Consider the following 72,089-nt stretch of genomic DNA (forward strand, 5'->3'; position numbering starts at 1 on the left):
TGTTTACGGCACTCTTATTGTCCACAAGCATCCAATGGACTTTGTGATTCCCCATGCAAGCTGTTATGACCAGGGCATCGTCATGAGGGTGGTGGACCCACCTCACATCTTCTTCCGTGAAGATAATGGGTTTAGCATCAGCTCACTAACATTTGGCAGGTTGCAGCTTAAGGCTATTCACATTTATGTAAGGATCCGATCTTGCTTCCTGCGCATAGAGGTTTAAGGAGCGATGTGAGTTACCTTTTATATGGGGTTCATCGAAGATGACATGTATGACACTATCTTCTTCTGGAGCCTCTGGTCGTGACACGTTGGTTTGTTGTTTATTTTTATGATTTGCCTTTGACTAGCTCGGTTTTTCACGTACTCTTTCAAATGGCCGTTACGGAAAAGGTCTTTAATCGCGTTCTTCAATGCAAAGCATTCTTCAGTGGTATGTTTGATATCTTGATGATACCGATAGTACTTCTTAGGATTACGCCTCTCTTAAGGCGTCTTTATCTCTACAGGCTTTGGTAGCAGCCCTGCTTTATTTGTGACCGCAAATATTTCTTCTACTGGAGCGGCTAAGGGTATATAACATGGCTGAGGGAGTAGAGGAAAATCTACCCGAGGCTTTTTGTGTACTTCTCTCTGATTGTCCTCACGTTTTTTGAGACAACATCCTCTTTCTTTCCTCACAATGGTTGCTAATTCGAACGCAAATCTTGGTTGTAATGTTGGGAACGCAACCTTGTAATGCAGCGATGGAGTTCTCAATCTTGAGGTATTTTTTCGCCATTTGGTAGAATTGAGCTAAAGATACATGGTCTTCAGCTTGTAAATCTTTCCACAATTCTGTTTGGGGATGAACTCCTGCAATGATCAGAGTTCGTATTGACTCTTCACATGCATTTGCCACCCGACTCAACTCGCGATTAAACTACTCTAGATAGGATTTCAAAGTTTGTTCTTTGTCTTGATGAATGTTGCTAAGCTAACTTAGAGGCATGGAAAACTTTCGGTTCACCTAGAAGTGCTTAAGAAATTGTGCACTTAGTTGTTGCCACGACATGATCGACCTTATGGGTAGCAATCTAATCCATCTTTTTGCTCCCACACCGATAGATAGCGACATTTGTCCAAATCGAAGACTTAATGCAATTCCGTAATCCATCGAGGTGGTTTTGGGGTCGCCATGACCATTGAAGATCTTGACATCATACATCTTGAATCTGGGGGGCAATGGCTCATAAAAGATCTCGGGGGAAAACGAGTACCTCTCATGCCCAACAGTCCTTTCTTCCTGCCTTGCATGGAGCTCATCTAGAGTTCGCTACAAATCTTCTAGTTATTGCCCAACTGGGAAACTACTTTTTACGACCTCTGTCTATTGTCTGCGATTTTTGGAGGTCGCTTCTTGGTGACGGGGGTAATTACCTAGTAGGCTTTGACGACGTCTTCCCCTCTCCCAACAATCTATCAAACATGGATAATCACTCTAGGGAGTCTCCTGCTAGGTGTCATTGCTGATATGTTGGTCATGGGGAATCTTTGGCAGTGGGTTACTACCTGCACCTCGTTGTCACCTGTCACAAGGTTAAATCAACCCCCAAGGTGGAATGGTGTGATCGGGGATTGGTTCTTAATGTATCACACGGTTGTTTGCTTGTCGCCGGTGATTTTTGACGATTCTTTGGGACATGTCGGGACATCATGGATGTTGTATGAAACGACCATGGCAACTGACCCCATAAGATACATCTCTATGGGGCACCACATTGGTTGTGCTCCCCTTCTGCCTCCGGGACATTTGTTGTGGCATCTAGGGTTTGGAGCGCTATGGCCAACGTCCCCAACACGTCCATCATTTGGGGATTCCCAGCCCTATTCTCAAGCTTGGGAGGCTGGTTCTCTTCGGGTATAGGATGTAGATGGTTTTCTATTCTTTCTCCTTCCTGATTCAAAGGGGCTTTGGAGCTAGCTCTGGTATAACGCATGTCGGTGGATAGGTTACAGGTGTACGATGTTGTTCCTAGTGAACAGAGACAACTTTTGTGGAGGCCCTCATTCTAGCGCCAAAATCTTGGTGCGGTTTTTCGCACCAACTAGATGTACGCAAGCCTTTAGAAAGTTTGTGCACAAGGTCTATGAAAGACAGTGAAATAGCAAGTACGATGTTGAACCATTGTGTTCAGTGAGCTTTATGTGTGGAGCAAATGAAATATAAAGCGGTAAATGCGTATAAGTAAATAAATAGACCAAAACAATTTTTAAAGTGGTTTGAAAGCAATAAGCAATTCCTACGTCCACTGTTATTTTATTAATGTGATTACAAGGAGAACTTTTGCTATTAGAGACTAGCACTATAGTACTTTTTGTAGTAAAAAGATGTTGATATCTCCTTTGTGTAGGACGAGAATCCCCTATTTATAGTGTTCTGGAGGTAATATTGGGTGTGAAGTAATTCACACGCAATGGGGCATGTGGCGCCACACTGTTAACCTGGTGGATGAAGTAATCCTCATGCAAGCGGGACACGTAGAAAGGGAATCAACTTGCATTCTTATTGGTGAAGTTTTCTTCATGCAAGTGGGCACCTATCTCTGGGAGAGTGGCTTGTTTCCATCCCTTAGAAGTTTTTCTTCTAGATGATGACCCACTTTGAAGGACACGTGTCAGGTTCTCATTCTACATGTTTTTACCCTCCAACAATTACTAATTTACTATAGATATGCTTAGAACTTGATAATTGAAATATTATTTAATCAAATATACTATTTTATTTAAAAATAATTCTTTTAATAACATTAAAACAATCTTACTTTGATCCTAACTCTAATTATACACTTAGTTAATCAAATATTTAATGAATTTAATCTATTTTGATTCTCTTAAATCTTAATCATGTGCCCTCAAAACTTTAACATTATAATATCTTATATATATAGTCTACTGACCAAGTGGGGGCTTCCACCCACTTCGTCATGTCACCTAAGTGTATCTTCTTTCTTTTTTGGATTTTTGTTTTTTGATATGCAAAATTATATAGAGCCAACATTCTTTACTAATATTCTGTTCCAGTCTCGGTTCCATAACAGGTTCCATCCCAAGTACCCGACCTAAGTTCTCATTCCAAGTTTTGGGTCCGGTTCCAGTTCTTGCACATGCAGGAATTGAAACCAGACCTGTACAGTGTCAATTCCAAAAAATTGGAACTGGAACCGACCCTATGAAGGTCAGTTTTGGGTAGGTTCTACTTCCAGTTCTACCAATCGGTTTCAGTTCTATTCGCTACTCATGCTCACCCCTAGCATTGATGCCTCTTGGGATAACTTCAGATCGGAGATCGCAAAGCTAATTTGAAATTAATACCATACTATTCAATTTGTATCCAGAAAATTATCATCTTATGTAGTATTGCATGTCATTTACATGATGCATTACTTTAAAATTAGAATCTTGAGATTCTTCTCCAAGAATTTAATGCTTTCTTTTACAATAGGAATCATTTTGATTAATAGTATACTTGTGCATGAACAAGAACGATTGGAGAATAGTCATGTTAACTGTACTTGTAACTTTTTTTTTTTTTTTAAATTTCGATGATGCTTTTTTTGGGTAATCCCTTGAAGAATAGTCCCATTTATAGCTTGAGTTGAAATAACATTGCCCTTCACCATGGAAGCAATGTTACAGGAAGAGTGAGTTCCTCTAGGTTTTTTTCATTCATTAAGTCAAAGGTACAAAACATCAGAAAGTCTTGTATCTGTTTGCTTTGCTTAGTGTTTCTAAACCGGAGCATAATTAGACATGGCTTTGAAGTCTCCAACTCTACCAGGCACAATGAAATATTGAACCAAATTACAAAAGCATAGAAATCATTATTGCTCTTATTTATTGTTCCCAAGAAAAGCTAATTAATAAGAGATGAGAAATTGAAGTTTAGGGTTAGTTTAGCTTAACTTGTTGATGGGTGATATGTTATTTTCTTTTCCTTTTTCTGTGTCACAAGTACTCAATCTTTGAGTTTGAGAGGAAGTGTAATAGGCTAGAGAGATTGAGATGCCATAGAAATATTACAAAAAGCACTCCGAAGACCATAAAAAATAGTGATAAAATCAAAGAGACACCATAAACAGAGGTTTGTTATTTTCTTTCCAAAACATTTTCGGAAGCATGCTCGAGTTTTTGCTTACTCTTCCAAAGACCAGTCTTTCACTCTTCCAAATATCAAAGTCAAGGAGTCCAAATCATTGACAGGAAAATCATGCCATGGAAGATGGAATTTTAGTTTTGAGCGTCTTCTCACTCTACTATCTATTATACATAACCAAAAAAAGCATCTATGATATTACATGATTACCACGTCATTCGTAAGATGCCAATATTAAAAAAGGCATCGTCGATATCAAATGCTTTGGTGGATTTTAATGTATCTACCTATGGGAATGTGTTGACACATGAGTCTTAGGGCATCAAGTTTGAGTTGTTTCATACCTAAGCTAGAATGAAAGAAGTTCTAGTTAACCAAAATGTAATACAAGCCAACCCATTTATAGATGAAAAATGCTATGGACATCGACACTTTGCATCGAATTTTTACACCGAACGACGTATCAAATGAATCAGACGAGCCACATATCACATTAGCAAATATTTCACAAATGAACGTTCATACTTTAAACTAAAAAAAAATGGCCTAAATTGTTTATGGACGCCCGTCCTCTTAAGAGGACAGGCATCCATCTTTTGCTTAATAAAAAATCTTCTATAAAATTTTCAATTAGAATGTTTAAAAATTTAGGCCTCCTAAAACAGGTTTCATTTCTCTCTTGCTTTGCATTTTGTTTATAAATTAAAAAAAATTGAAATTAAAAAAAAAAAATTATTTGAGAGTGGACGCTAGTCCACTCATTTGGATGGCCATCCATTGTATATGGACGACCATCCTTATTTGATGGACTGGCGTCCATACTTAAAATCAAAGTTTTTTTTTTTTCTTTTATTTCATATACAAATTTTATGCTTTAGGAATGAATATTTCATCTAAAATTATATGGACAACCGTCCATAGTAAGACGTCCATCTAAAAGGGACACTAGTCCATTGAATGTAAAATTTTTTAAAATTGTTTGGATGGGTGTCCTTCTTATATGGACGCCCGTCCATAGTAAATAGACACCTGTCCATATAAGATGGACGAGCGTCCATTATTTGTCTTTTAAACGCCCGTCCATATAAGATGGACGGGTGTCCATTATTTGTCTTTTAAATGCCCATCAGTAAATGAACACCCGTCCATATAATATGAACGGTAGTCCATTAAATATAGGCGGGCGTCCATAAATGTTGGACGAGCATTCATTCACGAAAGATTTCAGCGTGGTCGCGTCTGACTGGTTGCTTGTCCTTCGGTACAAAAATTCGGTGTAAAATTTCGGTGTCCGTAGCATTACTCTTTATAGATTGATCAAATCATAATCTTTTTTGATAAATTTTATAGATTTAAAGAAATGAATTTTGGAATCAATTTATAAAGATTTTAAAAAGATTTTATCTATCTGTTTTCCAAAATTTTATAATACAGTCATATTCAATATCTCAAAAGAATTGGAAAACTAAGTTTCACCAGTAGAATAATATAATTTACATAGCATTTCAAAATAGTTTTCTTACACCCACTACAGTATGCACCAATATTTATGTTTTCTCTCTAATGAATCTCTTACTTTACACAAAATTTGATGGCAGTAATAAGTTAAATCAATTATAGAAACTTTTTTTAGCAAGTGTAATCAAACAATGACGGTAAAAGACCCTTACACACTTTATCATCCAGGGGTGGATCTAGAGTGTATTGAGGGTGGGCCCTCAATTTTTTTTTTAAAATATTTATATGTAATTTTTTTTTTATTTTTATGTCAATTTCAACTAAAAATATAAAATATAAATATTATATACTATTATATTTTATTTTAGCTCATCATAATAAGAATTTTTAGATCTATTACTATCTAATTACTTTAGAAGGCAAGCAACTTCACAGAACCCGACATGATATCTATATAGAGATTCTTCATTCACTTTTTGTTTCATGTCATTATTTTTAGAAGGTTTCGATCTTCTTAGAGCCCATTGCATTGCCCATATGGCCATCAGACGCATGTGACATAGTACTCTTAAACCACCATTAGTAGTCCAAGCTTCTCGAGTTTGGTGAGAGTAACTACGGAGAAAGGAGGGAGAATTTAATAAGATAAAATATATTATAACGTTTTTTTTTTTTTTAAATAAATGGTTAGATTGAGGTAACCTCCATCAATAATTGGATGTATTTAGTACTTTTCAAAAAAATTTTGGATGAATTTGTTCTCGGTATACTTTGAGGAGACAATTGTTTTTGGGCCAAACCATTTACGCATACCTAAGATTTGCCGTAACGACAAGTTAGTACCCAAAAAGTTTTGAAATAACAAACATGTACCTTCCGTCATGTGCTGTTAGTGATTTCTGTTTGTTAACAGTGAAAAGACTAAAATGCCCTTGAAAGTTTGATATTTTAGTTTTTTATAAATTTTTAAAAAACCCCATAGGTTTGTCAATTTAACTAAATACCATCATATATAAAAAGTCTGTTAAATGACAAAAACACCCCACGACCTGCATGCCAGATTTCGGCCACCACCGTCGAAATTTGGCCAGAAATTATGTTACGACACAGACCCCATCGGATCTGTATCGTAACGCGTCGATCTGGCATTTTCCGGCCTTTCCGACCAGATTAGCCACGGATCTGGCCTGAAAAGGCCAGATCGACACGTTACGACACATATCCGGCGGGTCTGTGTCATAACGCAATTTTCCGGCCAGTTTCCGGTGGTGGTGGCTGGAATCTGGCACTGCGGGTGGTGGGGATGTTTTTGTCATTTAACAAACTTTTTATATATGGGGTATTTAGTTAAATTAGCAAACCTAGGGGGTTTTTTAAAAATTTTTAAATTTATAAAAAACTAAAATATGAAACTTTTAAGGGCATTTTAGTCTTTTCACTATAAACAAACAAAAATCACTAACAACACGTGACGGAAGGTTCCTATTTGTCGTTTCAAAACCTTTTGGATACCAACTTATCGTTTCGATAAATCTTGGGTATGCGTAAATCGTTCGACCTTATTTTTGACTATTTTTAACAGTAGAAATGAACTCCGCAACTGGTGATAGGTAAACTTCCCAATACTCTTCTTGCAAGCTAAACAATTACTTAGCAAAACAAAAAAAATATTTAAACAGTTCTGAACTAATTTTTTTAATTTTCAAAATCATTCACCGTACCCTTCTCTTCTCTTCACAAGATCAACGGTGCGCAGGTTGACACCCTCAGCACCCACCGTTCATCCTATTCTCCTTCCCTTCCCCACTCTTCGAAAAAATTCACACCAACACCACACCACACCACACCACACCACACCACGTCACCAACTTAATCACACATTCAAGATCTCTTATTTTCTCTCTCTCTAACACTTTCTCTATCTAAATTTCGAATTTCCAAAACCCTAGCTTCCTGATCCATCAACTCATGGCCGAAGAACCTGCGGCGACGCCGTTTCCACAGCAATCAACGCCGGCGGCTGTGCCGTTAGGAGGCTCCGTCATACCTATAGTGAATAAGCTACAGGATATCTTTGCTCAGCTTGGGAGTCAGTCCACGATTGAGCTTCCGCAAGTGGCGGTGGTCGGCAGTCAAAGCAGCGGCAAGTCCAGTGTTCTAGAAGCTCTCGTCGGTCGCGATTTTCTACCGCGTGGGAATGATATTTGTACTCGTCGTCCGCTCGTGCTTCAACTCCTGCAGATTAAGACTGACGAGGAGTACGGCGAGTTTTTGCACTTGCCTGGGAAGAGGTTTTATGATTTTTCAGAGATCAGGAGAGAGATTCAGGTAACTTGAATTACTTCATTATGTTTAAGTGAAGGAGTTAAAGTGTGCAGAGAGTTGGACTATTATTAATTGTTAACTGCCGTGTTGTATGTGAGACCTTATTGGATCCAAGCATGGTTTTTGCATTTTAAGAAGCTAATATTTGGGGGGCATGAAGTGACAAATGGTAGGCTAAACAACAATCTGAGTTTTGCGCCTGCTGATCTCAAATCTATGGGAAATTTGGCTTTGGTAGAGCAACCAAAGAGTCTCTATCCCGTAGTGGCAACTTCTCTTCGAGGCCCTTCTCCTGTTAAGGGAGTACTTTCAATAGTTGGAACCAATAATGTAGTTTACTTGGGGTTTGCTTCTGTTTCTTGGAAGTCTATTGGCTTTGTGATTTGACGGAAGTTTATGGTTTCCTGTTTTTAGTGCCTTTATTATGCAGATTTGGATGTTTATGTTAATGATTTTAGTATTTTGAAGGAGAAATAATATTTATGTTTTTAGTGAACCTGTATTTGGATTATTTCTTCATAAACATTAAGCCACATGCAAGACAGAACTACCGGTATATTATTTTTATTACTTCTATCGGTAATGTTAATAATGTAAATACCCTATGGTTGTTAAGCTTTTAAGCAAGATAGGTGGAACAAAGAAACTAAATTTAACCCTATGATGGTTAAGCTTATCTTTACTCAGTAGTGAGGGTTTGCGATGGTATTGCTACCGTTGCTTCTATGTTGTTTGCTTACATGCTCCACATTATTGATGCTTGGGCTGACTTACTTTTGGAGCTTGACTTGCTTATGGCAATCACTTGGTTGGAGGAGATGGGGTGAGTTGAGATATTGATGTTTTTGGGGAGATTTACAACATAGCAGTTTTTGGCAGGACTTTCATTGTTTCACAGGGGTTAATCTGGTGATTGTCAGTAGAAGACTGAAGTAGGAATAAAGTTTGCAGCTTAGTCTCACCCTTAACCTGTACAACAATAAAATTGCTAAAGCTTTCCTTCATGATTTTTAGAATATAAAGTGGTTCTAATACCCATATCCAGGAACATTTAGTGGCTCTAACATAGTGATGGCATTGATATACAATTCACAAGTATATAGCTAAGATGGTGAGTGAAAGTTCAGATGGTAAAAGTCAAATGAGTTAAAAGAGTGTATAAAAGAGGGTATATTCTTATTAATTATATTTTCATAACTAAAGCTTGCATCAATCCTTTGTTAATTTATGTTGATTTTTATTTTTTTAGAATTATTAATGCTTTTCCATTCTTTTAATCATCTTCTTCTTCTCTTTTTAATAATTTGTATCGGCTATAGGCTCAAACAGACAAGGAAGCAGGAGGAAACAAAGGTGTATCAGACAAGCAAATTCGGTTGAAGATTTTTTCTCCTCATGTTCTTGATATCACACTTGTTGATCTGCCTGGTATAACAAAGGTTCCCGTGGGTGAGCAGCCCGCTGATATTGAAGCACGAATCAGAACAATGATTATGTCTTACATCAAACAACCAAGCTGTCTTATTCTAGCTGTTACACCAGCAAATTCTGATTTAGCAAACTCAGATGCTCTTCAAATTGCTGGAATTGCTGATCCAGATGGTAACTCTGCTTTCAATAGCCATTGCGGGTTGGCATTCCGTATTTGTTCATTTTGCACTTACAAGTTATATTTCTGTTTCCAGGTTACAGAACCATAGGAGTAATCACGAAGGTGAATATTTTGGCATGAATTTCTTTCTTTATTTGCTATGTGACTGACATCTGCTGGATTTTTTATTTTCTAATGATGTTTTGCATATTTTCCCCGTGGCTTCAGTTGGATATTATGGACAGAGGTACTGATGCTCGTAATTTTTTGCTTGGTAAAGTAATTCCCCTCCGACTTGGTTATGTAGGCGTCGTGAATCGTAGTCAGGAGGTAACTTTATAATCTTATAGGAATCATTGTGCTAGCTAATTTTGTTTTATCTATTAATTTATTTATCTTTTACAAAGTTCAGGCTGACTTGTTTTGGCCAATTATAGATTAAATGTAAATTCATTAATTTACCTATTATCCATCTATTTTCTGATTGTTTAGGGTGTGTTTGTTTTATTATTTTGAGTAGTATTTTTGAAAAAGTTGAGTTGGGTTATTATTACGAGGATAGGATTTGAATTTGAAAATGTGTTTGGTAAGATTATTTTTTAATCTCCTATATTTGTTAATTTAGTTAAACACCTCCGACAATAAAAGTTTTAAAATTAACAAAAACACCCCCACCCACCTATTAAATGCTGATAGCCGGCCACCGGCTTCTGGGAATATGTGGGTGAGTGGGGGTGTTTTGTAATTTATAAACTTTTTTTTTTGTTGTTGTGGGTGTTTAGTTAAATTAACAAACCTAGGGGGTTTTAAATAGTTGAATAGAGTAAAATTGGATTTTCAGAATAGGGAAACAAATATGTATTTTGGGTAGAATAGGAATAGGATAAGGTAGAAATATTAAAACAAACACAGCCTTAAACAATTCCATTCAAAATGATGATTTAGGCAATGGCATTATCTTATGTGCTATTATTTTTTTTTACTGGTACTGCCACTACTAATATTGTAATAATTTTTATTCTTTTATTTTGCTGTTGTTTTTATTATTATGCTGTTGATTTACAATAGTTTTCAATAATTGCCCTTAAATTGTGTCTTCTATCTGTTTTATTAGTAAACTATGATTTTAATGGACTGTAAATTGATATTCTCAACACAGGATATTATTCACAACCGAAGTATTAAGGATGCACTAGTGGCTGAGGAAAAGTTCTTCCGCAGTCGACCGGTATGACTTTACTAGCTTTTAATTGTTATTCATGACTTTGGTGTTGGATGCCATGATCTAGTTGTTCATTCATTTTAATGTTATTGCTCAGGTATATAATGGTCTAGCAGATCGTTGTGGTGTTCCTCAGTTGGCAAAGAAATTGAACCAGGTATAACATTTGATTTTCTCTTTTTTAAAATCCCAAAATTGTTAATGAAAATAGTTGGTTATTTTTGCTTATATGTTATATTAACGCATTTCCCTCACCATCTTTTGTATCTGGAAAATTCTTAGAATTCTTGCAGATCATAATTTTGAAATCTGTCCTTTATAGAGGCGATTCTTAGCTCTAAATCTAAGTTTTAACTCACTTAAGCTTACTTTCTGGCTAGATGGAGTTGGTTGTGTATTGGAATGATACATATATAGCCCCTGCACAGGCAGTGTTGATATTCTCCAAATCCCTTACTTAGTTGAACCTTTTTGTTCTATTCTCTTTGCAGATTCTAGTACAACATATCAAGGCTATACTTCCAGGGCTAAAGTCACGCATAAGCTCTGCCCTGGTTTCTGTTGCAAAGGAGCATGCAAGCTATGGAGAAATCACAGAATCAAAGGTACTTATGATTTTTCTGCAAGAGTTTTTTCACAAGAGTCTATTGGTTCACTATTTTCAGTTAATAATTCATTAGTTCGCCCTAGAAGGAAAAGTGAACTCTTACATCTGGACTTCTGTAAAAACTTCAATTTTATTGTTGTATGGTGCTGAGTGGTCATTGCTTGAGGTTCATTATTTGTTCTTTAATGTCTAGATGTTGCAGCTCGTGTCTGATTATTCATAAATTTTCTGTTACAGTTTCTGCACAGTGTAGACCTTCCTTTCTAATGGCTGATGTTTACTATGTGTATACTAATTAGTGCTTGTCAACTTTTGTATGTGATAGGCTGGTCAGGGAGCTCTTCTCCTAAATATTCTTTCTAAATACTCCGAAGGTACAGTATGTTTATGCCTACTTCTTGATTTGATTTTCTCACTAGGATTCTTTTCTTTCTTTAATAAATGTTTGAACTGTGCTTCTGTCTTGTATATTTTACCATATTTGTGTTGTGCTTAACCTCACTATTTTTTTGGTAACAGCATTTTCTTCAATGGTAGAGGGAAAAAATGAGGAAATGTCAACATCTGAGCTTTCTGGGGGAGCAAGAATTCATTATATATTTCAATCAATCTTTGTGAAGAGTTTAGAGGTGTGTATATGGTCATACATGCAGGAACAGTTTTTGTTTTATCGGATTTTGAGTTTGGCACTCCATGTTGGAGGTTCATTAATTTGGTTCTCAACTTCATGTATTCTTTTGCAAAATTAGTTCATAACTTGGAAATTTTTGTTTCAGTGTTGTTTTGTGTCACTATTTCTCCACCGATTTAATGGCTTGTTTGGTTGCTGGTAGGATAGGAAAAGGGAACAAGCATGACATCCATTTTTACTCTAAATGGTTTTAGAGTTAATGTTAATTTCTCTTCTTCATTCCCCCTTAAGCATTTACTGTACTCGCATTATTCATGACATAATTTCATCTAATTTCAATATTTTTGTGAATAGGGCTGAATTAGTATTCAAAATACTTAAACCAAGCACCTGAATTATGTTACATGCTGACGGTACCTAGAGGAAAATTCTTTGCAGGTGTTGAGGATAGAAACATTGTTGTAGAAGATTTTTGATTCATTGTAGGTGAGATAGGAAGAAACGGGAAATAGGAGGAGAGAAGCAGAAGGGAATGTTTCACTTGGAAGCTAGTCTCTGGTGGGGTTGTAAATTGTGAATATTTTTCTTGTGCACTAATCTTGCAGAACCTTTCTTGTTGTGTCTCAAAAGAACCAATGCTAGATTGATCCCTTACTATTGGCCAGCAGACATCAAATTATTCAAAAAAATTGTGATCACTGTTTATTTACCAATTAATGATACACAACAATTTTCTCTTGCTTATTGCCAAGGGTTTAATGCTGTACTTGGACCTTTGGATGGCAATTTACAAGATCCTTAACAGAAAGATATGGTCCAAGTTAAAAGAGCACTGAGAGGGGGTGGAGTATGGGTATGTTTGTAGTCTAATATGTTGAACATATTTGTTTGTTGATTTTAGGGTTGTGAAGGCAGTTAGTGTCTAGGAGTAAACTGATGATGGTAAAAATTACTGGGAATAGGTTTTTTTTTTTGTAATTAGTAGCACAGCTTTTGTACTTCTGCCTTTTTCAAAATTAAATATCAATACTTCTGTAGAACTTTAGAACTGTTGAAATATGGATGTCATAAAGGAAGCATGACATGCTAGAGAAGCATTCTACATACCTGGTTGCTTTGTGGACTTCGGTTTTGGGAGGTACTCATGAACCGTTCTGTGTACCAAGGTTTCAGTAGAGAAAGAGAGAAACAGATCTGGAGGGAATCTTTTTATTTTCCTCTGTTTTAGTGTGATAATTGCTCTGCCTTATTTGCAAAATTAAAGTTGAAGAATATGTTTGGTTGTCTGTTGCCTTTTGTATACAGAATATATCATCAGTTTTTAATTCCCCCCCGCCAAAAAGAAAAAAAATGCTGTGTAGGATTGTTGCCTCCTTTGTCTAGTGAGATTTGGTTGGGTTTATCTTGTCTGCGCTAAAAAAATTGTGGGTACAGAGTCTGTTTTGCCAGTTTTCCAACTTCTACTAGCTGTGGAACTGATGTGGTTTAATTACTAATGCAGGAAGTTGATCCATGTGAGGACTTGACTGATGACGACATTCGAACTGCCATTCAGAATGCAACTGGTCCTAAGTCTGCACTATTTGTACCGGAAGTAGGTTTTATTGGTTCATTTTCTAAAAGTTTAATTAGTTCCTTCCTGTTCTATTTTTGGCTTCCTGAAGAAAAGAATACAATTATTACTTTTAGATTGGACGGTGAATATTCTTTCCTGTAATTGAATTGTTTTGTTCTGATGTATATATAGGTACCATTTGAAGTTCTTGTTCGAAGGCAAATTGCTCGTTTGTTAGATCCAAGCCTTCAGTGTGCCAGGTTCATATATGATGAGTTGATAAAGGTAGAGCATTGCTTACATGCTATATTTGTGTTCTTGCTGAACTGCTGTTTGCAGTTGCAAATATCCTAATAAGACTAATTCTCCTTTCAGATTAGCCATCACTGTCTTGTGAATGAACTGCAACGCTTTCCTGTTCTCAGAAAGCGTATGGATGAAGTTATAGGGAACTTTCTGCGTGAAGGCCTTGAACCCTCTGAGACAATGATTGGACACATTATTGAAATGGAGGTATTCTAAAGCCAGGATTTCTTGAAGTCTCATTGCTTTTTATATCCGAAATTTATATATTGATGGTTAATGATTTATTCCATTTTGAGTAAGGACATTGTGATTCTCACTTCCAATAAAAAACCAAGGAAATACTGAACTTAATTTATGTCATTGCTATTGTATGTCACTAGAGTAAGTCGACTGTAGACCATCCTGTCTGTGTCTTGAAACGTATTTTATTTTGGTTACGCATGTGTGATTGTTCTTCACTGTTGGCTCGTCCTTGATTTTTTTACTTGAGTCACAATCACCATGGAAGTTGAATTCTTAATTTAACTTCCTCTAATGTGCTTATGGGCTCCGTCTTCCTTATGTACGTTCTTGATTTCATCATTTCTGTGACAATGTTCATCATATCTGTAACTGAAATGGGGTTTCCATTTTTCAAACATTGTTGTCTTTATGATCATCAGTCCCCTGTAAATTTTTTTTTGGACATAATTGTTGTGTTGCAAGATCAAACATTTTAGTAATGCTGTCTGTTTACATGTTCTTTTCCCTGCTTTCCTTGGTTATTTATATTCATTTTTTATTTCAACTATATCGGCAACTTTTCACTTGTCTGGTCTGATATACTTGTTCATGAAACTTATCTATCTTTGCTTTTCAAAGACTTATAGAGATTTACAATATAAGCGACTCAAATTTGCAGATGGACTATATAAACACTTCCCATCCAAATTTTATTGGTGGAAGTAAGGCTGTTGAGGTTGCTCTGCAACAGATTAAGTCTACTAAGATTCCTCTACCAATAGGGAGGCCAAAGGTAATTCTGTTTATGCGGAGTGGTTATTTGTTATTTTCATTGTATATTCTACTAAGTTCTTGCTCAGTCAGATCATTCATTTATAATTTTTCTCTTTTTGCCCCTTTTGTCTTTTGGTTAATTAGGATGGTGTGGAGTCTGATAAGGTGCCAACATCTGAAAGAAGCTTAAAGTCTCGAGCTATTCTTGCAAGACAAGTTAATGGAATTGTGGCTGATCAGGTCAGGAAATTTGGTTTTGCTCTGTGATCAAGCATCCTTCTTCCCTCTACCTTCTCCTCTAAATATTTGTTTATTTCTGTTTGCTCTTACTGGTTTAGATCTGGAGAAGCAGATTTGAAATGTCAATGGTCAATCACTCTATATTTGTCTAATTAATTGTTGGATTGCTTACAGGTAGTCCGGCCTATGGCAGAAGTTGAAAAAGTTGCATCCTCTGGTAATAATGTTGCTTGAAATAGTTCACTTTAAACATGTTCCGACTCATTTTTATGCACTATCAAAGAACATTAGATTTTAAGCTCTAAGCAATATACTAATTTATCAGGAAACACAAGTGGTTCAAGTTGGGGAATTTCATCTATTTTTGGTGGAAGTGATAGTCGCATGTCTGCTGCTAAAGAGAGCTCAACAACCAAGCAATATAGTGAACCCGTTCAGAGCATGGAGGAAGCTTTCTCTATGATCCATTTGAGAGAGGTAATTTGAGGTTATCTGTCCAGGAGCAACTGGACTTAGTGAATGTGTTTATGGTTAATACATTCATATATACATTTTTGGAATTCATACTAACAAGCCTGTGTTTGATATATTTTTAAGCCCCCAACTGTGTTGAGGCCCTCAGAAAGCCATTCAGAGCAGGAGTCTATTGAAATTTCTGTGACAAAATTGTTATTGCGATCATACTATGACATTGTTAGGAAGAATATTGAGGACTCTGTACCTAAAGCAATTATGCATTTCCTGGTAATTCAACTCTCATTCACCAGTTTTGTTTTTCATTTCCTTTGTCAAATGCCAGAGACAAACTATTGAAGTATTATGGAATTTTAATGAGGATCTTCCAAATTCTAGTGGCCGAAATAAACTTCTTTTCTCAAGATAAAGTAGTTGTGCATTTATATAGTTTGGGTGGATATGAGAAGCAACATGTGCCAATGAAAACATTATAATTTTAGGCGTTTATGGCCCAATGGCTAGGATACATATAGTTTGGTACTTTCCCCATTGGTAAAGTGAAGATTGAATCTCAGGTCTCTAAGACAATGAATAGATTTTAGCTTCAAAGCCTGCTGTTACCTGCTTTTATGCTCTTTAATTGTTCATTTATTATGAATCTATGTGGTGGTTATGTCTTGTGAATAATGATTATTATGATCTTGTTCTCTTTTTGCGTTTTTGGCTGTGATATTCTGTTTTGGAACTTCCTTGAGTCCTAGCTTATTACATGGATATTGACATCTCTTTTCCCATCATTGATTTATGTCTCCAGGTGAACCATACAAAACGCGAGTTGCATAATGTCTTCATTAAAAAGCTTTACAGGTGACTTTGATCAAAATCATTTCATTTTTTTGTCTCTTCGTGTCCCTGCTCTCTTTATCTTCTTTCAACTTATTGAGTTGTCTGATATTTGCCTCCTTGTTAGTTATTGATTGCATTGCATCTGATGATCCAATGCAGAGAGAACCTGTTTGAAGAGATGTTGCAGGAGCCTGATGAGGTAGCAACGAAGAGAAAGCGCACTCGAGAAACACTCCGGGTTCTTCAACAGGCTTTCCGGGTATGTTTTTCCTGATTACTTTTTCTGTGTAGTACAAGAAAACAGAACAGATTCTTGTCAATATTCAGCAGCTATAACTGGCTTTCCTTTTCAAGTTCTGGTTCTTAGGGGCTTTTCTTTGGCTAGTTAGAATTAAGATTGTGTTTTGATTTTTCTGGAGGACATTGAACAAATTAGGATAAATTTAAGATTGAATTTCCTTTTGCTTCTTGCAATTTTTTTTTTTTCATGACCAAATGAACCTGGCTTTTGATTAGCTATGTGGAACTATTTTTTCCTAAATTACGATGGAAAATGTTTTGGCACTTCCCAACTTGTTTATTGATTTTTCTTCTCTCCAATAGACACTGGATGAATTGCCATTGGAGGCTGAATCAGTTGAGAGGGGATACAATATGGGTGCCGATCCAACAGGGTTGCCAAAGAGTGACTTCCCAAGGTGGCGGTGTCGGCAGTCAAGCACGGCAGTCCAGTGTTCTAGAAGCTCTCGTCGGTCGCGATTTTCTACCGCGTGGGAATGATATTTGTACTCGTCGTCCGCTCTGCTTCAACTCCTGCAGATTAAGACTGACGAGGAGTACGGCGAGTTTTTGCACTTGCCTGGGAAGAGGTTTTATGATTTTCAGAGATCAGGAGAGAGATCGAACTTGAATTACTTCATTATGTTTAGTGAAGGAGTTAATTTGCAGAGAGTTGGACTATTATTAATTGTTAACTGCCGTGTTGTATGTGAGACCTTATTGGATCCAAGCATGGTTTTTGCATTTTAAGAAGTATATTGGGGGGCATGAAGTGACAATGGTAGGCTAACAACATCTGGTTTTGCGCCTGCTGATCTCAAATCTATGGGAATTTTGGCTTTGGTAGAGCAACCAAAAGTCTCTATCCCGTAGTGCAACTTCTCTTCGAGGCCCTCTCCTGTTAGGGGTACTTTCAATAGTTGGAACCATAATGTAGTTACTTGGGTTTGCTTCTGTTTCTTGGAAGTCTATTGGCTTTGTGATTTGACGGAAGTTTATGGTTTCCTGTTTTTAGTGCCTTTATTATCCGATTTGGATGTTTATGTTAATGATTTTAGTATTTTGAAGGAGAAATAATATTTATGTTTTTAGGAAACCTGTATTTGGATTATTTCTCATAAGCATTAAGCCACATGCAAGACAGAACTACCGGTATATTATTTTTATTACTTCTACGGTAATGTTAATAATGTAAATACCCTATGGTTGTTAAGCTTTTAAGCAAGATAGGTGGAACAAAGAAACTAAATTTAACCCTATGATGGTTAAGCTTATCTTTACTCAGTAGTGAGGGTTTGCGATGGTATTGCTACCGTTGCTTCTATTTGTTTGCTTACATGCTCCACATTATTGATGCTTGGCTGACTTACTTTTGGAGCTTGACTTGCTTGGGCAATCACTTGGTTGGAGGAGATGGGTGGAGTTGAGATATTGATGTTTTTGGGGAGATTTACAACATAGCAGTTTTTGGCAGGACCTTCATTGTTTCACAGGGGTTAATCTGTGATTGTCATTAAAGACTGAAGTAGGAATAAAGTTTGCAGCTTAGTCTCACCCTTAACCTGTACAACATAAAATTGCTAAAGCTTTCCTTCATGATTTTTAGAATATAAAGTGGTTCTAATACCCATATCCAGGAACATTTAGTGGCTCTAACATAGTGATGGCATTGAATACAATTCACAAGTATATAGCTAAGATGGTGAGTGAAAGTTCAGATGGTAAAGTCAAATGAGTTAAAAGATGTTAAAAGAGGGTATATTCTTATTAATTATATTTTCATACTAACTAAAGCTTGCATCATCCTTTTTTAATTTATGTTGATTTTTATTTTTTTAGAATTATTAATGCTTTTCCATTCTTTTAATCATCTTCTTCTTCTCTTTTTAATAATTTGATCGGCTATAGGCAAACAGACAAGGAAGCAGGAGAAACAAAGGTGTATCAGACAACAAATTCGTTTGAAGTTTTTTCTCCTCATGTTCTTGATATCACACTTGTTGATCTGCCTGGTATACAAAGGTTCCCGTGGGTGAGCAGCCCCTGATATTGAAGCACGAATCAGAACAATGATTATGTCTTACATCAAACAACCAAGCTGTCTTATTCTAGCTGTTACACCGCAAATTCTGATTTAGCAAACTCAGATGCTCTTCAAATTGCTGGAATTGCTGATCCAGATGGTAACTCTGCTTTCAATAGCCATTGCGGTTGGCATTCCGTATTTCATTTTGCACTTACAAGTTATATTTCTGTTTCCAGGTTACAGAACCATAGGAGTAATCACGAAGGTGAATATTTTGGCATGATTTCTTTCTTTATTTGCTATGTGACTGACTCTGCTGGATTTTTTATTTTCTAATGATGTTTTGCATATTTTCCCCGTGGCTTCAGTTGGATATTATGGACAGAGGTACTGATGCTCGTAATTGTTGCTTGGTAAAGTATTCCCCTCCGACTTGGTTATGTAGGCGTCGTGAATCGTAGTCAGGAGGTAACTTTATAATCTTATAGGAATCATTGTGCTAGCTAATTTTGTTTTATCTATTAATTTATTTATCTTTTACAAAGTTCAGGCTGACTTTTTTTGGCCAATTATAGATTAAATGTAAATTCATTAATTTACCTATTATCCATCTATTTTCTGATGTTTAGGGTGTGTTTGTTTTATTATTTTGAGTAGTATTTTTGAAAAGTTAGTTGGGTTATTATTACGAGGATAGGATTTGAATTTGAAAATTGTTTGGTAAGATTTTTTTAATCTCCTATATTTGTTAATTTAGTTAAACACCTCCGCAATAAAGTTTTAAAATTAACAAAACACCCCCACCCCTATTAATGCTGATAGCCGCCCACCGGCTTCTGGAATAGTGGGGTGTGGGGGTGTTTTTGTAATTTATAAACTTTTTTTTTTTTGTTGTGGGTGTTTTAGTTAATTAACAAACTAGGGGTTTTTAAATGTTGAATAGATAAAATTGGATTTTCAGAATAGGGAAACAATATGTATTTTGGGTAGAATAGGAATAGGATAAGGTACAAATATTAAAACAAACCAGCCTTAAACAATTCCATCAAAATGATGATTTAGGCAATGGCATTATCTTATGTGCTATTATTTTTTTTTACTGGTACTGCCACTACTAATATTGTAATAATTTTTATTCTTTTATTTTGCTGTTGTTTTTATTATTATGCTGTTGATTTACAATAGTTTTCAATAATTGCCCTTAAATTGTGTCTCTATCTGTTTTATTAGTAAACTATGATTTTAATGCCTGTAAATTGATATTCTCAACACAGGATATTATTCACAACCGAAGTATTAAGGATGCACTAGTGGCTGAGGAAAGTTCTTCCGCAGTCGACCGGTATGACTTTACTAGCTTTTAATTGTTATTCATGACTTTGGTGTTGGATGCCATGATCTAGTTGTTCATTCATTTTATGTTATTGCTCAGGTATTATGGTCTAGCAGATCGTTGTGGTGTTCCTCAGTTGCAAAGAAATTGAACCAGGTATAACATTTGATTTTCTCTTTTTTAAAATCCCAAAATTGTTAATGAAATATTTGGTTATTTTTGCTTATATGTTATATTAACCATTTCCCTCACCATCTTTTGTATCTGGAAAATTCTTAGAATTCTTGCAGATCATAATTTTGAAATCTGTCCTTTATAGAGGCGATTCTTACTCTAAATCTAAGTTTTAACTCACTTAAGCTTACTTTCTGCTAGATGGAGTTGGTTGTGTATTGGAATGATACATATATAGCCCCGCACAGCCATGTTTTGATATTCTCCAAATCCCTTACTTAGTTGAACCTTTTTGTTCTATTCTCTTTGCAGATTCTAGTACAACATATCAAGGCTATACTTCCAGGGCTAAAGTCACCAATGCTCTGCCCTGTTTCTGTTGCAAAGGAGCATGCAAGCATGGAGAAATCACAGAATCAAAGGTACTTATGATTTTTCTGCAAGAGTTTTTTCACAAGAGTCTATTGGTTCACTATTTTCAGTTATAATTCATTAGTTCGCCCTAGAAGGAAAGTGAACTCTTCACCGGACTTCTGAAAAACTTCAATTTTATTGTTGTATGGTGCTGAGTGGTCATTGCTTGAGGTTCTTATTTGTTCTTTAATGTCTAGATTGTTGACAGCTCGTGTCTGATTATTCATAAATTTTTCTGTTACAGTTTCTGCACAGTGTAGACCTTCCTTTCTAATGGCTGATGTTTACTATTGTGTAACTATTAGTGCTTGTCAACTTTTGTATGTGATAGGCTGTCAGGGAGCTCTCTCTATATTCTTTCTAAATACTCCGAAGTACAGTATGTTTATGCCTACTTCTTGATTTGATTTTCTCACTAGGATTCTTTTCTTTCTTAATAAATGTTTGAACTGTGCTTCTGTCTTGTATATTTTACCATATTTGTGTTGTGCTTAACCTCACTATTTTGTTGGTAACAGCATTTTCTTCAATGGTAGAGGGAAAAATGAGGAAATGTCAACATCTGAGCTTTCTGGGAGCAAGAATTCATTATATATTTCAATCAATCTTTGTGAAGAGTTAGAGGTGTGTATATGTCATACATGCAGGAACAGTTTTGTTTTATATCGGATTTTGAGTTTGGCACTCCATGTTGGAGGTTCATTAATTTGGTTCTCAACTTCATGTATTCTTTTGCAAAATTATTTCATAACTTGGAAATTTTTGTTTCAGTGTTGTTTTGTGTCCTATTTCTCCACCGTTTTAGGCTTGTTTGGTTGCTGGTAGGATAGGAAAAGGGAACAAGCATGACATCCATTTTTACTCTAAATGGTTTTAGAGTTAATGTTAATTTCTCTTCTTCATTCCCCTTCAGCATTTACTGTACTCGCATTATTCATGACATAATTTCATCTAATTTCAATATTTTTGTGATAGGGCTGAATAGTATTCAAAATACTTAAACCAAGCACCTGAATATGTTACATGCTGACGTACCTAGAGGAAAATTCTTTGCAGGTGTTGAGGATAGAAACATTGTTGTAGAAGATTTTTGATTCATTGTAGGTGAGATAGGAAGAAAGGGAAATAGGAGGAGAGAACAGAAGGAATGTTTCACTTGGAAGCTAGTCTCTGGTGGGGTTGTAAATTGTGAATATTTTTCTTGTGCACTAATCTTGCAGAACCTTCTTGTTGTGTCTCAAAAGAACCAATGCTAGATTGATCCCTTACTATTGGCCAGCAGACATCAAATTATTCAAAAAAATTGTGATCACTGTTTATTTACCAATTAATGATACAAACAATTTTCTCTCTGCTTATTGCCAAGGGTTTAATGCTGTACTTGGACTTTGGATGGCATTTACAAGATCCTTAACAGAAAGATATGGTCCAAGTTAAAAGAGCACTGAGAGGGGTGGAGTATGGTTATTTTGTTGCTAATATGTTGAACATATTTGTTTGTTGATTTTAGGGTTGTGAGGCAGTTAGTGTCTAGGAGTAAACTGATATGGTAAAATTACTGGGAATAGGTTTTTTTTTTTTTGTAATTAGTAGCACAGCTTTTGTACTTCTGCCTTTTTCAAAATTAAATATCAATACTTCTGTAGAACTTTAGAACTGTTGAAATATGGATGTCATAAAGGAAGCATGACATGCTAGAGAAGCATTCTACATACCTGGTTGCTTTGTGGACTTCGGTTTTGGGAGGTACTCATGAACCGTTTTTGTACCAAGGTTTCAGTAGAGAAGAGGAAACAGATCTGGAGGGAATCTTTTTATTTTCCTCTGTTTAGTGTGATATTTGCTCTGCCTTATTTGCAAAATTAAAGTTGAAGAATATGTTTGGTTGTCTTTTGCCTTTGTATACAATATATCATCAGTTTTTAATTCCCCCCCGCCAAAAAGAAAAAAAATGCTGTGTAGGATTGTTGCCTCCTTTGTCTATGAGATTTGGTTGGGTTTATCTTGTCTGCGCTAAAAAAATTGTGGGTACAGAGTCTGTTTTGCCAGTTTTCCAACTGCTACTAGCTGTGGAACTGATGTGGTTTAATTACTAATGCAGGAAGTTGATCCATGTGAGGACTTGACTGATGACGCATTCGAACTGCCATTCAGAATGCAACTGGTCCTAAGTCTGCACTATTTGTACCGAAGTAGGTTTTATTGGTTCTTTTTCTAAAAGTTTAATTAGTTCCTTCCTGTTCTATTTTGGCTTCCTGAAAAAAGAATACAATATTACTTTTAGATTGGACGGTGAATATTCTTCCTATAATTGAATTTTTTGTTCTGATGTATATATAGGTACCATTTGAAGTTCTTGTTCGAAGGCAAATTGCTCGTTTGTTAGATCCAAGCCTCAGTGTGCCAGGTTCATATATGATGAGTTGATAAGGTAGAGCATTGCTTACATGCTATATTTGTGTTTTGCTGAACTGCTGTTTGCAGTTGCAAATATCCTAATAGAACTAATTCTCCTTTCAGATTAGCCATCACTGTCTTGTGAATGAACTGCAACGCTTTCCTGTTCTCAGAAAGCGTATGGATGAAGTTATAGGGAACTTTCTGCGTGAAGGCCTTGAACCCTCTGAGACAATGATTGGACACATTATTGAAATGGAGGTATTCTAAGCCAGGATTTCTTGAAGTCTCATTGCTTTTTATATCCGAAATTATATATTGATGGTTAATGATTTATTCCATTTGAGTAAGGACATTGTGATTCCCACTTCCAATAAAAACCAAGGAAATACTGAACTTAATTTAGTCATTGCTATTGTATGTCACTAGAGTAAGTCGACTGTAGCCCATCCTGTCTGTGTCTTGAAACGTTTTATTTTGTTACGCATGTGTGATTGTTCTTCACTGTTGGCTCGTCCTTGATTTTTTTACTTGAGTCACACACCATGGAAGTTGAATTCTTAATTTAACTTCCTCTAATGTGCTTATGGGCTCCGTCTTCCTTATGTACGTTCTTGATTTCATCATTTCTGTGACAATGTTCATCATATCTGTAACTGAAATGGGGTTTCCATTTTTCAAACATTGTTGTCTTATGATCATCAGTCCCCTGTAATTTTTTTTGGACATAATTGTTGTGTTGCAAGATCAAACTTTTTAGTAATGCTGTGGCCATCAAGTTTGAGTTGTTTCATACCTAAGCTAGAATGAAAGAAGTTCTAGTTAACCAAAATGTAATACAAGCCAACCCATTTATAGATGAAAAATGCTACGGACACCGACACTTTGCATCGAATTTTTACACCGAACGACGTGTCAAATGAATCAAACGAGCCATGTATCACGTTAACAAATATTCCACAAATGAACGGTCGTCCATCAAATATGGACGACCGTTCATTTGAAATGGACTCTTGTCCATATTATATCGCCCGTTCATAGTTTAAACTAAAAAAATTTGGCCTAAATTGTTTATGGACGCCCGTCCTCTTATAAGGACAGGCGTCCATCTTTTGCTTAATAAAAAATCTTCTGTAAAATTTTCAATTAGAATGTTTAAAAATTTAGGCCTCCTAAAACAGGTTTCATTTCTCTCTTGCTTTGCATTTTGTTTATAAATGAAAAAAAAAAAATTTATTTGAGAGTGGACGCCAGTCCACTCATTTGGATGGTTGTCCATTGTATATGGACGACCATCCTCATTTGATGGACTGGCGTCCATACTTAAAATCAAAGTTTTTTTTTTTTTTTTCCTTTTATTTCATCTACAAATTTTATGCTTTAGGAATGAATATTTCATCTAAAATTATATGGACGACCGTCCATATAATATGGACGATCGTCCATAGTAAGGCGTCCATCTAAAAGGGACACTTGTCCATTGAATGTAAAATTTTTTAAAATTGTTTGGACGGGCGTCCTTCTTATATGGACGCCCGTCCATAGTAAATAGACACCGGTCCATATAAGATAGACGGGCGTCCATTATTTTTCTTTTAAAATTTTTTGGATGGGATGGATAGTAAACGGACACCCGTCCATATAATATGAACGGGAGTCTATTAAATATGGGTGGTCGTCCATAAATGTTGGACGACCGTTCATTCATGAAAGACTTCAGCGTGGTCGCGTCTGACTGGTTGCCATGTCCTTTGATACAAAAATTCGGTGTAAAATTTCTGTGTCTGTAGCATTACTCTTTAAAGATTGATCAAATGATAATCTTTTTTGATAAATTTTATAGATTTAAAGAAGTGAATTTTGGAGTCAATTTATAAAGATTTTAAAAAGATTTTATCTATCTGTTTTCCAAAATTTTATAGTACTGTCATATTCAATATCTCACAAGAATTGGAAAACTAAGTTTCACCAGTAGAATAATATAATTTACATAGCATTTCAAAATAGTTTTCTTACACCCACTACAGTATGCACCAATATTTATGTTTTCTCTCTAATGAATCTCTTACTTTACACAAAATTTGATGGCAGTAATAAATTAAATCAATTATAGAAACTTTTTCTAGCAAGTGTAATCAAACAATGACCGTAAAAGACCCTTATGCACTTTATCATCTAGGGGCGGATCTAGAGTATATTGAGGGTGGGCCTCAATTTTTTTAAAAAAATATTTATATGTAATTTTTTTTTCTTTTTATCTCAATTTCAACTAAAAACATAGAATATGAATATTATATGCTATTACATTTTATTTTGGTTCACCCTAACAAGAATTTTTGGATCCACTACTGTCTAGTACCTTTAAAAGGCAAACAACTTCACAGAACCGGACATGATATGTATATAGAGATTCTTCATTCACTTTTGGTTTCATGTCATTATTTTTAGAAGGTTTCGACCTTCTTAGAGCCCATTGCATTGCCCATATGACCATCAGACGCACGTGACATAGCACTCTTAAACCATCATTAGTAGTCCAAGCTTCTCGAGTTTGGTAAGAGTAACTAACTACGAAGAAAGGAGGGAGAATTTAACAAGATAAAATATATTATAATTTTTTTTTTTTATAATAAATGGTTAGATTGAGGTAACCTCCATCAATAATTGGATGTATTTATTACTTTTCAAAAAAATTTTGGATGAATTTGTTCTCAGTATACTTTAAGGAGACAATTGTTTTTGACTATTTTTAACACTAGAAATGAACTCCGCAACTGGTGATGGGTCAACTTCCCAATACTCTTCTTGCAAGCTAAACAATTACTTAACAAAACCAAAAAAATATTTAAACAGTTTTTTAATTTTCAAAATCATTCACCGTACCCTTCTCTTCTCTTCACAGGATCAACGGTGCGCAGGTTAACACCCTCAGCACCCACCGTTCATCCTATCCTCCTTCCCTTCCCCACTCTTCGAAAAAATTCACACTCACACCACACCACACCACACCACACCACACCACGTCACCAACTTAATCACACATTCAAGATCTCTTATTTTCTCTCTCTCTAACACTTTCTCTATCTAAATTTCGAATTTCCAAAACCCTAGCTTCCTGATCCATCAACTCATGGCCGAAGAACCTGCGGCGACGCCGTTTCCACAGCAATCAACGCCGGCGGCTGTGCCGTTAGGAGGCTCCGTCATACCTATAGTGAATAAGCTACAGGATATCTTTGCTCAGCTTGGGAGTCAGTCCACGATTGAGCTTCCGCAAGTGGCGGTGGTCGGCAGTCAAAGCAGCGGCAAGTCCAGTGTTCTAGAAGCTCTCGTCGGTCGCGATTTTCTACCGCGTGGGAATGATATTTGTACTCGTCGTCCGCTCGTGCTTCAACTCCTGCAGATTAAGACTGACGAGGAGTACGGCGAGTTTTTGCACTTGCCTGGGAAGAGGTTTTATGATTTTTCAGAGATCAGGAGAGAGATTCAGGTAACTTGAATTACTTCATTATGTTTAAGTGAAGGAGTTAAAGTGTGCAGAGAGTTGGACTATTATTAATTGTTAACTGCCGTGTTGTATGTGAGACCTTATTGGATCCAAGCATGGTTTTTGCATTTTAAGAAGCTAATATTTGGGGGGCATGAAGTGACAAATGGTAGGCTAAACAACAATCTGAGTTTTGCGCCTGCTGATCTCAAATCTATGGGAAATTTGGCTTTGGTAGAGCAACCAAAGAGTCTCTATCCCGTAGTGGCAACTTCTCTTCGAGGCCCTTCTCCTGTTAAGGGAGTACTTTCAATAGTTGGAACCAATAATGTAGTTTACTTGGGGTTTGCTTCTGTTTCTTGGAAGTCTATTGGCTTTGTGATTTGACGGAAGTTTATGGTTTCCTGTTTTTAGTGCCTTTATTATGCAGATTTGGATGTTTATGTTAATGATTTTAGTATTTTGAAGGAGAAATAATATTTATGTTTTTAGTGAACCTGTATTTGGATTATTTCTTCATAAACATTAAGCCACATGCAAGACAGAACTACCGGTATATTATTTTTATTACTTCTATCGGTAATGTTAATAATGTAAATACCCTATGGTTGTTAAGCTTTTAAGCAAGATAGGTGGAACAAAGAAACTAAATTTAACCCTATGATGGTTAAGCTTATCTTTACTCAGTAGTGAGGGTTTGCGATGGTATTGCTACCGTTGCTTCTATGTTGTTTGCTTACATGCTCCACATTATTGATGCTTGGGCTGACTTACTTTTGGAGCTTGACTTGCTTATGGCAATCACTTGGTTGGAGGAGATGGGGTGAGTTGAGATATTGATGTTTTTGGGGAGATTTACAACATAGCAGTTTTTGGCAGGACTTTCATTGTTTCACAGGGGTTAATCTGGTGATTGTCAGTAGAAGACTGAAGTAGGAATAAAGTTTGCAGCTTAGTCTCACCCTTAACCTGTACAACAATAAAATTGCTAAAGCTTTCCTTCATGATTTTTAGAATATAAAGTGGTTCTAATACCCATATCCAGGAACATTTAGTGGCTCTAACATAGTGATGGCATTGATATACAATTCACAAGTATATAGCTAAGATGGTGAGTGAAAGTTCAGATGGTAAAAGTCAAATGAGTTAAAAGAGTGTATAAAAGAGGGTATATTCTTATTAATTATATTTTCATAACTAAAGCTTGCATCAATCCTTTGTTAATTTATGTTGATTTTTATTTTTTTAGAATTATTAATGCTTTTCCATTCTTTTAATCATCTTCTTCTTCTCTTTTTAATAATTTGTATCGGCTATAGGCTCAAACAGACAAGGAAGCAGGAGGAAACAAAGGTGTATCAGACAAGCAAATTCGGTTGAAGATTTTTTCTCCTCATGTTCTTGATATCACACTTGTTGATCTGCCTGGTATAACAAAGGTTCCCGTGGGTGAGCAGCCCGCTGATATTGAAGCACGAATCAGAACAATGATTATGTCTTACATCAAACAACCAAGCTGTCTTATTCTAGCTGTTACACCAGCAAATTCTGATTTAGCAAACTCAGATGCTCTTCAAATTGCTGGAATTGCTGATCCAGATGGTAACTCTGCTTTCAATAGCCATTGCGGGTTGGCATTCCGTATTTGTTCATTTTGCACTTACAAGTTATATTTCTGTTTCCAGGTTACAGAACCATAGGAGTAATCACGAAGGTGAATATTTTGGCATGAATTTCTTTCTTTATTTGCTATGTGACTGACATCTGCTGGATTTTTTATTTTCTAATGATGTTTTGCATATTTTCCCCGTGGCTTCAGTTGGATATTATGGACAGAGGTACTGATGCTCGTAATTTGTTGCTTGGTAAAGTAATTCCCCTCCGACTTGGTTATGTAGGCGTCGTGAATCGTAGTCAGGAGGTAACTTTATAATCTTATAGGAATCATTGTGCTAGCTAATTTTGTTTTATCTATTAATTTATTTATCTTTTACAAAGTTCAGGCTGACTTGTTTTGGCCAATTATAGATTAAATGTAAATTCATTAATTTACCTATTATCCATCTATTTTCTGATAGTTTAGGGTGTGTTTGTTTTATTATTTTGAGTAGTATTTTTGAAAAAGTTGAGTTGGGTTATTATTACGAGGATAGGATTTGAATTTGAAAATGTGTTTGGTAAGATTATTTTTTAATCTCCTATATTTGTTAATTTAGTTAAACACCTCCGACAATAAAAGTTTTAAAATTAACAAAAACACCCCACCTACCTATTAAATGCTGACAGTCGGCCACCGGCTTCTGGGAATATGTGGGTGGGTGTGGGAGTTTTGTCAATTTATAAACTTTTTTTTTTTTTTTTTTTTTTGGTGAGGTGTTAGTTAAATTAACAAATCTAGGGGGTTTAAAATAGTTGAATAGAGTAAAATTGGATTTTCAGAATAGGGAAACAAATATGTATTTTGGGTTAGAATAGGAATAGGATAGGGTCAAAATATTAAAACAACACAGCCTTAAACAATCCATCAAAATGATGATTTAGGCAATGGATTATCTTATGTGCTATTATTTTTTTTATGGTACTGCCACTACTAATATTGTAATAATTTTTATCTTTTATTTTGCTGTTGTTTTTATTATTATGCTGTTGATTTCAATAGTTTTCAATAATTGCCCTTAAATTGTGTCTTCTATCTGTTTTATAGTAAACTATGATTTTAATGGACTGTAAATTGATATTCTCAACACAGGATATTATTCACAAAACGAAGTATTAAGGATGCACTAGTGGTGAGGAAAAGTTCTTCCGCAGGTCGACCGGTATGACTTTACTAGCTTTTAATTGTTATTCATGACTTTGGTGTTGGATGCCATGATCTAGTTGTTCATTCATTTAATGTTATGCTCAGGTATATAATGGTCTAGCAGATCGTTGTGGTGTTCCTCAGTTGGCAAAGAAATTGAAACCAGGTATAACATTTGATTTTCTCTTTTTAAAATCCCAAAATTGTTAATGAAAATAGTTGGTTATTTTTGCTTATATGTTATATTAACGCATTTCCCTCACCATCTTTTGTATCTGGAAAATTCTTAGAATTCTTGCAGATCATAATTTGAAATCTGTCTTTTATGAGGCGATTCTTAACTCTAAATCTAAGTTTTAACTCACTTAAGCTTACTTCTGCTAGATGGAGTTGGTGTGTATTGGAATGATACATATAAGCCCCCGCACAGGCAGTGTGATATTCTCCAAATCCTTACTTAGTTGAACCGTTTGTTCTATTCTCTTTGCAGATTCTAGTACAACATATTCAAGGCTTATACTTCCAGGGCTAAAGTCACGCATAAGCTCTGCCCTGGTTTCTGTTGCAAAGGAGCATGCAAGCTATGGAGAAATCACAGAATCAAAGGTACTTATGATTTTTCTGCAAGAGTTTTTCACAAGAGTCTATTGGTTCATATTTTCAGTTAATAATTCATTAGTTCGCCCTAGAAGGAAAAGTGAACTCTTACACTGGACTTCGTAAAAAACTTCAATTTTATTGTTGTATGGTGCTGAGTGGTCATTGCTTGAGGTTCATTATTTGTTCTTTATGTCTAGATGTTGCAGCTCGTGTCTGATTATTCATAAATTTTCTGTTACAGTTCTGCACAGTGTAGACTTCCTTTCTAATGGCTGATGTTTATATGTGTATACTAATTAGTGCTTGTCAACTTTTGTATGTGATAGGCTGGTCAGGGAGCTCTTCTCCTAAATATTCTTTCTAAATACTCCGAAGGTACAGTATGTTTATGCCTAATTCTGATTGATTTTCTCACTAGGATTCTTTTCTTTTTTAATAAAATGTTTGAACCGTGCTCTGTCTGTATATTTTACACATATTTGTGTTGTGCTTAACACTCACTATTTTTGGGTAACAGCATTTTCTTCAATGGTAGAGGGAAAAAAATGAGGAAATGTCAACATCTGGCTTCTGGGGGAGCAAGAATTCATATATATTTCAAATCAATCTTTGTGAAGAGTTTAGAGGTGGTATGGTCATACATGCAGGAACAGTTTTTGTTTTATCGGATTTGAGTTTGGCACTCCATGTTGGAGGTTCATTAATTTGGTTCTCAACTTATGTATTTTTTGCAAAATTAGTTCTAACTTGGAAATTTTTGTTTCAGTGTTGTTTTGTGTCCCTATTTCTCCACGATTTAATGCTTGTTTGGTTGCTGGTAGGATAGGAAAGGGAACAAGCATGACATCCTTTTACTCTAAATGGTTTTAGAGTGTAATGTTAATTTCTCTTCTTCATTCCCCCTTAAGCATTTACTGTACTCGCATGATTCATGACAATAATTTCATCTAATTTCAATATTTTTGTGAATAGGGTGAATTAGTATTCAAAATACTTAAACCAAGCACCTGAATTATGTACATGCTGACGTACCTAGAGGAAAATTCTTTGCAGGTGTTGAGGATAGAAACATGTTGTAGAAGATTTTTGATTCATTGTAGGTGAGATAGAAGAAACGGGAAATAGGAGGAGAGAAGCAGAAGGAATGTTTCACTTGGAAGTTCGTCTCTGGGGGGTTGTAATTGTGAATATTTTTCTTGTGCACTAATCTTGCAGAACCTTTTTGTTGTGTCTCAAAAGAACCAATGCTAGATTGATCCCTTACTATTGGCCAGCAGACATCAAATTATTCAAAAAATTGTGATCACTGGTTATTACCAATTAATGATACAAACAATTTTCTCTTGCTTATGCCAAGGGTTTAATGCTGTACTTGGACCTTGGATGGCAATTACAAGATCCTATACAGAAAGATATGGTCAAGTTAAAAGAGCACTGAGAGGGGGTGGGAGTATGGGTATGTTGTAGTCTAATATGTGAACATATTGTTTGTTGATTTAGGGTTGTGAAGGCAGTTAGTGTCTAGGAGTAAACTGATGATGGTAAAAATTACTGGGAATAGGTTTTTTTTTTTTTTTTTTTTGTAATAGTAGCACAGCTTTTTGTACTTCTGCCTTTTTCAAAATTAAATATCAATACTTCTGTAGAACTTTAGAACTGTTGAAATATGGATGTCATAAAGGAAGCATGACATGCTAGAGAAGCATTCTACATACCTGGTTGCTTTGTGGACTTCGGTTTTGGGAGGTACTATGAACCGTGTGTGTACCAAGGTTTCAGTAGAGAAAGAGAGACAGATCTGGAGGGAATCTTTTATTTTCCTCTGTTTTAGTGATAATTGCTCTGCCTTATTTGCCAAATTAAAGTTGAAGAAATGTTGGTTGTCTGTTGCCTTTGTATACAGAATATATCATCAGTTTTTAATTCCACCACCCCCCCCGCCAAAAAGAAAAAAAATGCTGTGTAGGATTGTTGCCTCCTTTGTTAATGAGATTTGGTGGGTTTATCTTGTCTGCGCTAAAAAAATTGTGGGTACAGAGTCTGTTTGCCAGTTTTCCAACTTACTAGCTGTGGAACTGATGTGGTTTAATTACTAATGCAGGAAGTTGATCCGTGAGGATTGACTGATGACGACATTCGAACTGCCATTCAGAATGCAACTGGTCCAAGTCTGCACTATTTGTACACGGAAGTAGGTTTTATTGGTTCATTTTTAAAAGTTTATTAGGTCCTTCTGTTATATTTTGGCTTCCTGAAGAAAAGAATACAATTATTACTTTTAGATTGGACGGTGAATATTCTTTCCTAATTGAATTGTTTTGTTCTGATGTATATAGGTACCATTTGAAGTTCTGTTCGAAGGCAAATTGCCGTTTGTTAGATCCAAGTGCAGTGTGCCAGGTTCATATATGATGAGTTGATAAGGTAGAGCATGCTTACATGCTATATTGTGTTCTTGCTGAACTGCTGTTTGCAGTTGCAAATATCCTAATAAGACTAATTCTCCTTTCAGATTAGCCATCACTGTCTTGTGAATGAACTGCAACGCTTTCCTGTTCTCAGAAAGCGTATGGATGAAGTTATAGGGAACTTTCTGGTGAAGGCCTTGAACCCTCTGAGACAATGATTGGACACATTATTGAAATGGAGGTATTCTAAAGCAGGATTTCTTGAAGTCTCATTGCTTTTTATATCCGAAATTTATATAGATGTGTTAAGATTTATTCCATTTTGAGTAAGGACATTGTGATTCCACTTCCAATAAAAAACCAAGGAAATAGAACTTAATTTATGTCATTGCTATTGTAGTCACTAGAGTAAGTCGACTGTGACCATCCTGTCTGTGTCTTGAAACGTATTTTTTGGTTACGCATGTGTGATTGTTCTTCACTGTTGGTGTCCTTGATTTTTACTGAGTCACAATCACCATGGAAGTTGAATTCTAATTTAAATTCCTCTAAGTGCTATGGGCTCCGTCTTCTTATGACGTTCTTGATTTCATCATTTCTGTGACAATGTCATCATATCTCTAACTGAAATGGGGTTTCCATTTTTCAAACATTGTTGTCGTTATGATCCTCAGTCCCCTGTAAATTTTTTGGAAAATTGTTGTGTTGCAAGATCAAACATTTAGTATGCTGTCTGTTTACATGTCTTTCCTGCTTTCCTTTAATTATTATATCTTTTTTATTTCAACATATCGGCACTTTCACTTGTCTGGTCTGATATACTGTTTCATGAGACTTATCTATCTTTGCTTTTCAAAGACTTATAGAGATTTACAATATAAGCGACTCAAATTGCAGATGGACTATATAAACACTTCCCATCCAATTTATTGGTGGAAGTAAGGCTGTTGAGGTTGCTCTGCAACAGATTAATCTACTAAGATTCTTACCAATAGGGAGGCCAAAGGTTAATTCTGTTTATGCGGAGTGGTTATTGTTATTTTCATTGTATATCTACTAAGTTCTTGCTCAGTCAGATCATTCATTTATAATTGTTCTCTTTTTGCCCCTTTTGTCTTTTGGTTAATTAGGATGGTGTGGAGTCTGATAAGGTGCCAACATCTGAAAGAAGCTTAAAGTCTCGAGCTATTCTTGCAAGACAAGTTAATGGAATTGTGGCTGATCAGGTCAGGAAATTTGGTTTTGCTCTGTGATCAAGCATCCTTCTTCCCTCTACCTTCTCCTCTAAATATTTGTTTATTTCTGTTTGCTCTTACTGGTTTAGATCTGGAGAAGCAGATTTGAAATGTCAATGGTCAATCACTCTATATTTGTCTAATTAATTGTTGGATTGCTTACAGGTAGTCCGGCCTATGGCAGAAGTTGAAAAAGTTGCATCCTCTGGTAATAATGTTGCTTGAAATAGTTCACTTTAAACATGTTCCGACTCATTTTTATGCACTATCAAAGAACATTAGATTTTAAGCTCTAAGCAATATACTGATTTATCAGGAAACACAAGTGGTTCAAGTTGGGGAATTTCATCTATTTTTGGTGGAAGTGATAGTCGCATGTCTGCTGCTAAAGAGAGCTCAACAACCAAGCAATATAGTGAACCCGTTCAGAGCATGGAGGAAGCTTTCTCTATGATCCATTTGAGAGAGGTAATTTGAGGTTATCTGTCCAGGAGCAACTGGACTTAGTGAATGTGTTTATGGTTAATACATTCATATATACATTTTTGGAATTCATACTAACAAGCCTGTGTTTGATATATTTTTAAGCCCCCAACTGTGTTGAGGCCCTCAGAAAGCCATTCAGAGCAGGAGTCTATTGAAATTTCTGTGACAAAATTGTTATTGCGATCATACTATGACATTGTTAGGAAGAATATTGAGGACTCTGTACCTAAAGCAATTATGCATTTCCTGGTAATTCAACTCTTACTCACCAGTTTTGTTTTTCATTTCCTTTGTCAAATGCCAGAGACAAACTATTGAAGTATTATGGAATTTTAATGAGGATCTTCCAAATTCTAGTGGCCAAAATAAACTTCTTTTCTCAAGATAAAGTAGTTGTGCATTTATATAGTTTGGGTGGATATGAGAAGCAACATGTGCCAATGAAAACATTATAATTTTAGGCGTTTATGGCCCAATGGCTAGGATACACATAGTTTGGTACTTTCTCCATTGGTAAAGTGAAGATTGAATCTCAGGTCTCTAAGACAATGAATAGATTTTAGCTTCAAAGCCTGCTGTTACCTGCTTTTATGCTCTTTAATTGTTCATTTATTATGAATCTATGTGGTGGTTATGTCTTGTGAATAATGATTATTATGATCTTGTTCTCTTTTTGCGTTTTTGGCTGTGATATTCTGTTTTGGAACTTCCTTGAGTCCTAGCTTATTACATGGATATTGACATCTCTTTTCCCATCATTGATTTATGTCTCTAGGTGAACCATACAAAACGCGAGTTGCATAATGTCTTCATTAAAAAGCTTTACAGGTGACTTTGATCAAAATCATTTCATTTTTTTGTCTCTTCGTGTCCCTGCTCTCTTTATCTTCTTTCAACTTATTGAGTTGTCTGATATTTGCCTCCTTGTTAGTTATTGATTGCATTGCATCTGATGATCCAATGCAGAGAGAACCTGTTTGAAGAGATGTTGCAGGAGCCTGATGAGGTAGCAACGAAGAGAAAGCGCACTCGAGAAACACTCCGGGTTCTTCAACAGGCTTTCCGGGTATGTTTTTCCTGATTACTTTTTCTGTGTAGTACAAGAAAACAGAACAGATTCTTATCAATATTCAGCAGCTATAACTGGCTTTCCTTTTCAAGTTCTGGTTCTTAGGGGCTTTTCTTTGGCTAGTTAGAATTAAGATTTTGTTTTGATTTTTCTGGAGGACATTGAACAAATTAGGATAAATTTAAGATTGAATTTCCTTTTGCTTCTTGCAATTTTTTTTTTTTCATGACCAAATGAACCTGGCTTTTGATTAGCTATGTGGAACTATTTTTTCCTAAATTACGATGGAAAATGTTGTGGCACTTCCCAACTTGTTTATTGATTTTTCTTCTCTCCAATAGACACTGGATGAATTGCCATTGGAGGCTGAATCAGTTGAGAGGGGATACAATATGGGTGCCGATCCAACAGGGTTGCCAAAGATCCATGGACTACCGACATCATCAATGTATAATACTAGCAGTGGTTCCAATGATTCCTACTCCGCTTCACCAAAGAACCCCAAGTCCCGGAAGTCATCTCACTCAGGGGAGCTACAATCACATTATGCTACTGCTGACTCTAACGGAAGTGGTCGAATGTACATGCCAGGCCTCTATCCTACAGTTGATTTGTAAGCCATTTGACTGTTGGTGTCTTTCTGAAAGTGTCTTCCTTTGATTGCACCATTTGGTTTAATCCCTCAAGACCATTGAAATTTCCGCCTTCCAGAGTTGGCTCATAAAGGAGGGTTGACGTTATTGTCTGATTAGTTATGTACTAGTCAGATATCGTGCGTTTTATTGTCTGTGTCTCTTACATAATATAGGGTTATAAGCATTGTTTAAAAAGCTCTAGAAACAATAACAGGGAGCAAAGGATCCCTTATTTTGTCACATGCAATATTTCTCAATATATATTTTTTTGGGCAAGGGTTTTGGTTGGCGATTTGTTGAGGATTTGATGATATGTTTTCAGTCAATTTTGGCAGCTGAGATTATTGTTCATTTCTATCATACCATCATCAACTTAATCAGCACTAGGATTTTGCCTCTTGAGGTTTCATGTTATTATGAAGCTTTGTATCTCATATTTGTATGGGTTTTGCTGTATTGACATTAAAAGGCAGGCTTCATATTCAGGTTCGTGTTCTCTTTTCCATTGGTTCGATTGGATGTTCAAGTGCCATGCTTTATGGATAAAGCTGTTTGGTTCAATTGAATAATTTGCGTTTATTCTTTTGTGATAAATCTTTGTAGGTTGAATGTTTAGGTATAGCATTGCTCCTTTGTAATTTTGCTGCCTAAAATGACTAACCAAATCGCCCACGAATCAAGTTCGCTTTTTAAAAGGTTTAAATATATTAAAATAATTTCTCTATATATTTATTAGAATAATTATTTTATGAATTTCTTATAGGTAATTATATTCTCTGTATTATCAAATAATTAACCCTTATTACAGGCGCATGCCATGTTGGGACTTGGGTGTTTTTGTACTCTAGAATATAACATTGAGTTGGTATCGTAAGCTAAAAAAAATAAAATAAATTTTAACACGTATTTAAAATTAATTGATACAATTAAGGACCGAATTAAAATAAAACATGAAATTAATGATTAAATTAAAAAAAAAATCATATATGTAAACTAAGAAAACCAAACATGATGACTGCGTTTTTAATTGTTTTCGGATAAAATATTAATGTAATTCTGTATCTGGAAAAGTTAATCGGAAAACTGGACAATGAAGGTGGAGGCGACTAGGTGGTTTTGTCGTTGACAGCTAGGAGTGGTCACGTAAAGCCCAATGTTACCTGACGTGGCAACCTAACATTAGGCCGCATCGTGTCTCATGGTGGCGATGTAATGTGGTCGGGATTTGTGACCTAACGTCGACAACTCAACATGGTTGGGCTTCACTGCCTATTTCAGCAGCCACCATTGGACCCTCCTACCATTATCATCACAACCCCTACAACCACCATAACTGGCCCTTACAACCACCACAACCAAACGAAAAACGATTAGCACAACACAAGACCACAAACAACAATTCCTTTGTTTCAATTTGTTTTTTCAGTTTACTTAGATTTGCTAGGCTACAATAGTATCAATTTTTTTGTTTAATGACTTTAAATTTTCCAGGTTTGATTATACTTGAGTTAGCAAGCTTGGTGGAAAAGCACGGCCGAAAAGGAAACACTATAGTGAGTTGGAGAGATTGCGACGATATCTTGTCTAATTTTGTTTAAGTTTGACACAGTTTTGACATACAGAGGCGATTAAGGAGAAAATTTAAGATTTAGTTTTGGGAGAGCAACATTTTCCCACCCAAGGTTTAGCGAAACGACACTTTCCCACCCATCAAGCTTCAAAATGACACTTTCCCACTCTTTGTCAGGTTTCGTTAGTGTTTTATATTAATATTTGACTGAAAATATGAAAATACCTTTAAATAGTTTATTTTTTTATTAATTTATTATAAATTAAAATTTAGTTAAGTCAAAGTCTTTGAGGAAATTTAATTGTAATGACTTCCCAAGTTTGCAATTGAAAAAATAACATTGGAAATGTTTTGAATTTTTTTTTAAGTTTGAAAAAGTGATGTGGCATACTTAAGAATCGTTAAAGATTCAAAAAGTGTTAGAGTGCAAGGATTTAAACATATATGGGTAATAGGTAATGAAGTGAAATTGCTTTAAATTTTGAAAATTAAAACAAACCCCCTATTCAAATTGCTTAAGCGACCCGACGAACCTAGCCATTTCTCTCGCGATTTTCATGCAATTTTCGTTCCCATTTTCCAGCAAATATTTTGCTCTTTGGATTGAAGACATTCCCCTATTGCTTACAAACAAACAATGGTTGAGATTAACTAAGAATCTGAGAAAACCCAGCCCCTCTTCAAATTCTAGACTCCGGTGGTTGTTCAAAGCTTGAAGAAGAAGATGTTCCAATGGAGCACTTTCCGATGATTGAAGTTTGCTTCACCGGCAGAGGACGTGCCTGCGGCAGAAGAGACCACACGGGCTAAAGAAGAGACAGCAGGCTCCGAAAATGGGTCTGAAAATGAGGACGCCAGCGCAAATTCTAGCGAAGAGGAAGAAGAGGAAGAATATATACATTCCTTACTATTTTATGAAATAATTGGTTGTTGGTGCCAATTTGGGGATATTTGGTTGGTGTTGGTTGTTAGGGTGATTGTTGCATTTTGTCAAGTAGTTGGAGGGCATTGGGGGAGTGGGTGTTTTTGACTTCCAAAGGACCGGGGAAGCCAAGGGACGCCATAGGGAGGATTTTTGTGGGAGGTTGGAGGGTTGGATTTGGCAGGAGGGAGTGGAATAAAGGGGTTGGGGGCTACCCTACAACTCTTCTGCCATCCCCAGCCATCTCCAACCATCCAACCTACCACAACAACCTCCGTAGGGCCTGCCTTGGCTTCCCCAGTCCTCTTGAAGCCAAAAAAACCCATTCCCCGATGCCATCCAAGCCCATATCCCTCAGATTGGCAGCCTATTGGTTGTTTTGGTTTCTTTTTGTGCTAATATTTAGTTTATATCGATTGTGTAATGTTGTGGAAGCATAAATTATAGAGTATGGGCTTGAGGTTGTAATCGATACTATACCATACTTCCCTGCAAGGGTAACGATAAGGTTGAGTTGGCAAGTGTTTACGAGAATAAAGGAGATTCTAGGTGGGCACATGAGAGGTATGGATTGATTCAAAAGTAGTTGTTTTGGTCAGTTTGTGGACTTAGGCGAGAATTGGAATAAGTGGTTTTGGGGGCAGGCAACACATTATATGTTGCTACACTTTGTTAAAAGCAAAAAAAGAAATGAAATGTGGTTTGTGGTGGATGGGAAGCCACTGCGTTTTGGGATGATGGAATTTGCCTTGATGACGAGCCTAAATTGTGGGCCATTTCCAGAAGCCGAAGTGGAAGAGAGGGTAAAGAAGAGTAAGGCAGCCATTGCGTTTTGGGATGATGAAACTTTTGTTAGAAAGGTTTTTTTTTTTTTTTTTTTTTTGGGGGGGGGGGGGGGGGGGGTTTGTGGGGTGTTTGTGGCAGTGTATTTTGGAGAGGTTAGGAGAAGAAGGCAATAATTATACCTCTTCAGAGAAATTTAGAATATGCCTAATATGGTTTGTGCATTCCATCCTAATGGCTTGTGACTCAACGAAAGCCATTAATCTCGACTGGGTGCGATTTGTAAGTAATCAAGAGTTCTTTAATGCTTATCCGTGAGGAAGGTTAGTATTCCAATTAACCATTGATTCCCTACGAGGAAAAGATATGGCGATAAAGCACCGCCAATATCGACAAGGAGAAAACCAAGCACTTACAATTTGTTTAGCTTTCCATGGGCAATGCAGGTGAATATTAATAGGCTTTTGTTATATTATATGTGTTTAAAATCTAACATGGATTGTTATTTTACAATATAGGTTTGGCTGTATGAGGCTGTCCCTGTCTTGCCGTGGTTGGAGGGGGGGGGGGGGGCAAAGGAGACTACGGATGCACCACACAATTTCCTAGGATGTTGCGTGGCACACCGAGAAGAGTGCTCATTGGGATCATCAAATTGAAGTGGAAATTCAAGTGGCTCGAATAAGATTAAAGGATTTGTCTTTTGAATATGTACTTGTTTTTAAATATGGCTTATTTTTGATTGATTTTTTTTTCTTATGTGCAGGGAGTCGTCTGTTCGTTCACCACTCCTATTAGGGTGAATTGGAAGTAGATTATGTTACATCGTTTGTATCGTTGGACGATGTTTGTGATGAGGGATAGACCACCTAACGGACCTAGAAGAGGTCACACATTTGACTGCCACTGCAGTTGCAGGGGCCACTTGTTGAGCATGTGTTTGAGGCTGAAGTTGTGTAGGCGGGATAGAGGAGGATGCAAACATGGATTTTGAGGTTTGTACGCCTCTTCCCAATTGGCAAACTAGTATAACAAGTACCGATTTGCCAGAGCATCAGTAGAATGAGTTGGTTGACCTCTTAAATAGCCTAGAGTGCAAGTTTGGCAGTTTCAGCACCATCGTTTATGAGAAGTTTGATAAAATGGAAGAGAGGATGCAAATGGTGGAGGAGAAACTTGGTGGGGTTTTGGAAATGGTTGAAGTGCAACCTCGGAAAAGAGAGAGCCAAAAGAGCAAGCATGTGAAATCTCCATTCATGGAAATAAGGCATGAAAAGAAGAAGAGAACTAAGAAAGATAAAGAGGAAGCCCGTGAAAGTGGAAAAGCGAAAGAGGATGATAAAGAGGAAGGCGGAGGAAATGGGGAAGTGAAATTAAAAGATTTAAAGGTTTATTTGTATATGCCAATAGATGAGGAACAGAAAAAAATTATTTTATGACTATTACAATGACAAAGGAAGTGATGTTTGTGTGAAGTGCAAGACTGAGGATTATCCCCGAGAGTGGTTTTATAAGATATTGAGAATGGTCTACTGGCTTGACAACTTGGTGAGTTATTTTCCAATATTTTTTCTTATTTTTGCTTATGTTTCCCATGAGCTATTTTGTGATTGCTTAAGCGATATGTGTACAAAAAACAGATCACTTGTATTTGGCAAGGCACTTATCATGTTGTTTTGACTTAATGTCGCACATCGATGAGGTATTGACATTGATGAGGGTGCAATAGAGCACTAATGGTGATATTTTTTATCAGCATTGTGCCATCACCGATGTGTCCTTTGGCTAAAGCCTAGTGAGTATATATGAGATGTTAATGACAAAGGCCAATAATGGAGGTGCAACAAGGGGAGGCAAGTGGAAAAGAATGGTCGTAGAGGAGTTTGACGGTGTCCTTGCTGATTATTGATTTGATGAGAGGAAGATGTAGTATGTAAGGGGGGGAAGGCCCAAATATGGCAACAATTGGGCTAAAGTGAAAAGCGTATACTGCATCGCGAACATCAAGCAGATGCATTGGATAACCGTCATTTGGCTACTGGAGGAGAGCTTGATGTAGATCCTTGATTGCAGCTTGAGTATTTGTCGGGAGAGGGAGCTAGACACATGATAATCATATTTTAAACTGTGATTTTGCATTGAATTTTGATAGGATTTAGGATACTTTTCATACAATTTGGGCCATAATTGCTACCTAATTCTATTAATTTGTCTTTGCAGGCCTAAAAGATGATTTTGAGCGTAAATGACAGTTTTGAGCGTAAATTATGTAACTTGAGCTTGGAAACTTGGAATGACCTGAATTTAGAAGCTTTGGAAAGCTAAGAAGAAGAGCTACAACTTTCAGGTTTCGGGGTTTTTCCTAATTCTGATTGTACATGGGTGAAAACTTGGCTTGAAGTCGTGAAAAGTACACTGGGTACTGAAGAAAAATGTCTTTGGACGTTCTTCAGTATTGCTGCCATAACTTGAGCTGTAGACCTCGGATTGTGCTGATCCGTGAACTAACAGAAAGATAAGTTAAAGAGCTACAATTCATATGTTTAACACTTTTCCATATTCAGACTCTATCATGCTCATATTTGGCCCGAAAGTCTTCACTGCAGTGAAGACAAAGCTTTGCTGCAGCGAACCCTGCATCAGATGTAAAAATAAAACGACGCATTTTGGCTTGCTAGGGCTTGATCCTTAAGTGAGAGAGGTATAAATTAGAGTGAAAAGGAAGAGAAAAGGAGCTTGGTTCGTCATTTGGGAGGCAACTCATGGAAGGAGAAGATTATTGAAGATTTGGGCTTCAAATTAGAGAAGATTTCTCCATCTTTTGCTTGTTTTTCAATGATGAATCTTGATTCAGTTGGTTTTTGTTATTTTATTTCGTTTTTGAGTATGAACTGAGTTTTTTAGCTAGGGTTTGATGTAACCTTGATACAATGATTCAAATTTATATGAATTGATTTACTTTGAGTTTTAATTTCATGATTGAGTGTTTATCTCTTTGCTTAATGACTTTTGGATGCTTGATCACCATTCAAATGTGTGTTGTTCACAATGAGACTGAGAAGTGATTTGTGATTGTGCCTCTTGGGATAAATACCGTAGATTAGCAAACGCTAGAGATAGGTTTAGCGATCTATGAAATCTAGATAGAATTCCACAAAGCTTAAAATCCTTTGAACTATTAATCTTCATTTTGTTGGGTGCGGAAGCTTAATAGGGATAAGTAGGGAAATGTAGCATGAGAATGTATGTTTTACAACTTAGGGAATTCGATTTTCAATCAAGGAATTAGAACTTGGGTAATAGATTCTATGATTTGGGTTAGCGTATCTAGGTGAAATCAACACCCTAGCATTATTTTTTAGCATTGTTTAATTAGTTAAGTTGTTGGGTTTTGCTTTAATTTCATTATCATTCATTTATATTTTGTTAATTTGTATTTACTTTGTTAATTTTCCATCAATCCAATTTATTGTTTCTTCAATTAGGACTTAAATTAGAGAAATCGGTACTTAGTAACACTATCCTCGTGGGAACGATACCCACGCATCACTTTATTACTTTGTGCGACTAGTGCACTTGCTATTTATGCATGTTGTAGTTACAACGCATCAACACAACGATGCAACCGTTGTGTGAGTTGGTCCCGCGGTTGTTGCGAGACAGCGGGATATTTGAACACCTGGGTGATGAACTATTGACGGAAAAGTGGCCACACAAGTGCTTTCCCGTTCTATTAATGATGTGAGGTAAATTGTGTATAAAACTTACATACTATAATTGTTCTATAATCTGATTCTAATAGTAATGTCTTCCTCATATTGTAATGCCGATTGCGGGGTATATGCACTCAAACTTCTTGATTTGAAATGACTAACACCCAAATGGACAACTTGAATGACGATACAATGAGCAACTTTCGGGAGCGCTTGGCAGTTGAGTACTTTCACAGTCATATGGATGCCCTAGTTGCTACAAACTCTGCTTAGGTGGTAGGTGGTTTATTTCTTTTATACTATTGGTTGTGAGCAACAACGCTGAAGTTTGATACTTGCCATTGATATTAAATTTCACTTTTTGATCTATTATTGTGTATATGGTTCGAACTTTATAGATTTAACCTCTTTTGTTCTCATTTAGAAACTGCATTTCTTCATCTGTTCAATCATTTGGGGCCTCCTTGAAGAAGAACAAGTGTAGAAAAAGAAGAGAGAGTGATACACCCAAAGCCAAAAGTTTCTAGCAAAGGTTGATGGGCACAAGAAGATATGCTTGTGATCACTGATCTATTTTGAGGGAAGGAGAGAATTTGACAGATGTGTACCGGTTCCTTGCATGGTTTATGGATATAATGTACTAGTTCTGTTATTTCGTGTTTGTTGGTGATGTTGTAGGCATGGAACATTGAGTCATCAGTTGAATTTTAGCCTTAATGAACCAGTCAGCCAAGTCTATTGCATGGTTATTGCTAATGAAATGTTGTTTGTTGGGGCACAGGTAAGTTGAACAATTTAGATTATTTTCTGCAATTGATATGGTTTTAGTGTTTTCATTATTAATACAAATTCTTTTGACCTTATGAAAGAAAAATTATGATTTATGTTTTATTCACCATAATTTTGTATATAGATTGAAGGTGGGCTAGATAATGTTGGAAAGGGTGTTGTAGAAGAAGACGAAGAGGCTGCTGATGCTGATTGGGGTGAGGAACTAGATATGGTAGATGTTGATGGATTACAAAACGGGGATGTTGTAGCAATATTGGAGAATGGGGAAGTGGCTGAAGAAAATGATGAAGAAGGAGGATGGGATCTTGAAGATTTGGAGCTTCCACCTAACGTAGACACACCCAAGGTTGTTGTTATTTTGGGTAGCTTTAGGACTTCCATTTCTTGTTTATAATGATTTGTTTTCCTTTTTACTTTGAGTTCAATTAGGAATACACTTTCTTAGCCTAATTATATCTTACTATAAAAGAGATGAATGTTGTATTTTCATTTAATTGAGACATTTTAGATTTATAAAAGAGCAGTTCAGTATTTCTTTCCCTTTTGACTTTGAGTTTAATTAGTAATCTTGTTAATGGAATTAATATGTGTTGATGCAATTAGGTTGTCAAATTGAGGAGAAAAGATGGAATTAATATGTGTTGATGCAATTAGGTTGTCAAATTAAGGAGAAAAGATGCAATTAGGTTGTCAAATTGAGGAGAAAAGATGGAATTAATATGTGTTGATGCAATTAGGTTGTCAAATTAAGGAGAAAAGAAGAAAATTTGCCTTGATCGCTTAAGCGACGTTGCCTGTTGCTTAAGCGATCAAGGGTTATCTATACTAGATCGCTTGAGCAAGAACTAACATCCCTTAAGCGATCATGGGCTTGAGGATGATTTTGACACTGCCTTGGCCTCGGTCGCTTAAGCAATTTTTTCTATCGCTTAAGTGATCAATGGTTATCTATATTGGATCGCTTAAGTGGGAGCTGATATCGCTTAAGCGATTGTGGACTTGATGATCATTTTGACAGACTTTGGCCTTGGTCGCTTAAGCGATTTGGCTATTGCTTAAGCGATGAAGGCTTATCTATACTGGATTGCTTAAGCGAGATCGACATTGCTTAAGCAATCGTGGACTTGACACTATCTTAGCCTTCGTCGCTTAAGCGATTTCACCTATTGCTTAAACGATGAAGGGTTATCTATAATGGATCGCTTAAGCGAGTGCTGATATCACTTGAGCAATTGTACACTTGAGGATGATGATTTTGACACTGCCTTGGCCTTCGTCGCTTAAGCGATTTCTGCTATCGCTTAAGTGATCAAGGGTTATCTATACTGGATTACCTAAACAATTTCGGCTATCGCTTGAGCAATCAGGGCTTTTCTATACTGGATCGCTTAAGCGATCAGTTACATTGCTTAAATGATCGTGCACTTGAGGATGATTTTGACACTACCTTGGCCTTGGTCGCTTAAGCTATTTCGGCTATCGCTTAAGCGATCAAGGCTTATCTATCCTAGATCGCTTAAGCGAGAGCTGACATCTCTTAAGCGATCATGAACTTAAGGATGATTTTGACACTGCCTTGGCCTTCGTCGGCTATCGCTTAAACGATCAAGGCTTTTCTATACTGGATCGCTTAAGTGAGAGCTGACATCGCTTAAGCGATAGTGAACTTGAGGATGATTTTGACATTGCCTTGGCCTTTTTCGCTTAAGCGATTTCAGCTATTGCTTAAGCGATCGATTACATCGCTTATGCGATCCTGTATTTTAAAAGGATTATTGGACAACCTAATTGCATCAACACATATTAAGGCCATTTAAGAAGATTACTAGCATTAATTAAAACCTTGGATGTTCACAACATCAAAGTATAATAGCTATGATATGTGACTAACAACCTTATGATACATGGAGGAATGTCATAACACACAAGTGTGACATGTTAGTACTTAGTAGAAACATACCTTATTTCAAAAATATGGATGGTTATGATTGAATAGATAACTGACCCACATTATGAAATATAATTTCTCATGCAAACATTCACAATAACACAAGATTGAGGATAAAAGAAGCAAATTGGCCTTGATCGCTTAACCGATGTAGGCTATTGCTTAAGCGATCATGGCTTATCTATTCAGGATCGCTTAAGGGATTGTGTATTTGAGAAAGATTATTCTAAGTACAAAAGCAAATTAGCCCTGATCCCTTAAGCGATGTTCGCTCTCGCTTAAGCGATCCAGTATAGATAAGCCTTCGTCGCTTAAGTGATAAGCGCAATTGCTTAAGTGACGAAGGCTGAGGTAGTGTCAAAATCATCCTCAAGTGCATGATCACTTAAGCAATGTCAGATCTCGCTTAAGTGATCTAGTATAGATAACCCTTGATCGCTTAAGCGATAGCTGAATTCGCTTAAGCGACCAAGGCTGAAATCGCTTAGGCAACTAAGTCCAAGGTAGTGTCAAAATCATCACCCTCAAGTGCACGATCGCTTAAGCGATGTCAGATCTTTCTTAAGAGATCTAGTATAGATAAGCCTTTATTGCTTAAGCGATAGCCGAAATCACTTAAGCGACGAAGGCCAATTTCTATCAAAATGATCATCAAGTCCACGATCGCTTAAGCGATGTCAGCTCTCACTTAAGTGATCAAGTATAGATAACTCTTGATCGTTTAAGCGATGTAGGACATCGCTTAAGCGATCAATGCTAATTTGTGTAAAATCATCCTTATCAAGTACACGATCACTTAAGCGATTTCAGCTTTCTCTTAAGTGATCCAGTATAGGTAAGCCTTGATCACTTAAGCGATAGCCAAAATCGCTTAAGTGACGAACACCAAGGCAATGTCAAAATCATCCTCAAGTGCACGATTGCTTAAATGATGTCAGCTCTTTCTTAAGTGATCCTGTACAGATACCCTTTGATCGCTTAAGCGATAGCCGAAATTGCTTAAGCGACCAAGGCCAAGGCAGTGTCAAAATCATCCTCAAGTGCACGATTGCTTAAGTGATGTCAACTCTCACTTAAGTGATCCAGTATAGATAATCATTGATTGCTTAAGCGATAGCCTAAATCGCTTAATCGACCAAGGCCAAGGTAGTGTCAAAATCATCCTTAAGTGCACGATCGCTTAAGCGATGTCAACTCTCGCTTAAGCGATCCGGTATAGATAACCCTCGATCGCTTAAGTGATAGCCGAAATTGCTTATGCAACCAAGGCCAATTTGTGTCAAAATCATCATCCTCAAGTCCACGATCGCTCAAGTGATGTCAGCTCTTGCTTAAGCAATCCAGTATAGATAACCCTTGATCGCTTCAGTGATAGCCGACATCATTTAAGTGATCCGGTATTTTTGTGTTGTACTTACTGCAATAAGTTTAATTTACAAATCTATTTGTAAATCACCTTGGTTTTTGACATTCAGCAATCTACAACTTGGCTAAAATAAAGCCACTGTACAACACAAACAAACAATCTAGAAAGCTATGAAAGATATATAATAAAAACACCCATTGTTTTATGAAAAAAGTTACACAATCACATGCCTTTCTGTATAAATTACATACACTCTAATAGCCTTACAATAGATAAACCCTCAAATTACATTAACATGATGGGATTTAAAAGGGCATGAATAGCGGACCACTTAAGCGATCTGGTGTTCAGATCTGCAAGCGATCTGCTTATCTACAGATTTGGTGAACACTAGATCGCTTAAGCAATTTGATAACACCAGGTTGCTTGCTTGTGGCCTGATCGATTCTGTTAGAGTTGGTGCCCTAAAACTAATCAATTATTGTAAAATTGACTCTTCGTAATAATGTTTATTAATCAATAAAAGACAATTTTCTTCTATATCATGTAAATCATAATTGCGTACATTGATATATGTCTTTAGGATGGTAGAACCGTGACGAGGGTATCAAGTGTTTCAAATCTTGATAGTGAGAACCCTATGATTACATATGGTGGCCATTCTAAAAATGTTCGTAGCCTCAATATTATCTTGACCAAGGACACAGATAATACGGTAAGGCTATCATAGTGTTGAATGACCCTGTCGAAAGACAGTGACTGATCTCATTTATCAAGGTTGTTTGCCAACAACCTGGTGCGACACATGGGTGCTTGCTGTAGACAAGTTCACTAGATAGACCCACCAGAGGATTCCATATAGATGGTAACCTAGTGTCTATCGAATAAATTCTCTAACGAATAGTAATGCATGTGATCCTTAGACTTGAGATCACCAGAGCGTCTTGTACACCAATTGATATAGTTTGACACGAGCCTAACATAGTTCTATTCAGAGCTATCAATACGGTAGTGATTGGCTGCATTGAGAAGTGTATCAAGACTATGGTGGATCAACAAAGGATTCATCATTCCTAGGTACGGGAGAAGTTTTCTCACGGCACAATTCAGTGAATGACAATGACACTAAAGTTGTGGCTGCAGTGGGATTGAGTTGTTGCTCAATCCAATTTATTATTTTGGTCATTGGTCCAGTAACTGAATACAAAGATATCAAGGATATATGAGGTTGACACTATTTCTATACCTCAGCCTCGATGAGGTAATGGATGATGAAAAGATTTGATTTCATGGTAACCATACTGTTGACAGGCTATGATTTCGCTGAATCCGAATCTATCGGTTAGCCATGATGCCTTACTAGGGGCCAATCTTGGTCTATGTGTAGTGAGACGATTAATTGGAGTTAATTGCGATACTACTCACTACCGATATGATGAGGAGCCTACAGGTCACACACTTAGGAGACAATTTAAGAATCAGTCTATGAGAGGGGTATTTTCTTCTTTTGGGATGAAATGGTGTTTTGGTAATCTCACAGTGCAATTAAATTTACTAAGGTTGTTGCCTGTATTTAATTTTAATATTAAAATTAAAATTAGTGAGATTATATTTAAATATATGTGTGCATGTATTTAAATGGGTTATTATTATTTAATTAAATGTTAATATATTATTGTATATATATTAATTGATTTTAATTGTAATAATAATTAATTAAAATTTAAAATACCAATTAAAGGGTGTTTGGTTGCAAGGGTGAATTAGGGTTGGAGCCCATGGCTATTCCTAAGTGGAATAGGGTTTTTAATTGTTTCACTATATAAGTGCAACTTAAAATTAAAAACACATGATATATAACACATTCAATTAAAATAAAAGAAGAACCCTAGCCACCCAAAGCTCTCTCTCACTTTTTCACTCTTTAGTGCAAGAGAAAAATTTCTTTTTCTCTTGATCTCTCTTGATTCTTGAAGCCCTTGGTTATTCTAGCAAAATAATCAAGGGTTCTGCAGACTGTCTTCGTGTGGACAGCGTGAGTGCGTTTCTACATTGAATCGAGTAGCGAAATCAGATCCGAAGATATTTGGAAGAGCCTCCAAACATGTGTAAGCATTCTGAATCCTTGTATGGATTTATTATATTGTTGTAATGCAGAATTTATAAACATGTAAACACTATAATCTGTACCCAGATTTGGGATTAGGCATTTGATCGGTTTTTATTTGTTTTGAAACTGTGTTTTTCCGCTGCGTATACTCGATCACTTTCTAATAGATTCTGCCTTGCTTGCTTCTATCTTTGAAGCTAATTTTCTTGATTTACACCTCTTTGATTCTGGCAACCACTTTTCTTGTGGCCAAGTCGCTTGCAAATTGAGCACTTATTCATCCTCTGAGGAACGTCATAGGCTGATGGAGCACATTTAATTATTTTTCTCCCTTTTTCTGTCTTCTTGAATGGCAAATGAATAATAATGTCAGGCAACTCTCATGGCACCACCCGCTGCTTTTCTGGAGGAATTGGATATATCGTTTCAGAATAAGCTAGCATGTAATGGCTTGTCATATAGAGAGGGGAATAAAGTTCCAAGTAAATTCTTGAACCATAATCTGGCTTACATTGTTGTTTGAGTGCTAGTAGTGCATGAGGACATGGTAAACGTTGAATGTCAAGCACTTTGCAACTGCAAGTTTTACTAAGAACGTTAACTAGGGCATTTGGACCATAGTCGTGCACACTGAACTCTTGAGCATTGACAGGATAGGCAAACAGTGTATTTGAAAGTTCGATACATTCTCGCAATAATTTTTCAGCTGATGGAACTAGGATTGTGGTAAAATTATTTGACTCTATACGATGCTCATGGAACCAGCGTGACAATGTCCTCTTTATTTCATCAAAAAGGAAAACAATTGGAAACTCCCTTTCTATTAACAACTTCGAATTTATGGACTCCGCTATGTTCATGGTCATGACATTGAATCTTCTTTTAGGAAAATAAGCTCTACTCCACGCTTAAAACCAACTTCATGCTCAAGATAATTAGCAATCTTATCATCCTTGATTCAGATTTGCCAAAAGTGCTCTTCAAACTCATCAACTCGATAAGCTTTTGTTGCCATGTAGTATATCTAAAGGAGTCTAACACACTTAAACTTTTATTCTATGTTCTCGCCGAGGTGCCTCATACAGAATCCGTGATGTGCTAGAGGGTAAATAGTGGCAATCCCCTTCTTTATAGAGTTGTGCCTATCGGATATTATGCACAACTCATCACTGTCATACATTATTGTAAGTAATTGCTTAAAAAACCAAGTCCACGACTGGTCGTTCTCAAAGTCAACCACACTCCATGCAACGGGATATGTGTGATTCTCGCAGTCCTGTGCAGTGGCCACCAACAATGTACTTCCAAACTTTCTCGTCAAAAAGCAACCATCAACAGCCAACACCTTTCTCATGTTTCGAAAATCCCTTATAGTAGCTCCATAAGCAACAAAAAAATATGTAAACCTCATATTCTTGTCTCACTTCAAAGTTGTCTTGCTGCCTTGGTTTATCAACTCAAGCATATAACGATATGCTTCTAGTATTATGTACCCGTGCTCCGGCGTGAACCTTACAAAATTTTGCACATGTTGTCTCCCTTTCTAGCATTCCCAATAACTGACATCACATCCCAATTCTGTGCGCACATATCTCTAAATGTCCTTAGGGGATGGACCTTTCCCTTCAACAAACTAATTTTTCACAAATTGTCCAATAACATCAGCGAAGGCTTGTTGACGTTGGCTTGAAATATGTCCCAACCCACATGTGTTGTAATGCCCACATCGAGGTATGTAGCTTTACTTATTCCCTAATACCTTTAGTTGAATTTTGTTAAAGTTATCTTGAACAAGTGTGAAGAAAATCCCTTAAAATTTCATTAGGGGTAAAATGGTCTTTTCATAATTAGTTGAAAATGTGGGGAGTGAAAAGAGATAGAATTTCTTGGAGAATGCAATGAAAATGAGGGCATTATGGTAATTGACTGAGGGACATAGATGAAATTTCATAGAAAGTGCAAGGGTAAAATGGGAAACTACAAATAATATTTTGTTATATTAAGAGTTGAAGAATGAAACCCTAGCCATTTCTTCTCCTCTTTCACACCACCTTCATCCCCAAATTGTCTCAATTTCTTCAATTATTTTTCAAGGGAAATTCATAGATTTTGGGTTATTTTTAGTGGAATTTCAATCCCAAGCATCCTTAGGTAAGATCCTTGCACTAAGATATGAGTTTTAATTTTTAAAGTGTTGAATTCTTATGATTTGTGTTCATAGGATTTAAGAGAAAGAGAGTTGGATCAAAGAAGACTACTAAAGTGTTGGATTGCTCACATCTAAGGTAAGTAAATCCAACCCTAGTTATGATTGGAGTAATATTGTGTAGAGAATTTCTTTTATGCATGTATGTGCTTATATATGAAGAATTGTTGATGGAATGGATGTTGAATGATGGTTAGAATTTATCCATGAGAAGTAGTGTTTGTGTACTTGATGTTTGATGAGAGTTTGGATGAATTATGGAAGAATTGGAGTAGAATTTATGGTGTGTAAATCCTGGACAGGTTTGGCGTTAATCTTAGAGAATTTTGTTCCAAATTTTGGTGGCTTAGAAGAGAAGTAGAAGTGTAGCCAATTTAGAGCTTGTGTGTGCACATAAATTGTTTGATGAAATGTCAAAGAGAAGTGTATGTATGAGTATGATTTTTTGTTATCTTGAGATGAGTTTGTAGATGGTAGAGAATGACATGTTTACACTCCATATTGCATTATTTCATCCAAACATGTGAATTTACAAAGAATAGTAAGCATGAGTCCATCTACATGCATACATACTCATAAGAGCATTAAAAAGCATTAAAGAACAAATAGAGAGAAATGAGAATATTAAAGAAGTTCAAATCTGAAATTTTATTTAAAGAAGTGTAAAAAGATAAAAGAAGAGAAGGTTGTTGTGATGGGGAACCCGTGAGTGACATAGCCCCACATGCACGTTGCCTTAAGTGAGCGGCCTCAGAATTCAGAAAGAAGAATTGTACAGTTCGTTAGAAGTGCATGTGGATGAGGACTGTACCCAGAATTAGAGAATACACTTACACGGCTAGGGTTCCAAATCCATGCCTCAACCGAGTTTGATCAGCAAGAAAGAAAGAAAGAATAGAAAGAAAGAAAGAAAAGAAAGAATAGAAAGAAAGAATAGAAAGAATAGAAAGAAAGAAAAGAAAGAAAAGAAAGAATAGAAAGAAAGAATAGAAAGAATAGAAAGAAAGAAAGAAAAGAAAGAATAGAAAAGAAAAGAAAAGAAAGAAAAGAAAGGAAAGAAAGAAAGACTAGAAAAGAAAGAAAGAAAGAAAGAAAGAAATACAAAGAAAAGAAACAGAAAACAGAATAAGAAAAATAGAAAAACAGAAAAGAAAATGCACATTCTATGCATTTGTGCATTTACATCATACCTATGCATGATATCGTGCCTATTATCATGAGTAGTGAGAAATTAGAAATTGAGAAAGAATAGAGAAAGAGCAGAGAAGAATAGAGAAGTGTGATGTAAGGAAAGAAATTCAGAATATGAGCAACAGAGAGAGAAGAGTAGCATAGTTGGTTTACTTACTGAGCAATTAGTGCTCACCCCGTTGTTTTCAATGTTTTTGTAGGTAGTAGGTGAGATGCGGTTGCTTGGAACGTCAAGAAGCGGAAGGGCTTGGCAACACTGTCGAGTTGTTGATATGTGACTATATTATATTATGTAAAGATTTTTATATAAAGAAAAATTAGATATGGGCCCATTATTTATACTCATCTACATATATATTTCTTATATATATTTAGTGAGTTTTACTGTTATTTTACGAGTATACTAGCGAGAGAGAGAAAATATTATATGTGTGCTCAAGGGTATATGTGCAACAATAAATTTTTCAGATTCCATATACCTTCTACAATAAACCCGCCACTTGCAGTTTCGATCATTACATGCAACCGTCACTACCGCTAAATTAGACTTTTTAGTGATGAACTCAAATTACCTCTCACGGCAACAAGTTTTAGCTTCCTCACCACTTCATCCTTGTTGTCAAATAAATACCTTATGTGGAAATCCGATTCATCAGTAAAAACATGAGATTATTCACTACTACCTACAATTGCTGCCTCTGAATCTACATAAAAGACTATAGTGTTCTCTTCCTCGCGAACTATACCTTCTACATCATCTGTATTTATAGGAATCTCTACATCTGTGGGAACATGTACGGTGTCTACCTTGCCCATAGTTTCATTTTGCCCCCCATGACCAACCTCTTCTATAGTGTCCTCCTCACCACCCAAATCACCGCTTACACTTGATTTTTCAACAAAGAAATCAATGCCGTCATAGTTAAAATTAAAACTAGCATTCTCCACACCAACTTGCTCATTCTCCCCTTCTTTTGAACCAACTTCCAAAGGTTTATCCACAATAGAAACCCTTAAAATCACCTCAAACCATTATCGACCACAAGACCACAGCAAGTCATATATAACTTCACATCTTCATTCGACTTTAATATAATAGGGGGTACCTTATAATGTTCAGGAACTTTGCTTAAAACATACTTCACAACTATATCACTACGTGAGCAACTCAACCCACCTATTCTAATGATTTCATCAATCAACTCATCAAAACTAATTTCTGTACTCACAGCAATTGCTATAACTTCTTAGCTCTTCCCAATCCACTTCCAGCAACCTTTGTCCTCCACTCACTCACCAAAATATTCAACAGCCAAAACAACTTGTCCCATCTCTAATAATAGCCAAGTACCTATAATGCAAGAAAAAAAAATTATTAACCGATATATTAAGGGTTGATAGATTTTAAAAAGCATTTGCAGAGTTGTTTAAGCGATTTGGTGTATCGCTTAAGCGATTTGGTATATCACTTACCAGATCGCTTAAGTGATCTAGTATATATAAGCCTGATCGCTTAAGCGATTTGGTGCCATATACCTGATCGCTTAAGCAATTTGGTGCCATATACCTGATCGCTTAAACGATTTGCTGCATCTATACCTGATCGCTTAAGCGATCTGCTGCCATATACTAGATTGCTTAAGCGATCCATCAACTCTCGAATCCATTTTTCATCATCTGCACCTATAATCAGTTGTGCCAATTGCTACCACCCCTAGCTACCCACAATGCAAGAAAATCATCAACAAATTTCACTCCTCTCAACTTGCATTAAATCATACACAACCCAAGAACCTAAACCACTAAATCGAAATTATAACCCAAACCCAATCCATTAAATCTTTGTGGATAGAAATCTAAAATACAAAGAGGAGTAACACAAACCTTGACGAAATGTTAGGAGGAGGAGGAGGAGGCAGATCTTCTAGCAAAAGATGTTAATGGTTGAGGAAGAAGAAGATGTAGAGGAAAAGCAAGAGGAGGAGGAGGAGGGCTTCGATTTTGCTAAGAAGAAACAACAATAGGGAGGGGAGTTCCGACGTTGATGGCGGGCGGGAGAGAGGGGGAAAATTCTTTGTTTTGGGTTTGGGTTTCTTTGCAACAATTTTGGGTTTTTGGGGACAAAGTAATTTTAAAAAAATTATTCAATGCTTTATTAATCCTAATTAAAACATGATTAGTGATTAATTGTCATTAATTACTCTTAATAAAAAATAAGACCATTTAGTAAGGACTTTGAAACTTGATAGCCTTTTAATTGAATGCAAGCCCAAAATGGTGTTTTAATCTTTCGCCCCCAAAGTCTTTACTCAATTATTTATTAGTCCAAGTGTAAAGATATCTTTTTTTCTTTGTTTATTTAATTAATTAGAAATACTGATTTTCTATATTAATTAGTAACAATGAAAAACATTATATTATGAAAAACATTATAAGTTTAGTAGATTTTTTAATAATAGTGATGAGATATTAATGATATTATAAATAAATAAATATTAAGGTCATTTAACTTTAAACAATTGCATAGCATTGCTTATAACTTTTTAGGCGAGGCTAACTATTTTTTCTTTTTTGACTTTTTAATATTTGCCTTTTTTGGCTAATTAAAATATAATAAAAAATTTCATTTAGTGGTTTGGTATACTTATCGGCCAGTTACTCTAACAACAGGGGCGAAAATCCAGCAGGAAAGGAAGAAATCACAATATTCATCTTGACAAAAAATTAGCTACATAATATGATAAAATATGTATCAGAAGCACAAGGGCTATAGCTCAGTTAGGTAGAGCACCTCGTTTACACGTGTGCCAATGTTTTTTAGAGGAGTCCATCATACACTCAAAAGATTTGATCTTTTTGAGAAATCAATGTCTGACTCCATGACTTTTAGGGAAGAAAACAAGGGTATTTTTCGTCTTTTCAGCAAAATATTAACGGAAAACATACCAGAACTTAACAATGGGTGGGAAAGTGATATTTTGAAACTTGAAGGGTGGGACAGCGTTGTTTCGCCAAACCTTGGGTGGGAACATGTCATTCTCCCTTTAGTTTTATAGAAAAATTTAAAATAATTAATTTAGCCTTTGATTTTAAATAAATTTAAAGGATGTCAATCTGAAATTACTACTTGTTAACTCTGTCTGAAATTCTTTGACGGTTAAGTGGTATCTGCATAAATTCACTAGGGTACTGAACGACAAACATCATCAGCACCACCACAATACAATCACATTCAATCGTCGGCACCATCATTCAGAATCAAGTCACATATATCAAATATAAAGTTGGTTGCGATTTACACAAGGAAAAGTGAAGTTTTGCTGTTACCTAAATCTACAAGTCAATAAGCTTGGTTCTTCACAATTTATTTCCCTAATTAGATAAAAAAATTACAAAAAAAATTATTTAAAAAAAAAATCTTGTTAAATTGGAGAAAGCCCACTGAATACTTAATAAAGAAATTAAAATATATCAAATGTTATATAACTTTCTTCCTCAAACCCTACTACAATTAAGTTCCTTTAATTAAGGGGTCTCTTCAATCTTTAAGATTTGATCAAATAACAAAATTTCTCCTGAAAATTCAGAAATAATAAAAATTTCCCTGCCCGTTAATAAGATGTTAGTTCACTGTTAGAATTTATAACGTTAATATAGTTTTACTATATTACCTTTATACCATTTATTTCAACACAAAAAACATAACAATAGTAAACTTCTGTTATTTGATTCTACCTTAGAGGAATTATTGTTATAAACTCTTAATATAATATTATTCAACATAAAATAAAAAATTACAAAAGAACAAAATACTGCAAGTAAATTGGAAATAATTAAAAGTTACGAGAAAAAGTTATATAAAGTTTATTTTTGCTGTTTTTTTTTTTTTTTTTTTTCTTGTCCTCCCTATTTTATTTCCATTAAAACGGGATCGTGTCTGTTAATCAATATGTACCAGTGATAACTAACTTTGCCGCCATCAAATCCAGAAAATAGACCCCTTTTGACTGCTTCATCTCCTTCAACAGTGTTCCCATACCCAAAATTTTCCAAGACAATACTTTCCCGAGAAAATGCCTCCGATTCTCCCAAGAATCTCCCAACACCTCCCTCTACACTATTTAACTTTCCTCTTTAACCCAAGCTTAAGAAGAGCCTTCTTTATTGGAGGAGTTCTTTTAGCCTTCTGCAAACTGCTTTTAAATAAACATCTAATTCCCAACTCGAACTCTTCTCAAGTATACATTTACTTTCTCAGTTTCTCTCACTTTACATTCACAATTTAGTTGATGATGGTTAATTCAATTCATCTTCATTTTCTCACTTCCTTGAGCTTTTCTGAAGCTCAAAATGCGTCAAGATTTATGCTGAAATCTTACACTCATTGGAGGTTTTCAAATTGAACTACGCGCAAATGGAGAGGGAATTTAAGGTGTTTGTGTATCCAGATGGGGATCCAAATTCTTTTTACCAGACGCCAAGGAATCTTACAGGGAAGTATGCAAGTGAAGGTTATTTCTTTCAGAATATCAAAGAGAGTCAATTCTGGACTAATGATTCCAAGAAGGCTCATCTTTTCTTTATCCCCATTTCCTGCCATAAAATGAGAGGCAAGGTATGAATTTGTATGGTCTTTTTAGTTCAAGATAGGAATTCAAAATTGATTTTAATGCTGCAATACAATGGCTAGTTATGGTTCTGAATCTGCCTTGAATTCTTATTAGAGATCACTGAATGACAGAGTATTACTGTTTGCAATGATTTTTTATGCCTGAAAATGCTATTTGACTATGATATTCTTGTTATAAATCTAAATATGGATTTATGATTCTGCAGAAAGAAACTTATATGAGGTCATGAGTTCTTTAATTAGATAACATAATCATCTTCATCAAGTAGTAGTTAGATAATAGAAAAATTTGTTCAATGCTTATCCTTTTATGAAGTTCCAGATTTAGTTCAATTCTGCCCATTTTTGTCTTTGTTGATTTCATATGTTGTGTTATTTAGTTTGTCTATCTATTGCGCCTCTGATAGGCATCTTATTGTTTTCCATGCAACTGGGAATTTCAACCATTATCGAAAAGTATGTGGAGAAGCTGATTTCCAAGTACCCATATTGGAACAGAACTCAAGGAGTAGATTACTTGTTTGTCACTTGCCATGACATAGGTGTCAAGGCCACTTAAGGAGATAGTCTTCTGGTGGAGAATTCAATTGGAGTTGTTCATTCGTCTCATTATGATTCTAGTTATATTCCACACAAAGATGTTTCCTTCCCTCAAATTGGTGGAAATGGCTTAGAGAATAGGTAAACACACTGCATATGTTTGAAAGAATAAAACCTGATAAGACAATGTGTTATGACAATGTGTTATGATCATTGAAGGAAAAAGTTTTGATTATTGACCATTTGTTGAACCAGTAACCGAAAGTTCAACTTCTCTAAGCTCATTGTTATGTGAAACCTATTTTCAAGTTTTACTGTGGTTCACTTATCCCATTGGAATAAGCTACGTCCACACTGAGCACCAAGAATTTGGGGCTCGTTGAACTATAAGATTCAAGAACGTACAGATTACAAGAAAGTTAAGCCGATTACCCAAACCTTCACTCATACTAGTCCTACAAATCAGATAGTAATCCTTAAACCTAGAGAGAAACATAACCTAGCCTCTCTACCCTGAAGGAACCCTAACCTTCAACACACAATTACAATGATTGTGAACCGATATTACAATGATTGTGACCGATTACACAGATTTGAGACTAATTGAAAAAAACCCTAGCAGAGCAAAACAGATCGCAAAAGAGGAATGAACGAACTATGCAAATCTGTCATTGGTCTTGTTTTATAGGTTAACCAGTTGGACTAATGAGAACCATCGGATCAAACTAATAAGCAATGGCCATGATCAACTCTGGTAAGCCTTCAAACGACAGCGTATGGGCAATCAACAACGGCACCGTTTTTGGGCTTCACTTTAACATTCATGATATGCCAACATATTCTTTGCACTGAGTGTTATTTTCAATCTATTTTCGGTATTAGCATTCTTTAGGCAGTAGAGAATTGCTTGCATATTCATATCATGATGATTGAAACATATTGCAAGACTATGCTTGTGTTTTGGGATGATAATCACGAATAAGAAGTAAGAAAACAACTGGTAGACAAATGGCAGAATGAAAAAGAACTTGACATCCATAACAATGACACAGAGAAAAACAATGTTATTCTGGTGAACAGAATGAAATTGTACAGGAATAAGTTTTGCATCTATCCTAGTGGTTCCCAAGTCAATAGCATTTATATTGCATATTCAATCCATTATAGATGTGTTCCTGGTGTTGATATAGAAATCTGTAGCAACTAGAGAATCCTGATCAACCTTGGCAGGATCGGAGTGGATGTGTGCATGACTAGGGATAATCAGCAATTGAAAAGTATTGAATAAAATAAAGTAAATGATAATGAGAATTTTTAAAGTGGTTCGGTGAGGTAAACTCTTAAGCCTACATCTACTGCTTTTTTGTATTTGCTGTGAGAGCTTACAATGAGAATTATGTGAAAATTTTGTAACCCCTTTTTCTCCATTTGAGGGGGTTTATATAGTGTTTATACAAAGGAAAGAGTGAAAATAAAGGGATTACAATCGATTCGAAAGGCAATTTCGATATTCTTGCGATTGGGCACTATGATTATGCAAAGATTATTGTAAGGTTTTATTCCCTTTCTTTATTCATTTTTCCAATTTTTGCGTCAAAGGGTGGCTGCTGTCATGGCCACATTGAATGTTCTAAGGCTTTAGTAGGGTTTTTAAATACGTCTTCGACGGTCCTGAGTTTAAGGAGGGTATACAGCGGTGGCCGCTGGAACCCAGGGTAGGTCGCATGTGTTCGTCGTGTGGCGCGAGCTATCATGGGTGCCTGAACTAAAAGCAAGTGTGAAATGGTTACTGAATGTTTTGAGCTCTGACACATATTCGCTTCTGTTTCAGGTACCTAGAAGCGAGCTGTAGTTATGTCTTCTTCTAATAGTTACACAATCGATTACATGTTCGACTTGCCCACAGGCTCGATAGTCCTTGGGAATGCAACCCCCAAGCCTCCGAGGAAATTGTTGCATGAAGCACGAACCCTGACGCGGCCGACTCTTTCGATCTTGCCTCAATACAATTGGCTCAATCCAAGCCGTCTCCAGCTCATAGGGTATGAAGAGAACCTCAATCTTCGATTACCATCGGGGATTTGGAGCGCATAAGAGCGGTCTATGCATCACAACTTAATTTGATGGCTCCGGGGGATTCTTCTCGGAAGAATCCCCCGCTTGGATGGGTGGTGATCTCTGAGACTCCTGAGGCACGGGGTATCCATCCCCCCTTATTACTTCATCAACAACGTGTTGAGGTAGTTTGACATTATTCCTCTCCAACTATCCACAAATTTGTATGTAATTATCATCGCTCTATAGATAGCGTACATGATCGCTGAATTGGGCAAGCCATCTGTTGAGGAGTTTGTCCATCTATATAGGCTTGAGAAAGGCCAAGACCAGACGTAGAAGGTATGTTTCAACGCATTGGTTGATGTCTCGAAGAAGGTCCTACACTGGGACTCGCAATTTTTCTTCTACGAAGCCTGGGTGATCGATGTCTTCATTTTGGAAGCGAGTAAGACTTTGATTTCCCATGTGCGTGAGGGTCGCTTTTGAGCTTTGCCTTTTAGCTAACTAAGTTGCTTTGTTTTACAATTAACGTCGAGTAGAACTATCTTCCTGCCTCGAGCTTGCAGAGGCTTTAGCGTTTCAATGACCTTCCCAACAACCAGCATAACGTTAACGAGATCATTACACTTCCTCACTTGAGAGTGTACGACTTTTGTCGGGACAACGCTGAGTTTCCTACCATTTTGGAAAAAGGTTAAGTTATCACTTACTTGAGCTTACTTTCCCCGCACAGATAGGTTACTCACTGTTCGTTACTTTTTTGTAGAGATATGGGCCGAGAAACCAAAAGGCCTTAAGAAGAAGGCGATAATGTCGGCAATTGCCAAGAAGACACTGACTGCTCCAGTGACAAAGCAGCTCGTTGACTTTGCCAATGTGAAGTGCGATAGTGGCGAGCTTGGGGAAGACCCAAGCACGAAGAAGCCCACGACTTTCCCAAAGGCGGTTGGCGGGAAGAGTGTCTCCGAGCCTCAAAAGGGCCCGGTAAAGAAAACCCAGAGCTGACTGGGGGCTAGAGCAAACAAAAGGTGGCCAAGCAGCAGATTGAGGTCGCTGTGCAGGCTGGCAGCCTAAAGAAAATAGCAGCCAAGGACGTGGCCATGAAGAAGTCCGCTCCTACGGGCGAGGCAAGCGCTACCAGGGGGAGTAAATCTAGCTTGTCCTGACCGAAGAGTTAGAAAATGGATGAAGTGATCCAAGTTGTGGTCGATACATTGATCGATCAAATCCCTAACCATATTAGCGTTAGGGTCGTAATCGCCAGGGACGAAATCACCCCATGAACTTTCGTGGTTGTTAGAGATGCTACTCCAACTCAGATGCTGGCCTTGGTGTGTAGCTACGCGGTGAAGGTAACAATAGTTCACTTTTTTTTTTCTTTTATTTACATGTTATCCTTGCTTCTTGCTGACTTTCCCTCTTATCCTTTTTTAGTCTGCCATGATGAGCAGGCTTATTTATGATGAGAGCTCAATTGCTTGGAAGCTAGAGAGCTAGCTTGAAAGCTCGATAGCTTGGGAGCTCAAGAGCTAGAGAGCTCTTTCTAATCTGAGAGATCTAAGTGCGCGATCTGAAGCTAAGGATCAGAGTGATCTAAGCGCGCGATCAGAGTGATCTAAGCGCGCGATCTGAGCGATCTGGCCACGCGATCTAAGAGCTCTGATTTGGAACAGGCTTTAGTATTTTGATGATAACTTGAGCTTTAAACCTCGGATTTAGATGATTCTTAAACCGTCGGAAAGCTAACTCAAAGGGCTACAATTCTTGTGTTTACTACTTAGCCAGATTCAAATTTTATCCTGCTCAGATTTTCACATTTGATAACATGATTCTAGAAAAAAAAAAAAAAANAAGTTATTTCTTATTGTATCATTTCAATTCTATATTGTATTGCCGTTTGACCATATATTAAATATCATAAACCTATTATATGGGTATAAATCACCATAAAAATTTCAATGTCAAACTCCTCATATAACCAAAGTTAAAGGTTAGAATTATCAACAGCAACTCTACAGATTACTCTCCAATTTTATGTCAAATTAAAAATGTTTACACAACTTTAATATTTGCCATAAAATCTAGCATTCATCCTTTATATGTTAACAATATTCAATAAAAATTTAGTGCCCTAATTTCATTCCATTGAATAGATAAAAATCAAACAAATAGGCACAATTAAAACTGACAACATATAAATCAATGAAACTAAGTTGTGGGTTCTATATTTAAAATCTTCCAAGATCACAAGAACAAGAACGAAAATCTCACAAAATAAATGATAAAATTCTAGAAATGTTATATCCGTAAAATGAAATACTTTTATATAAAGATATATTTGCAAATTTGACTTATCTAAATATAGAACTAAGACCATCTCCAACCCATTGCATCAAATTGGTGCAAGTTTCACACCAAATTGGTGTGATTTTATTGTGTAAAACACTATTGCATCTCCAACCCATTGCATCAAATATTACACAAAAAAGAATATTCCTTAGAATATATATATTTTTTTATTATAATAATCAACAATTAATCTATTTCACTCATTATTTTTGTATATATTAATTAAATATTGGGAATTATATTTTTATTGAATAATAATTACTCTGAAAATTATACTAATTTAATAAAATTAAGCATTTATTTAATCAAATAAACATTACATCTAATATAAAATGATATCACAAAAAAAAAAAAAATGACAACAACAACACAAAAGTAAAATTCCATATTGATAATAATTTAATTTTTCGAATTAGTATATTCTTCCCACAAATGATTAATTAATGCATTTCGAAGAGCATGTCGAGCCTCTGTATCCTTGATTTATCTATGTCGAGCAAATTTTTTTTGAAATCAGACATTTTCATCTACGACAATTTCAACTTTGAGAGTTGACGCTTCTATCTGATTCTCAATCAATGGATCAACATTACAATCATCCTTTTAGTTTATGTTGTATTTTCTTTTAATTTTAGTGTTTTTAAATTAGTGTTAATTTTTATTTTGAGTCATTGTAGTTTAATATTTGCATTAAATAAAGTTTTATTTTTAATTTTTCATCATTTTTTTAATTTTATAATTATTATGAATTTATTATTATAAATATTAATATAAATAATAATCAAATTAATTTAAATATAAATAACAAAAATAAAAAAAATATTTTTTTATTGTTTGAACAGTACCACGCCAAATTGGTGTGCATGAACAGTGCTACACCAAATTTGGTGTGCATGAACAGTGCTACGCCAAATTTGGTGTGGCATTGTAGATGGACACCAAATTGGTGTGGCATTGGGTTGGAGGTAAGTTTCACGCTATTTTGGTGTTTTTACACCAAACTAGCGCTGGCTAGGAGATGCCCTAAGTGAGCTAAAGATATTTTGATACAAAAGGAAATATATGGTTGGGAAGAATCATCTGATAGATGCGATGTTTCCTTACAAAATTATATAAAAGATATTTTCTTAAACTTACAAATAATGGGGAGGTCAAATAAGTAATTTTTCTTTTTTAATAAACTAAATTCAGAAAAATTTGCACTTTATTTTTTACAAAAAATTTCTATATAAATTCATTTTATTTAATAAAAAATCGAGATATTACAATGAGTCATTATTAGAGATGTCATGCATATTTTGTGTGAATGGCGTGCTAATATTGTGTTGCGAACATTCTTCTAATTCTTTGCACTTATTTAAGAAAAAAATAGTTAACTCCCTCCATGCGCTTAGGAATCTTCTCAAAAATATTAGCAATATGTAGCCGTCACCAAGACCATCAACTAATACATCTTCGTTGATGCTTCCATCTCTATTGAGTATGTGAATGAAATCCTTGATATAACTATTGGAATTGGGAGCAAAAATCTAAACACTTTTACAAAAGAAACCTATGAACTCACATATTTTATGCATCAAAGTTTAACTCCTTTTATACAAGAAAATAATTTCTACTCCTAATCTAATAGGAAAAAAGAAACAAAATTTACTTGCCTCATCAAACTCAAACAAATCTCCTACCGAATATGAATTATTCTAAAACAAGAATACTTAAAAAAAGGAAAGTAAATAAAACTTAAATTCTCAAATCTCGGATGCTCGTCGGGGCAACCATTTCCTTCGCCGTGGCAGTCGCACTTTTTCCACATTCAACACTACTCATTAGTGCTCGCCTTGGCGACCGTCATTGCTACGACGATAGTTTCTATCGCTACGGTGACCAAATGACAAGTCTTCTTCAATATTTTGCTGCAACTCCCTTTTTCTGCCATTGTTAAGTTCAAGCTCACCAAAATGGGTTCACACTTTAACACGCCTCCCTTTTTTGGTGCCCAACCCAATCAAGTTCTTCAACATTTCAAACCTTGATTTCGGCAAAATTTTTGTGAAGATATCCGCCACTTGAAATTCAGAGCTACAATACTCCATCTTGATTTCTTTCGATTTTTTAATTTCATGAACAACATGGTACTTAATGTTGACATGCTTAGTTCTTCCATGTTGGACCAAATTTTCCGCAATAGAGATAGCAGATTTATTATCACATGTAATCACCGTTGCATCCATTTATTCCTCTCCCAAGTCTTTCTTCAACTTCCAGATCCAAATTACTTGATTAGTGGTAGCTGCTACAACAACATGATTGGCTTTTGCCATGCTTTGAGCCACAATCTACTGTTTCTTTGAACTCCAACAAAACACTCCCAAACCAAGTGTAAAACAATACTCAGATATGCTTTTCATATCATCAACACTTCTAGCCCAATTGTTGTCAACAAACCCTTTTAGCCTCTCCTCCTTAGTTCTTTTGAACCATACTCCATGGTCCTTGGTTCCTTTTAAGTACCTTAGAACTCTCTTCCTTGCAGTGAAGTGTTCTTCACTTGGTTCCTGCATAAATCTAGATAAAAGATCAGTTGCAAATACTATATCTGGTCTTGTTGCCGTCAACTACATCAAACTCCCAACCAAGCTTCTATAACTTTTACCATCAGTTTTTTTCTTCCCATCATCTTTCATGAGTTTAAATTTAATACTAGAGGAGTGCCTGTAGGTTTGCTATTCTCCATTTTGAACTTCTCAAGTATTCCTTGAGCGCACTTCTTTTGACATATGAAAAAGTCATTTTCCACTTGGTTCACCTTTAGACCTAAGAAGTATCTCATCCTTCCCAAATCACTCATCTCCAATTCCATCATCAAGCTTCATTTGAAGTCCGAAATTTTCTTCTTTTCGCTACCCGTTATCAACAAGTCATCCACATAAAGACAAACAATTAAGGTTCTCCCACCATGACCTTTTATGTACAATGTCGCATCATTCATGCTCCTCCTAAATCCCTGATCCTCAAAGTAAGAATCAATTTGTCTATACCACGCTCTTGGCACTTGTTTCAACCCATATAGAGCCTTTCGCAACTTGTACACCTTTTCTTCTTTTCTATGGACAACAAACCCTTCAAGTTGTTCTACATAAATCTCCTCCTCAAGCCAACCATTAAGAAAGGCCGACTTGACATCTAGATGAAGTATTTCCCACCTCCTTTAAGCAGTTAAGGCAATCAAAAGCCTCATGGTGTCTAATCTAGCAACCGATGCAAACGTATCAAATTAATCTACCCCAATCATTTGTGAATAACCCTTTACAACTAATCCAGCTTTCAACTTTTGAATTGTCCCATCTGGATTCAGCTTAGTTTTATACACTCATTTCACACCAATCACCTTTTTTCTTTTGGTGCATCAACAAGCTCTCACGTCTTATTTTTTTCAATCATTGTAATCTCAACTTCCAATGTATCTCTCCATCTTTTGCTCAAGCATGCTTCATCAAATGATGTTGGTTCTAACATAGCACTATTACATCTTTCATAGATATCATCAAGCGATCTAGTACCTCTCATGCCTACATCATCCACCTCTTCATCTTCTTCAATGTTTTCCCTCAAAGACTCTTCAACTTGCACCTCCTTTTGTTGCTTCCAACTCCATGATGCTTCTTTATCAAACACTATATCTCTACTCACTGAGATTTTCTTCGAATTTGGGTTATACACTCCATATCCTTTTGCTTGGCTATTATATCCCACGAACACCACTTTTTCCGCCTTCTCATCAAGGTTGCTTCTCTTCTCTTTAGGAATACCCATGTAGCATACACAACCAAACACTCTAATGTGTTTGAGCGATGGTTTTACTCTAATCTAAGCTTCACTAAGCGTTTTCTCCCTAACGACTTTTGTTCTACTTAGCAAACAAATTATGGTATTCACAGCTGTAGCCCAAAATTCTTTAGGCATTTTTTTTTCCAGCCAACAAGCAATGAGCCATCTCCATGACAGTTTTATTTTTCCCTTTGGCTACTTCATTTTGTTGTGGGGAATAACTCACGGTGTATTGACTTTGAACTTGATAATCTGCACTAAAATAGTCAAATTTGGCAGAGGAAAACGCCTTGCCATTGTTAATCCTCAAACATTTTAAAAAGGTTCCACTTTGAGTTTCCACCATTACTTTGAAACTCTTAAACACACCAAGCACATCAGATTTTAACTTCAAAAAATATATCCATGTCATCCTCGTTGCATCATCAATGAACAATAGAAAATATCTACCTCTCTATTTAGGGACGGCGTCTTCATTGGTGCACATAAATCTGAGTGAACCAATTCCAATTTCTCTTTGGCTCTCCAAGTTGCTAGACTCGGAAAAGGTGTTCTATGTTGTTTCCCTAGTTGACAACTCTCATACACCTCATTACTAACACCTATAGTAGGAACATCATTCAATATATTTTTATCTACAACAGATTTAATTGAATTGAGGTTGAAATGCCCCAACCGTTTATGCCACAACAATGACTCATTCTCCTCCCTACTACTAAAGACATTGACATCCATAAAGCTCCAATTCACTACAAAACTCCTATTTTTCATGGGCATATACATAAACTCTACTCCACTAGGGTCCTTTATCTTATATTCACTATTAGTAAATTCAAGCCTAAAACCTTTTTGCATTAATTGACCAACACTCAGTAAATTTTGATCTAGATCAAGTACTAAAAGAACATCAATAATAGATTTAATACCTTTTGTTGTTGGTACAGTTATGGTGTCCTTTCTCTTAATTGAAACTCTATCTCAATTGCCCTGTTTCACCATCTCTTTCATGTCTGTCAAATGTGTGAATATTTTTCTCTTGCTAGTCATATGCTAAGTAGAACCACTATCGATAAACCAAGAGTTTTCTTGTTCTTGAGCATCTACCATCAACGCAGTGAACAACAACTCTTTTTCATTTTCTTCTTCCGCAAGGTTTACTTGCTACTATTGTGGTTGATTAGATTGTGCTTATTGTTGGTTCTTATTTTGATCACAATCTCTCTCAAAGTGACTAAGTTTATTGGAAAACCAACATGCCTTTGATGAGGAGTCTTTCTCTCTCTCTGTCTTTTTTTTTTTTTATAACAATCAGCTTCCGCATGACCATTTCGTTTACAGTAACTGCAAAGGACTTGACCTTTCTTCTTACCATCTCCTTTGCCCTTACCGAATTTTTTTCTGTTTCTCTAAAAATTAGACTTGATCACAACCTTCGTTTGCAAAGCAACCTCTAACCCATCCTCATTCCTCATCTTCCTTTTTTGTTCTTGTGCTTCAAGAGCACTCATCAAGTCAACCAGTGACATTGATCTAATATCCTTGAATCTTCAAGGGATAAAATCTTGGACTTGAAATTTTCTAGCAAACTTATCAGAACGTTTTCTACTACCCTCTCCACTAGAAGGTTTTCGCCTAAGATTTTGATTTCATTCACAAGCTTCATTAGCCTGTCAGAATATTGTGATACAATCTCCATCTCAGTCTTCCTCATATTCTCAAGTTGCTACTTTAATGTGATGATCTTCATGTTCCTTGTCTTCTCAAAACTTTGATACTCTGTCTGCAACTTCTTCCAAATCTCCTTGGCAGTAGTGCAGGCAATGATCTTCACAAAAATTGCATCGGTCATAACAGATTGTAAATAAGACAGAGTCCTTGCTCTCTTTGTACCTGCTGCATTTTGTAATTCCAATTGAATGATCGTTGGATCCTCTGGTAATATTAGAAAGTCTCCTCCCATCATCGTAACTTCCCACAAATCGACAGCCTATAGAAACCCCTGCATCTTCACCTTCCAAATATGGTAGAGATCTCCTGCAAATATAGGAATCAGTGGCATTAAGCTTGATGGAGCCATCTTCCCTTTAGATTTTTCTTCTCTCTCGAGTGTATATTTTCTCTCTCTTTAAGAACCCTTCCACATATCCCTTAAGAAAACTCTGCTCTAATACCAATTGCTAGAATTGGGAGCAAAAATCTAAATACTTTTACTGAAGAAAACTATGAACTCACATACTTTATTCATCAAAGTTTAACTCCTTTTATACAAGAAAATAACTTATAATCCTAATCTAATACAGAAAGAAAAACAAAATTTACTTGCCTAATCAAACTCAAACAAATCTCCTATTAAATAGGAATTATTCCAAAACAAGAATACTTAAAACAGAAAAGTAAATAAAACTTAAATTCTTGAATCCTGGACGCTCATTGCCGCGACCAATTCCATTGCCACGACAATCACACTTTTATCACGTTTAGTGCTACTCCTTAGCACTTGCCACGGCGGTCACTTTTGTCACCGTGGCTTCATTGCTGTAATGATAGTTTTTGTCTTAGTGGCAACCGGGCGACAAGCCGCCTTCTTCAACATTTCTTTGCAACTCCTTTTTTCTGCCATTGTTAAGTTCAAGCTCACAAAATAGGTTCACACTTTAACAATAACAAGCCACTGCCGTATGAAAATGCTTAATATGTTCGCCAAGATTTGAAAAAACAGATAAAAGAAAGTTTAATTTAAATTGAAACAAAACTTGGAAAGAAAAACACAAACAAACAAGCAAACACAATAGTTTTTGCTATTGTCGACATCATCAACAACTATTTTGTTTTTGTTTTGCTCTTTTAACTCACTCCTCAATGCCTTACACCAATGAACAATGGTAGAAGAAGAATTCAAATTTGATGAAATACCTTTGAAAATTTCATCAATCTTTTGAACAACAGTGATAAAATGTAAAGGAATAAGCAATAGATCATTCTACTTATGCTTAGCTTGTTTAGCTTAGCTTTTTTGCTCAACTTAATCTGTATTTTTTAGTTAGATGTTATAGTGTAGTTTGTTAGATTGTATCAATGTTTTAAACAACATTGACAAAGTAGAATTCAAATTTGATGAAAATACCTTTGGGAATTTTATCAATGTTTTGAACATCATTGACAAAATGTATAGGAATAAACTATTGGATAATCTTTTATCCTAGATGCATAATTGACAGACTAAAGGGATTAAAATAACTAAAGGAAAAACAAGAAACTTACCTAGCCATTGATGCTCTCAATCACACACTCATTGTTATCTCTTGCGTTTTGGCTCTTCTAAGCTCTCAGAACACTCAATATGATGGTGTATTTTGTTTGAGTTGAGTGAGTGAGCCTAGGGACCAAAATCTTAATTTATAGCCAAAACTCCCATCAAGCTTTAATGGCCAAACTTAATGGATGTCGTAACTCCGATTATAATGGTCGCAAAAACTAAAAAAAAAAAAAAAGGGTTGAAACTGAAGCAAAACATAGACCATTAATACTAATTTAATACAAAATCAGTTTTTAACTTTACGTTGTGTAACGTAAATCTTATATTCTTCCACTTAGTCCACATGTTTAAACCATTATTTTCTTAAGAAACAAATACACGAATTATGGCGACAAGTCCTCTAAAAATGAGTATTATCTTCCATGTATTACAATGCATTTAATTTCTCAAGTTCACTATATATATGACAACTTCACTTAATGAATAAACCTTATGTTTATTCTTGTTCTTACAGTTGAATTTTCTCAAATAAAATTAATGTGCAGATGAATATGAGAAAACATCTCAATAAATAAGAGTTTCATTCTAACATTGTATATACAACTACATAGTGGAATCAAGTCCCATTTTCTCCACATGATCTCTAAATTTCAATGGTGGGATGCCCTTAGTCAAAGGATTAGCGATCATCAATCCAATACTTATGTGATCAATGACCATTTTCTTTTCTTTAACACATTCTCTTATGGCTAAGTACTTAATGTCAATGCGTTTACTTCAACTTCCATTTTTGTTGTTCTTAGCCATAAAGACATCAGCTGAATTGTCACAATACATTCTCAATGGTCTAAAATTGGAATCCATAACTTTAAGCCCAGATATGGAACTCTTTAACCATACACCATGTGAAGTAGCCTCAAAACAGGAAATGAACTCAGATTCCATAGTGGAAGTAGTAGTCAAGGATTGCTTGACACTTCTCCAAGATACAACTCCACTAGCCATTATGAAAACATATCCTGATGATGATCTATGTGAATCAACACAACCAACAAAGTTTGAATCCGAATAGCATATTACTTCTAGACTATCCATCTATACATAAGCATGTAGTTTGGTTTTATAAAGGTACCTCATCACTTTCTTTGCAGCTCTCCAGTGGTCCATACTTGAGTTACTCTGATATCATCCCAACATTCCAACAACAAATGCAAATGTCAGGCCTTGTATAGACCCGAGCATACATCAGGCTTCCGACAACAGAAGCATATGGAATGTTCTTCATTTGTTCCCTTTCAAAATCTTTCTTCAGGCATTGGTTCAAATTGAACTTATCACCCTTCACAACGGGAGCCACACTTGGTGAACAATCTTTCATCCGAAACCTCTCTAAAACCTTTTTGATATAGGTTTCTTGAGATACACCCAAGATACCTCGTAATCTGTCTCTATGGATTTTGATGCCGATGACATAAGATGCCAATGACCCATATCCTTCATATTGAAATTTGTTGTAGACTTTCACAAGTGTACGAAATCGTGCAAGTAATAAAGTGTAAAATTACGGATATTAAACCCAAGGGAATTACTATTATCAATTACCAATTAAACTATTATATTACTATTTGATCAATCCAAATTGTATCAAGGAAAATCTAAACTAAATTAACAATTGAATTTAAAAAGAGAATTGAACAAAGAACAATTAAAATAAACATTTGGGTTAAAACAAGATGACTAGACCTAGGGCATTGACTTCACACCAACTCTTACTCATATGTATCAATCACTTATGATAATTTTATTAAGCTTTTCCTATAGATCAAACTCCCTAAATTTCCAATAAATTTCTCTCGAACAATCATCGAATTAACTCATAATTACTAACCCGAATTATCTCTAATCAGATTTAAGCAATTGAAGATCATTATGTTCTATGGAGTTTACTAGAACCTCACAAGTTACAGTAGCCTATATCTAGCATTCGCTTAACCTATGGTTTTACTACTATAGACCAACTATGTATCATCTCTCGATCTCAACCTATTCCATTAGTTCATTCAATTCTTGGACCCTTAAGAATCAAAAGCATTAGGTATAATAGTAAAACTTAGGAAAAATTCTTAATAAAAATTAACAAGCATAAATCAACACATAATCAAGAGATTGGGCTACATCTTAGCCCTAGAGAATAAATTTAGTTCATAATAAACATGAAATGAACAATCATCTTTATTAAAACAATCATCATGAGTTTATAAGAAAGGAACAAGAGAAACTTCTCTATATTGTGAATCAAAGCTCTAGAACTTCTGTTACTTTTCTTCTCTACAGGTTTTCCTCCTTTATTCTCCCTAAAGAATCCCCAAAATAATGTTAAAAGACTTCTATTTATATCCCACAAGGGTTATGGTTTTATTTTCCTTAATTCTATTTGGTTTAGGACTCTTAACCCTATCCTAAACCCTATTTTCCTATATAAAAATGGATGACAATTTCTTAACTGCCGTGATTGTGCCCCGATACTGTGCTGCGGCATGGTAGCTACTGGAAAAAGTGTGCCGCGGCACAGTAATCTCGTCTTCTTCCCACATCATTCCACTATTCTTCAGAGATGGTGACTTTTGAGCTCGATAACAATGAAATTTGGAGAAGTATTAAACATATAAAATTTAGCCCTTTGAATCAGGTTTCCAACAATCAAAGAATAGTCTTAATCCAAGTTCTAAAGATCAAGATATTCTCAAAATACCGAGGCATGCTCAAGCTGGAACGTAATCTAGAATCTTCTCTTTACTTCAAACTTCCATAACTTCTTCAATTCAACTCCGATTCTTGATCCATTTGTTTCCACTCATCACTCATTCTATTGCAGACATGATTCTTCATATGAGCATAACATTTAAGCACGAGTAGCCTGAAAAATACTCAAAAACAACCGTGATCCCAAAAAAGAAAATATTAAACAACATTACCAAATTAAGCTTAATTAATCCCCATAAACAACTAATTAAATATGTATTTTCAAGCTCTTATCAAAATTTTCAGAGAGGAATTGTTTTACCTCATGTAGCAAACCCTTATCATTGGTTGCAAGCAAAATGTTGTCCACG

At 35.9% G+C, this 72,089-nt stretch overlaps 1 protein-coding gene and 2 pseudogenes across 1 annotated transcript; all 3 read left to right on the forward strand.

Annotated features, from left to right (window-relative positions):
- Nucleotides 1-7,362: 7,362 nt before the first annotated feature.
- On the forward strand, nt 7,363-17,061 carry LOC116116654 (dynamin-related protein 3A-like; the record flags this gene model as incomplete). The annotated part of the gene is made up of 20 exons (XM_031402707.1): nt 7,363-7,924; nt 9,241-9,523; nt 9,607-9,635; nt 9,741-9,842; nt 10,672-10,740; nt 10,832-10,891; nt 11,226-11,339; nt 11,667-11,715; nt 11,861-11,970; nt 13,474-13,566; nt 13,720-13,812; nt 13,903-14,040; nt 14,735-14,848; nt 14,974-15,069; nt 15,244-15,286; nt 15,395-15,546; nt 15,667-15,813; nt 16,340-16,392; nt 16,531-16,630; nt 16,975-17,061. Coding segments are annotated over exons 1-20 (2,292 nt in total), but the record flags the coding sequence as incomplete, so codon positions are not given.
- Nucleotides 17,062-17,065: 4 nt separating this feature from the next.
- Nucleotides 17,066-23,264, forward strand: LOC116116655 (annotated as a pseudogene).
- Nucleotides 23,265-25,997: 2,733 nt separating this feature from the next.
- On the forward strand, nt 25,998-35,999 carry LOC116116563 (annotated as a pseudogene).
- Nucleotides 36,000-72,089: the final 36,090 nt, after the last annotated feature.

Source organism: Pistacia vera, unplaced genomic scaffold, assembly GCF_008641045.1.
Source record: "Pistacia vera cultivar Batoury unplaced genomic scaffold, PisVer_v2 Contig78, whole genome shotgun sequence".
NCBI classification, from domain to species: domain Eukaryota; kingdom Viridiplantae; phylum Streptophyta; class Magnoliopsida; order Sapindales; family Anacardiaceae; genus Pistacia; species Pistacia vera.